At 57.7% G+C, this 66,947-nt stretch overlaps 4 protein-coding genes across 5 annotated transcripts; 3 read left to right on the top strand and 1 right to left on the bottom strand.

Annotated features, from left to right (window-relative positions):
• Window positions 1-19,027: 19,027 nt before the first annotated feature.
• Window positions 19,028-41,606, top strand: RASA4B (RAS p21 protein activator 4B). The gene is made up of 21 exons (XM_005892815.3): window positions 19,028-19,225; window positions 24,066-24,122; window positions 25,636-25,749; window positions 26,231-26,292; window positions 27,407-27,536; window positions 29,390-29,471; window positions 30,111-30,242; window positions 30,468-30,559; window positions 31,848-31,965; window positions 32,204-32,354; window positions 32,678-32,742; window positions 33,050-33,162; window positions 33,413-33,605; window positions 33,836-33,973; window positions 34,796-34,940; window positions 35,093-35,262; window positions 35,732-35,869; window positions 37,073-37,208; window positions 38,744-38,864; window positions 40,800-40,864; window positions 40,962-41,606. Exons 1-21 carry the CDS (start codon window positions 19,161-19,163, stop codon window positions 41,081-41,083), a joined length of 2,409 nt encoding a protein of 802 aa, XP_005892877.2. The 5' UTR covers window positions 19,028-19,160; the 3' UTR covers window positions 41,084-41,606.
• Window positions 41,607-46,127: 4,521 nt separating this feature from the next.
• Window positions 46,128-50,516, top strand: POLR2J (RNA polymerase II subunit J). 2 transcript variants are annotated; one of them, XM_005892814.3, is made up of 4 exons: window positions 46,128-46,263; window positions 47,547-47,636; window positions 49,436-49,610; window positions 50,325-50,516. In XM_005892814.3, exons 1-4 carry the CDS (start codon window positions 46,211-46,213, stop codon window positions 50,358-50,360), a joined length of 354 nt encoding a protein of 117 aa, XP_005892876.1. In that variant the 5' UTR covers window positions 46,128-46,210; the 3' UTR covers window positions 50,361-50,516. The 2 variants fall into 2 exon arrangements, with proteins under 2 accessions (XP_005892876.1, XP_014332819.1); XM_014477333.2 differs by having other exon boundaries at window positions 49,436-49,615.
• A 326-nt stretch (window positions 50,517-50,842) lies between these two features.
• On the bottom strand, window positions 50,843-57,226 carry LRWD1 (leucine rich repeats and WD repeat domain containing 1). Its single transcript, XM_005892813.2, has 15 exons — window positions 56,997-57,226; window positions 56,264-56,498; window positions 56,051-56,167; window positions 55,520-55,657; window positions 55,181-55,285; window positions 54,812-54,934; window positions 54,619-54,721; window positions 54,346-54,455; window positions 53,958-54,165; window positions 53,402-53,474; window positions 53,171-53,311; window positions 51,744-51,835; window positions 51,399-51,554; window positions 51,205-51,317; window positions 50,843-51,119 (listed from the first exon to the last, which is right to left on the bottom strand). Exons 1-15 carry the CDS (start codon window positions 57,074-57,076, stop codon window positions 50,973-50,975), a joined length of 1,941 nt encoding a protein of 646 aa, XP_005892875.1. The 5' UTR covers window positions 57,077-57,226; the 3' UTR covers window positions 50,843-50,972.
• Window positions 57,227-57,260: 34 nt separating this feature from the next.
• On the top strand, window positions 57,261-64,728 carry ALKBH4 (alkB homolog 4, lysine demethylase). The gene is made up of 3 exons (XM_005892812.3): window positions 57,261-57,419; window positions 60,335-60,532; window positions 63,857-64,728. Exons 1-3 carry the CDS (start codon window positions 57,297-57,299, stop codon window positions 64,445-64,447), a joined length of 912 nt encoding a protein of 303 aa, XP_005892874.2. The 5' UTR covers window positions 57,261-57,296; the 3' UTR covers window positions 64,448-64,728.
• The last annotated feature ends 2,219 nt before the right edge of the window (window positions 64,729-66,947 follow it).

Below are 66,947 nucleotides of genomic sequence, written 5' to 3'. Positions count from 1 at the left end.
AATAATTTTCCCCAAGACGGCGTGGACACCACCTCCTAAATGACCTTCACAAATTTCCTTCCTAAGCCCTAACACGCTCATCAACCTGTGTACCAAGCAATCGCTGCCACCTGCCTATTCCAGGCTCCTGTGGGTCTGTGCCCCTTCTAATCCCTCCCAGGGGGGTGATCAGGCCCCCTCTTCCACCCTACCGGGTGGGTTCCTCCTCACCTGAGCACTCAGTTCCCCTGCTGCCATCCACTACCTGCTAACATGAAAGGTCCAGGAGTTGAGAAGCAGAATCCTTCCAGAAGGGTGAGGCGCCTTCCCCCCTCTAGAAGATTCGAGCCGCAAGGCCTCGGAGTAGTCCCAAATGGGACTTGTCTTCTCAAAGTGAGGAGTTTCCCAGCCCATGCACCAAATGTTGTAGCCATGCTTTCTGGGAAACAAACTCACTCAGAAGGACAATGCAGATAGTGGAGTGCAGGTTATTACACCGGTGGGCCCAAGGCAAAGTCTCCTCTTAGCCAAGGACCCCGACCAGTTTTTGTGAAAACTTTATATACCCTAAGTGTACGTGCCCAAACCCACCTCCCCAAATTCCCTGAAACTAGTCTGAACAAAGGAAAAGAAAGATACAATCAAAGTTAACCCTGATTCATATGTCTTAAGCCTAGGTAGTTAACAGCGGACAATTATCAATAGGCCTGTGGTCATACCCCAGTTGGAGAGGCAATGGCACCCAACTCCAGTACTCTTGCCTGGGAAATCCCATGGATGGAGGAGCCTGGTAGGCTGCAGTCCATGGGGTCGCTAAGAGTCGGACACGACTGAGCAACTTCACTTTCACTTTCCACTTTCATGCATTGGAGAAGGAAATGGCAACCTACTCCAGTGTTCTTGCCTGGAGAATCCCAGGGACGGGGGAGCCTGGTGGGCTGTTGTCTATGGGGTTGCACAGAGTCGGACACAACTGATTCGACTTAGCAGCAGCAGCATACCCCAGTAAGCATAATAGAATTTATGATTCTATTCAGTTACACAGATAATTAGGTATTCTTTTAGGCAACAGAGAGTCTAGGTACAAGCCCTGGGGCTCTTCCATCCAGGGGGCCTGGTTTTCCAGTTGGTATGTCATTTCCATAGATACTGCGCGTAGAGCTCAAAGTCCACAGTCCGGCCCAAGATGGAGTCCTGCTTTCAAGATGGAGCCTGTTCTGTCTGTTTCCTCCTTCAACAGGAGAGGGCAACCAGCCAGCACAAGAGGTGGAGGGAACGCAGAGGTCTGGGAGCCAGAGGAGAGGGCTTCCTGGAGAAGGGGCCACACTGTGCCAGGTGACCCCAAGAAAGGGACCCAGGCAGGAGCAACCGAGCGTACAAAGGCCTAGAAGCCACAGTGACTGCTGGGTGGGCAGGGTGGGGACAGCTGGAGGGTGGGGTGAGGGACAGCGAGGAGGCCAGGAGACGCCCCTTGCTACGGGGCACCGGGCAGGGAAGAGGGCGCTGGCTGGGTGCCCAGGTGTGTGTCCGGGTGGTGCAAACAGCCCTAATGGGTTTATTAAGCCTCTGCAGACACATCCGGCTCCTGGTGGGGAGGAAATGCTCACGTGACCAGCCTGGGCGGGGCTGGGAGGGGAGGGGCACACGGAATTCCAGCCTCTGCAGAGCAAAGCCTTGGCCTTTCCAGAGCAGCCATGAGCCCCGACCCTGGGGCTGGGTGACCCTGGACGGATCACTTGCCCTCTGTGGGCCTCAGTTTCCCCCTTATGTAAAAGCCAGGGTTGAGCTGGGTAACTGTGAGGCCCTGCTCTCCACCAGCACCCGGCATGGGTCGGGCACTGCAGGAAACAGATGGCACACTGTCTAATGGGGCAAATGCGAGCATTTACAAGGGTGTGGGCAGCAGATCCAGGGGACCCAGGGCACCGACGGGGCCATAAACACTCCTGTCCCTGAAGGACTGGTGGGGTTTCCAGGGCCAGTGAGCAGGAGCCACGGGAAGGGTTTGCCCGGCAGGGACAGGGGGCTGTAGGTAGAGGGGTTAAATACTCTGGTCTTCCCCCTCTGGCCTTCTGATCATGCGGCTGGAGGGCAGGGGGGTCTGGACGCTGTGGTCGATGGGAGTAGGGCCGAGACTCCCAGGCCTTTGGTCACACGGTTGCTTCCATCCTAAAGCCCTCTAGGGGGGCTGCCCTGGTGCTCCAGTGCCTGTGCGCGCTCAGTCGTGTCCGACTCTCTGGGACCCCATGGACTGCAGCCCACCAGGCTCCTCTGTCCATGGGATTCTCCAGGCAAGAACACTGGAGTGGGTTGCCATGCCCTCCTCCAGGGGATCTTTCCAACCCAGGGATCGAACCCAGGTCTCCCACATTGCAGGCGAATTCTTTCCAGTCTGAGCCACCAAGGAAACCCAGTGGTTAGGGCTCTGTGATTTCACAGCTGAGGGTGCGGGTTGGATGCCTGGTCTGAGAACTAAGATCCTGCAAGCTCCAAGATAAAAAAAAAAAAAAAAAAAATTTAAAGCACTCTAGGGGCCCACCCAGAGTCACCTCATTAGCATAAACTGAGGGATGGTTGACAGGGGCTCCTTATGCATAACAAAATATGCTCCTCTCACCCCGGCACTCAGAAAATTCCAAAGTTTTAAGAGCTCTGTCCCAGGAGCCAGGACAAAGACCAAGTATACAGTTCTTATTATATCACAACATCACCAAGCGGCACAGACCGACTTTGTGCCAATCCTGTGGAATCAGACCCGTCCCCACCTTTGGTCTCCAGACTGGAGAAAGGGGCCACAAAGTCCTATCCTAGATGGAGGGCTGCCTGAGGCCAGGGCGAGGGGCGTGCAGACAGGTATCTGCAGGAACTGACAGACCCCTGAGTCGGGAAGGTCAGGGGTCCTGGCTGCCTCTGACCGGATGGATGTCCCAGAGGACCTCAGGCCACCACGTCACCCCACAGCCAAACCTAGAGCTGTGCCCCGGCCCCCAACCCCCTCGTGGTTCCCTGGGCCTCCAGCCCCCAAGTCGAGTTCTGGAGAAGACCCCGATCAACCGCTGTCCTGGACCATAGGCCCCAACGAGGGACAGGCACCACTTTCTGTGATAGGCACAGCCCGGCCACGAAGTCTCAGCCAGCTCCTGAGCCCAGAGCTCAGCTGTGGGTGGTTGAGAGCCCAGCACAGTGTGGGTAGGGTGTCCCCCTACACACCCTGAACCCCACCCCAGGCTCTCACTGGAACCTCAGCCGTGCCTGGGCTGGCTTTCCTGGGCTCTTCTGGGGCCTGGGAGTCCAGGACTGGGCTGGAGGGGAAGGCCTCGTGAGCCAGGGTGGCTGGCCCATAGAGCTGCCGACTGGGATCCTGACAGAGCAGAGAGGGAGCGTGAGCCCCAGAGCCGTGTTGTGAGACCTGCCCTCAGGGAGAGCCCTGCGTGGCACTCCGAGGAGTGTCCTGCCCCAGCCCCAGCCCTGGTGCCCTGTCTGACACCCCTCAGTTCTCTCGTGCATGTAAAGGATGGAAGAGATGAGCGGTAAGGTCCTCGGGTCACTCAGTCCCTGCTTGCTCACTCATTCACTCATTCATTCCCTCCTACACTCAACAGGCAGTCACCAGCTCCAGTCCCGGCCCTCAAGGCCAGTCCTGCATCAGCAGGGGCTCGACTTCCACAGGGACGACGAGGAGGCTGTCATGGGACGGAGACGCCGACACTGTTTCCGGGAGCAGGGGCAGTGGGGTGACAATGACCGCGTCAGCCCACTCAGCACTCCAGCTCTCAGGTGCACAAACCTGGGGAACACAGACTCAGGGACAATGGCCTTGAGCCATGAAGCGACACCCAGTGGGGCCCAGGGCCTCTGACGTCAGCCTGATGGACGGACGAACAGATGAGGGCAGAGGACCTGCTGTATCCCTGCCCTTCTGTCCCTGTTTTTCTGTCTCTCTCCCTGTATCCCCCACTCTTACCTTTCTCTGCCTCTCACTGCATCACTTGTCTCTATTTTTAACTCTGATAAGCCATGGGAACTCCCTCACTTCCTGGGGGGAAGCCGTCTGAGCTGGCCCGGAGATGGGCATGACCATTTCCCAATAAACAGAAGATAAAGTCAGAAAATGGGCTTCTGTTCCAGGTCTGGGCTCAGTAGGGGAAAAGGGCAAAATTGAAGCCAAAAGAAGAATGAGAAAGACAAGCTGTGTCAGGGGTGGGGACAGTTCACGGCCCATCACTCCAACCGGCAGGTATGCGGGGTGCCCCAGGGGCCCTCCCCGGACGCCCTTTGCAACCTCCCAGCCCCCCATCTCCGCACCCTGGCTCCTCTCCAGACACGCAGCTCTCCCCTGCAGCAGGAGCCCAGGTGGCCCCACTGAACTGTTGTGCCCCCTTTTCCCCACAAGTGTGCTTTGGCACTCCCCCTCTTTGGCATGGATCAGGGGCTCCACTGGGAATGCTGGTTCACACGGAAGGGTCTGAAGACCTCCGTCAGCCTAAGCTCCCCGGGGACGTTTCCACCTGGGGCACCAAGATGCGAGGGTGTGACCTGAGAGAGGAGGTCTCTTAAGGGTCCTGTTGGGAGGTCCCTCCTAGGAAGGTAGTCCAGGCTGAGGGCATGGTCCTCCTGAGACCCCCTGATTGGCCCCAGCCTGAGATGCAGGCTGCCCCCCGGTGGCCCTGGGGACTTCTGCAGAGCTGCTGGGGACACGGTGTTGCCTGCTGGGTGCCCAGAGTCGGCCCCGAGGTTCCTTGTCATTCTGGCAGCTCGAGGGCACACAAATGCTGTTCCTTCACTCTCCTGCTGCTGTTCCCACCTCTCTGCCCCTCTACCTGGAGCCAATATCCCCTGGTCCTTCAGGCCCACCTCAAATGTCACCTTCTTGTGGCCGCCTGTGACTTCCTTCCATGGCAACTTCATTGTCCACGCTGAACCTCAAGGACTCCAAGAATATCTCCTGGCTGCCCTCAAATTGCCTCTCCATGCACCCCTGGTAGGATAGAGGCTGAGAGAGACCGAGGGCAGCAGAAACGGAGACCAGGAGACTCAGACCGCTCCCTCCTCAATCCTTCCACCCCACCCAGTCACTCCAGCCCAACCCAGCGAGGGCCACATGCAGAGGGCACAGCGATGCCAAGGATCCTTGTCTGGCACCTACTAGGCACCAGGAACTGGACTGAACAATTCACGAATGTGAACCTCACATCCTTGGGGCAATCCCACGATTAGCATCATTTTACAGATGAATAGACAGGAGTGTGGTAAGTGCCACCAGCTGGCCATGGGACCCGGAGGGGTCTTAGAACTCTGCTGGAGGGGAAGGGAGGGGGCCACAGGGCCCTTGGTGGGGAGGCAGGGGTGCCCAGCCCCGCCCCGGTCCCTGCCTCTGATCTGGGCTGCAGCCAGGGTGGTCCCCTGCCCTTCTCCCACTCCCACCCCCAGCTTCCTCAGTGGGAGGATGTTTCCACTCCTTTCTGGAAGGTTCAGGAGGTTAATGAGGCCAAAGCACGTAACACCAGTGACTCAGGGGGACGAAGTTCTGGGAAGAGAGGAACCTGGGTTTGGGCTCAGGGCCAAGGGCGGGGTGGGCAATGGCGCCTCTGCTCACAGAGCCTGACCACAGCTTACCCACCTCCCCTGGTCCAGCCACCAGCCCCCTGAGGAGTCTCTGAGAATGTTAGAGAAGGGCCTCGACGGGGCAGGAGACCCCTTCTCTTCCCGCCGTGGACGTGGTCCAGCCTGAGCTGTTCGGGACGTGGACCCCTGGGGCCTGGGGAGGCTGGCCGATGTGGCTGTGGTTGTCCCCAGCTGGCCTGCCTTGAGTCTAAGTCTTAGCTGGCGGGGATGAAGGGAAGGGCAGGTTCTCAATCCTGCCTGGACCCCAGAGGGACGCCAAGGCTGCAGCAGGGCCCCCAGAAGTTAAAAGCTGCAGGCAGACTGGACCTTAAGCCTAAATCTCCAGGCTCAGTGCCCAGGGTGGGGACGTTCATCTCAGGCTGCCCTCTCCCATCCCACCTTTCCATGCATCCTCGCCTGCCGTCATCCTCCCCCGGCTGTGTGCTGGGCTCCGGGGACGGGAACAGCTTGGCCACAGCCCGTCCTATGGGAACAAAGTGGCCAAGACAGAGGGACACATCCCAAGTAGATGGTCCCAGAGTGCCATGGGAAGTGCTCCCAGTGCAGGAAGAAAGTTCTGTGCTCTCATGCGGGAAAGGGCTCTCGGCTTGCTGACCAACCCTGTGGGCCCTTCTGCTGTGAGAGGGGCCCCTGGGCCCACGGGGGTGGGGGCAGTGAGGTCAGGACAGCTGTCCAGCTCTCCCAAATAAGACCGAAGAGTCAAGAGTTTCAGCCACTGGGCTGCTGGAAGGAGGAAGGGGAGTCACCCAGTGTGTCCACTGGGGAGAGGGTGGGGACAGGTGTGACATGCCTGCAGAGGGACGGTCAGGACTGACCAGGCTGGGACCTAGAGTTCTGATGTCTCCCCTAAGACCCAGCAGTTCTGCTGACGGTATTTCCTCTGTAGAGAGAAACACGCGCCCTCCTCCAACAGAAGTCAGGTCTGAGAACACTCACAGCAGTCTTGTTCGTAACAGATCCAAACTGGACACAGTACAGAGGACAGATGTCTGTCCACGGGCGAAGGGCATTGTGGGGGCTCCGTCCCCACCGTGGAAGGCTATTCATCTATGACAAGAGCATGGATGGTCGACCCAGGCAGCCCCCTGGGTGACTGTCCTGGATGTTATCACACTGATCAAGAGAAGCCTGAGGCAGAGGAATCCACGCTATGTGATCCTCTCCGTAGGGAGATGAGAAGCAGGCAAGAATAACAGCGGGTGATCGACTTGCGGTAGAGGTTGTCCCCGGACTGGGGCAAGAGCAAGCTTGCTGGGGGTGCAAGTGACCTAGCTCTCCATCTGAATGACCCAGATGTGGTTGTTGTCGTTTAGTCGCTCTGTCGTGTCTGACTCTTTGCGACCCCATGGACCGTAGCCCGACAAGCTCCCCTGTCTATGGGATTCTCCAGGCAAGAATACTGGAGTGGGTTGCCATGCCCTCCTCCAAGGGATCTTCCCGACCCAGGGACTGAACCCAGGTCTCCTGCATTGGCAGGTGGATTCTTAACCACTGAGCCACCAGGGAAGCCCTACCCAGGTGTACGCATGTGTAAAACTCCATCAAGCTGTTCCCTTAAGATGTGTGCGTTTTACTGTAAGAAAAGGAGTCCGCGTTTATTCTGCAGGCAGCTGCCACTGTGAGTCATCAGGGAACAGACAGAGGCCTCTGCCCCAAGGAGCTGGGAGGCCTGGTCCCCCAGTAATGGGCGCACTGTCAGCCTGGCGGCCTCTCACTCAGGCACAGTCCAGAGAGACATGGGTAGAGTCCAGCAGGGGAGGGAGCGGTCAGTCACACAGAAGGTACCAGACTGAGCAGAAGCAGAGATGCTGGGAGGGACAGTGGGGGTCCTGCTGGGGGCGGCTAGGGCAGGGGGGACCCTGGTGAGTTGAGGGCACCCAGAGGCCAGGGTCCCAAGTGCCCAGGTAAGAGGGAAGGACCTTCATATTCTGTTACAAGTTAATCACTATTGTCCATAAGGTTTTTTTTTTTTTTTAAATATTTATTTACTTACGCTGAGTCTTAGTTGCTGCTGGTGGGATCTTTAGTTAGGCCTCTAGTTCCATGACCAGGAATCAAATACCAGGCCCCCTGCATTAGGAGTGCAGAATTTTAGCCACTGGACCACCAAATGAAATCCCACCTGTAAGCTTGTATTATACACAATGAACCACCTCTGGGAATCCTGCCACCCAGGTAACGAGTGTTAAGCTAAAACACCTTAGATTAGCTCACAGGACAGAGCCTGACCAGGCCCACCTGTGAATGGCAGCAGGGGAGGAGGAAATGAACACATCCCCTCTGGAGTCTGGCCGGAACCAGGACTTTCCCCTTCCCCTCTTAGTATGAGAAGCCTGAATTCTGACATGGGGAAGACGGTTCCCTGCGACACTAGTCTCCCATCTTCTCCGTCTGCCAGCTTTCCGAATAAAGTCGCTATTCAGTGCCCCAACAATTCTTCCTCTCGATTTATCAGCCTGCCCTGTGGCAAGCAGTTGGAGCTTGAACTGCAAACACCCACAGAGGACCAGAAGCTGTGATGCCATGAAAGCAGAGAAGTTGGTGTCTGCGGCGGTGGAGGGGCGCCCTCTGAGCAGGTGTGAAGGGTGGGCTGGAGCCCCCTGGGCAGGAGTCAGGCTGAGAACTGGGAGCTGCCTCCACGTCCTGTCTCCCCCACAGCCCCCCCAAAACCCCCCACCCACTGTGGCTCCAGGGCTCCTGGTTCCTGTCAGCCCAGCCAGGGCCTGTCGCGAGCTGGAGCCGGGAGGCGGTGGCGCCAGAAGCCTTGACAGGTTTATGTTCTGGCTGTGGCTGCTGCTCTGGCCTCATGCCGAGTCCCCTGTCATCCTCCTCCCCCTGGAGCTGGGAGACGCTGAGCCAGGGGTCTGGAGACCAGGGTCTCCTGGGAATCACACCGTCCCCTCCCCAGTCCGGGGCCATCTCTGCTCAGGGGGTGCCTGAGAACAATGCCTGTACCCTTGTCCCCCACCCCCCCACTCTAGCCCTGCTCCTTCAACTCCAGCCTGCTGTCACCTCTTCCAGGAAGCCCACCTGGAACATCACCCTCCATGGGTAGGAGGTGCCTTGGGTGGCTCCGAGAGGCTGGGGCAGAGATCTAGAGCCAAGACTCTGGATTCCCAACCTTCCCCTTTCAAAACCCAGGACTCCTGGTTTTTCACTTGCCTTACCTCAGTTTCCCGCTTTGGGAAGGGGCAGTGGGCTGGAGCTGAGGGGCTTAAGTGACTGCAGCTCTGGGGAGGCCTCAGAGAATGGGCACCTCTGGGCTCCCTTCTGGCTGCCCTGCTTGGCCACTGTTGGGGCCCCACGCTCACAGGGCACCTCGGGGACAGTGGTCAGCGCTGCGTGCCTGCTCTAGGCTTCTGCTCAAGGCCACTCTCCTGGCCACCTTGGGGCGCCCCGAGGGACCTGCAACCTCTCCCCCACACACACAAGGGGTCCCTGGGGAGAATCGGGGGCCACATTCCCCTTAACTCTGCCCCCACCTCAGTCGGGGTCTAGAACCTTCCCTCTGTCTCGGCAGCTTCTCTCTCTGACTTCTTGTCTCTCTGCTTCTGTTTCTCTTTCTCTCTGAGCAGGGTCTGTTTCTCTGTCCTCCAGGGAGGGTGAAGCTGTGTTAGGAGAGGGCAACTTCATCACAGCGCCTCTGCAGGGCCTTGTCTACAAAGCGGACTGACACCAGCCCTTCCGTCTGTGGCTTCCTTACCCATATGAAGGGGATGATGGGAGCAGATCCTGGCTCCAATGAAGACGAATGAGAATGTTCCCAAAGTTCTCAGCGCTGAAAAGTGCCTCTGGAGCTCTGCTGACATCAGTAGGCTCTACTCGCAGCCACGCTATGGAGGGGTTGCCCCACCATCGCTCCACTTTACAACTTAGGCAAACGAGGCCCAGAGAGGCTGAGTTACTTGCCCATAGTCACACAGCAGGTCTTATTGTGGTCGTGAAACCGATTGGTGTCATTCCAGGGGGGCTCCGGAGAGGCCCGGTACCCTATTGCTTTATGTCTCAGGGCAGCGAAGAATTTGGCTAGAGCAAAGTGGGAGATAAGAAATGACTTATTAGACTAGGACGCTTATGAGGCCTACACGCAGGTGGGCGAGAGATGCCGCGCCCCAAGAACTCAGTGGGGCTGCAGTTTTATAATCAAAGGAAACATGAGGAGGGGAGACCTTCTTTGTCTTTCTGGAGCAGACGTCATGCTTTCATCATCGGTTCCTCCTCCAGGTGGAGCAGGGGAGTCTTCTTGTCCCTACATGGTCAAGCGAGGTCCACGGATTGCTGTTTTTCATGTGTGCAGAGAGCATGTCTGAGATCATCAGCTCACTGAGCTCACCGGGCAGGAGGGGGGCTCATGCCGCCATTGTTTAACTGCTCTGGGGCATGTCCCGTGGCATGGTTTTGTTGCTAAACAAGCCTGATTGGTTTTGTGGTTAAGCAAACTGCTTTCTCAGGTAATCATTAACTTACAGGGTCTCCCATATCTTTCTACTTACAGCCCCCTAGTGGGATTAACTATTTAATCACCCTTCAGTCACCTGTTTTGTCCCTTCATTCTGTCGCTATCAGTAACGGAGCCAGGATTTGAACTCAGGGATCCGGCTCAGGGCCCACACTCTTTACTGTGGGCCTCGGTTTTAAAATTGTGTGTAATGCTCTCTGTCTAAATGGGGCGGGGCAGGGGGGAGCTGGGAATAGAACCTGACCGGCCCGTGAGTGCCTCTTGGCCTGCCTCCTCCAGGCATCTCACAGCTGCCCTGTCCAGACCTCGTGGCACTGTGCCGTCACTCGGTCTGGAGCCGGCCAGGGCTCCCCGGGGCCCTGGGCTCAGTCCAGAGCTCTGCACCCAGCCTTTGTGGGGCCCCAGGTGGGCCCCCCCTGACCTCTGTGGGAGGGCTGCCCTTCCCCCCTCAGCACCTCCGCCCAGCTTCCTCCCCACACCTTGCTTCTCCCTCTGATCCACTTCTCTGACTTTCTGACTCACAGTAATACCACCCTGCCCTTTCCTCCTGGGGTCTGTCTCCTCTCAGAAGTCCTCTCTTGGGGCCCAGCTGAGATTTGGCACTGGGATCAGGGAGGACAGAAGGGCAGGCCTCTCCCCTGAGCAGGGACAGCTTCCCTGGGAGACCCTGTGGGTGAGGGGCCTCCAGTCCTTAGGTCTGGGGGAGGGGAAGGTCACTGGCTTCAAAATACATAAGCTCCCCAATTTTTAAAATTACGTGTTTATTTGTTTGGCTGCACCAGGCCGTAGTTGCAGCATAGTGGGATCTAATTCCCCAACCGGGGCTTGAACCCGGGCCCCCTGCACTGGGAACATGGAGTCTTAGCCACTGGACCACCAGGGAAGCCCCTCCCCCAGTTTTAAAAAGGGTAAATGTTTCTTTAAATATTTTCTACACCCAGTATTGTGTCAGCTTCACAAATTTAGCATTTTAAGATGTGTCACCGTGCGTGAAAACAATCGGTAGGTCACATCTTCTCACTTGGGAAGAATTCCCAAGATTCCTAAGAGTGGACGATGTTTGTGGAGAAATCAAGGTTAGCAGCAAGTGAAATGAGTTCCTGGAACCCGGAGAACTTTCAAAACTAGGTTATAAAATTCTTTTTTGAATATTTTTACAGCCACAGAAATGCATATAAAGTTGAGGGATATTTGCATTTTTTGATGTGGTTAAAAAAAAAAGTAACATGAAGTAAATCACCGTAACCATTTTTAGGGGCACAGCTCAATGCTGCTAAGTACATTCACGTCCTTGTGAGACACATCTTCCGAAGTTTATCATCTTGCAAAACTGAAACTCTATACCCATTAAACAACAAACACCCCATTCTCCCTCCCTGAGGCTAGAACCCTGGCAACCGCTGTTCTACTTTCTATTTCTGAGACCGACTGCACTAGACATCAGATAGCACTGGAACCATAGAGCATGCGTCTTTTGTGACTGGTTTATTTCACTGAGCATAATATCCTCCAGGTTAGTTCATGCTGTACAGCTGCTGGATTTCCTTCTCCTTTTTTCAACTTTTTATTTTAATATTTGTTTTTATTTATTTATCTGGCTGCACTGGGGCTTAGTTTGGCATGCAGGATCTTTAGTTTCGGTGGGTGGGATCTAGTTCTCTGGCCAGGGATCAAACCTGGAGGAGTGCAGAGTCTTAGCCACTGGGCCACCAGGAAAGCCCCTGAATTTTCTTCTTATTAAGGGCTGAATAATATTCCACTGTATGTGTAGAGACCCCCTTATTCATCTGTCCATCAGTGGACACTTAGATGGCTTCTACCTCTTGGCTGTTGGGGAAAAAAGCTGCGATGAACAAGAGTATGCAAATATCTCTTCAAAACCCTGTTTTCACTTCCTTTGGATATATCCAGAGGTCTTCCCTGTGGCTCAGTCGGTAAAGAGTCTGCCTGCAATGCAGGCGACCCAGGTTCAGACCCTGGGTTTGGAAGATCACTTGGAGAAGGAAATGGCAACCCACTCCAGTATTCTTGCCTAGAGAATTCCATGGACAGAGGAGCTTGGTGGGCTACAGTCCATGGGGTAGAAGTGTGATTGCTGGTTAATTTTTTGAGGAATCCGGTATGGGTGCATTTTTATTTATTCATTTTCCAGTTTTACTGAGATACCACTGACACTCAACACTATTGCGAAGCACAGGCTCTAGGCACGGAGACCTCAGTAGCTATGGTGCATGGGCTCAGCTGCTCCACAGCATGTGGAATCTTCCCGGACCAGGGATCGAACCCATGTCCCCTGCATTGGCAGGTGGATTCTTATCCACTGTGCCACCAGGGACGTCCCCAATGGAATTTTGATTAGACCCTCACTTCTCATCTCAGCCAATTTGGATTCGACCCTCTCCCTGGCGGGTAGCACCCAGGGGGCTCAGCTTTGTCTAAGGCTCTTTCCCCATCTCAGGTGGAGGCTGGAGGTGTAGCTGGTCCTCCCAGGCCTTCTGAATCTCCTTTGATGCTCAAAAACCCAGATTCCACAAACTCAAACACTTTTCAATGTTACTGACCTGTTGTGAATTTATTCTAGACATGCTTTGAAACTCAAGAGCTGCCTCCTTAATGTGCCAAGAGCACCAAGACTTTCAGGAGTCCTTGGCACTCTTGCTGATGTGGGTCAAGATCTTAAAATTTACATCCGCTTTGGTATAGAGATGGATGCAATCCAGAGTGGATCCACTGTTACACACTCATTACCATTACATTCACTTTTTCGTCTGATTTAAAAGAAACTGAAACATTTTGTAGTTCCCCAAAAACATCCGGAAAGGGTTACTCCATTCAGCCGACCATGTGGGTTAGGGGCACATTGAGTTCAGGGTGGTAAAGAGACCCACTTGCTAATACTTCAAAATGTGGACTCGCTGAACTTCCAGCACCCAGGTCCGTCCGCGTCATTCTTCAGCTCCAAACCCTGCCCAGGAAAACATCTGAGCTGCCAAGGCCCTTCGCTGGCTGGTTTCCCTCTGCCCTTCCAGTCTCAAGTTCCATAGGCCTCTGACACCTCCCTCTTGGACGTTTCTGGAACACTGCAGCTTTCATCATGCCTGCACGCCTTTGTTCAGGCTGCCCCCTGCACTGGGGGCATCTGCTCCCACCTGGACCACTGTGTGTACCCTGTGCATCCTTTGAGTGCCAGCTCAAATATCACTTCCTCTTTGAAGACCCTGGGCCCCCCTCCCCCTCTGTGTTCCTCATTCATTTTTCTGTTGTAGCATTGACCTGCCCTTTTGTGTCTTTCTCTTCACTTCAACTGTGAGCCCCTTGATCCTATGGATCCCCAGCACCCAGCGCAAGTCAGTGATGCTGAATACACAAGCAGATGACTGAATGAATGAATGAGGAAGACAGAAACTGACAGCAGGAGTCCGCTCAGGAAACGGATCACCTCTGCAGCCACCCTCTAGATGGAGGGTCTGGACTGATGGCAGAGCCTGAATGCGCTCTCCTTCCTGTCCCAACCTCTGACTCACCCCCTCCCCAGAGACTGGTTTCTGGGAATGTTCTAGAAGCTTGGCTTGCCTCCCTGGCTGAATCCTCTGTGTCAACCCCATTCTGCCTCAGGAGTCCCTGTGGCCCCAAAGGTTGCGCTCTGAGGCCATCAGGCCAGGGAATGGGCAGTGCAGAGGGAAGGGCCTCTCATGTCAGCAGGGATGTGGGTAGGTGGGCGGCAGCCCCCACTGAGCCGCCTCCCTTTCTTCTGAAGTTGAGCGATGCAGGGTGCCAGGTGCCTACCGGGAGAAAGGGGTGATGGCACCTACTCAGAGCACTGTCACGGGAACCAAATGACAGACTCTGGGCGCTCGGAATCTAGGTGGCATCTAGTGGGTGCAGCATGGAGAAGTTCAAGACCCTGCAGGGTCTACTGTCACCCTTCGGGGTGCCCAGCACCTGGACCCCCTTCCTCTGTCCAGGTCTTCCTCCCTCCCCCACCCCACCTTTGCAGGCAGGCCCCCCTCCCCTCCCCAGGCACAGACACCCTCCAGCTCCGTGGGCAGGTGGGGGAGGCGGCCGTAGCACTGTGGTGGGAGTGCCCGGCGTCCAGTGTCGGTGTGAGATGAGGGGTCTGGCCAGGGTAGTGGTGGCGGTGTCCATACCAAGCCACTTCCGGCATGTGATTTGGGGACCTGTTCCCGGCTGGGTGTGGCCTTTGGACCTGGTTCTCTGGCTCTCCCTGAGCATCCATGACACGCTCAACAGCCTCTAATGAATCCCTTTCTGTCTGTATTAGTCAGAACTGGTTTGTGTTGCCTGGGATCAGAAACCAGGGAAGCGTGGCCCTCTGCAAAGCTAAGGAGATTGTGAGTGACATCATTAAAGGTCTAGCACCCAGAAAATGGGAGGATCTGTTCATGTCTGCTCCATGGAGCAGAGAACACAGAAGGGAGGCCCAGCTCCCCTCTGGAAGCTACACTCCAGAAGCTCTTGTGACAAAGTGGAGGTTCTCTGGGGGACAATTCTGGCCTGGGGTCTAGAATTCATAGTAGGGGAGGGGAGCCTGGCCTGGAGATGAGTAGGCTAAAGGCTCTGGGGAGAACAGTGTGTCTCCCATCTAGGTGAGGAGAATATCCTTGCAGCAACACCAAACACTAGACTTGGCAGGGACCCTCCCTGCCCAGCACCCACCAACCAGGCCTCAGTACAGCCTGGTGGGGGGCAGTGAGCCCCCAATCTACCAAGAAGCCAACATAGCTTCTTCTCATTCCCCAGATGGTCTGGTCCAAACCCAGGGAGGGGGAACAAGCCTGAGGGATGCCCAGTCAGAGGGGGCAATTGAGGATGACTGATAATGGTCATAGCAAACACCCTCTTCCAACAACACAAGAGAAGACCCTACACATGGACATCACCAGATGGTCAACACCGAAATCAGATTGATTATATTCTTTGCAGCCAAAGATGGAGAAGCTCTATACAGTTAACAAAAACAAGACCAGGAGCTGACTGTGGCTCAGATCATGAACTCCTTATTGCCAAATTCAGACTGAAATTGAAGAAAGTAAGGAAAACCACTAGACCATTCAGGTATGACCTAAATCAAATTCCTTATGATTATACAGTGAAAGTGAGAAATAGATTTAAGGGCCTAGATCTGATAGACAGAATGCCTGATGAACTATGGACAGAGGTTCATGACATTGTATAGGAGACAGGGATCAAGACCATCCCCACGGAAAAGAAATGCAAAAAAGCAAAATGGCTGTCTGGGGAGGCCTTATAAATAGCTGCGAAAAGAAGAGAAGTGAAAAGAAGAGAAGCGAAAAGCAAAGGAGACAAGGAAAGATATAAGCATCTGAATGCAGAGTTCCAAAGAATAGCAAGAAGAGATAAGAAAGTCTTCCTCAGTGATCAAAGCAAAGAAATAGAGGAAAACAACTAGAGCTCTCTTCAAGAAAATTAGAGATACCAAGGGAACATTTCATGCAAAGATGGGCTTGATAAAGGACAGAAATGGTATGGACCTAACAGAAGCAGAAGATATTAAGAGGTGGCAAGAAGAACTGTACAAAAAAGATATTCACGACCAAGATAACCACGATGGTGTGATCACTGACCTAGAGCCAGATATCCTGGAATGTGAAGTCAAGTGGGCCTCAGAAAGGCATCACTACGAACAAAGCTAGTGGAGGTGATGGAATTCCAGTTGAGCTATTTCAAATCCTGAAAGATGCTGTGAAAGTGCTGCACTCAATATGCCAGCAAATTTGGAAAACTCAGCAGTGGTCACAGGACTGGAAAAGGTCAGTTTTCATTCCAATCCCAAAGAAAGGCAATGCCAAAGAATGCTCAAACTACCGCACAATTGCACTCGTCTCACACACTAGTAAAGTAATGCTCAAAATTCTCTAAGCCAGGCTTCAGCAATACGTGAACCGTGAACTTCCAGTTGTTCAAGCTGGTTTTAGAAAAGGCAGAGGAACCAGAGATCAAATTGCCAACATCTGCTGGATCATGGAAAAAGCAAGAGAGTTCCAGAAAAGCATCTATTTCTGCTTTATTGACTATGCCAAAGCCTTTGACTGTGTGGATCACAATAAACTGTGGAAAATTCTGAAAGAGATGGGAATACCAGACCACCTGACCTGCCTCTTGAGAAACCTATATGCAGGTCAGGAAGCAACAGTTACAACTGGACATGGAACAACAGACTGGTTCCAAATAGGAAAAGGAGTACGTTAAGGCTGTATATTGTCACCCTGTTTATTTAACTTCAATGCAGAGTACGTCATGAGAAATGCTGGGCTGGAAGAAGCACAAGCTGGAATCAAGACTGCTGGCAGAAATATCAATAACCTCAGATATGCAGATGACACCACCCTTATGGCAGAAAGTGAAGAGGAACTAAAAAGCCTCTTGATGAAAGTGAAAGAGGAGAGTGAAAAAGTTGGCTTAAAGCTCAACATTCAGAAAATGAAGATCATGGCACCTGGTCCCATCACTTCATGGGAAATAGATGGGGAAACAGTGGAAACAGTGTCAGACTTTATTTTTGGGGGCTCCAAAATCACTGCAGATGGTGACTGCAGCCATGAAATTAAAAGACGCTTACTCCTTGGAAGAAAAGTTATGATCAACCTAGACAGCATATTGAAAAGCAGAGACATTACTTTGCCAACGAAGGTCCGTCTAGTCAAGGCTATGGTTTTTCCTGTGGTCATGTATGGATGTGAGAGTTGGACTGTGAAGAAAGCTGGGAGCCAAAGAATTGATGCTTTTGAACTGTGGTGTTGGAGAAGACTCTTGACAGTCCCTTGGACTGCAAGGAGATCCCACCAGTCCATTCTGAAGGAGATCAGCCCTGGGGTTTCTTTGGAAGGAATGATGCTAAAGCTGAAACTCCAGTACTTTGGCCACCTCATGTGAAGAGTTGACTCATTGGAAAAGACCGTGATGCTGGGAGGGATTGGGGGCAGGAGGAGAAGGGGATGACAGAGGATGAGATGGCTGGATGGCATCACCAACTCGATGGACGTGAGTTTGGGTGAACTCCGGGAGTTGGTGATGGACAGGGAGGCCTGGCGTGCTGCGATTCATGGGGTTGCAAGGAGTCGGACTTGACTGAGCGACTGAACTGAACTGAACTGATAATGGCCTTGATAAACTACCTGAAAAAATAGCCCCAGATACCCTGAGAAACCATCCTGTTACACATGTGAGCCATGCAATTGTTTGGTGAAAGCAAATGATGGTGACACCCTGCCCATCCACTGACAGGGGACATCGAAGACGTGGTGGATGGACCTCCACACGAAGGAAAACTGGGTAAACGGCCAAGAGAACAAGGATGCTTTTTGTGTACAGATATGCACGGCTCCCGGAGAAGGAAATGGCAACCCACTCCAGTGTTCTTGCCTGGAGAATCCCAGGGACGGGGGAGCCTGGTGGGCTGCCATCTATGAGGTCGCACAGAGTTGGACACAACTGAAGCGACTTAGCAGCAGCAGCAGCAGCATGCATGGCTCCCTGAGACAGAAAAAGTGAAACTCTCAGAGTAACCACGAAGCCATTATTTGTGTACAAAAAGGAAAACAAAATACATGTCTGCTGATGCACTGTAGGCAGAGACTGAGTCCAAAAGGACGCACAAGGTGTCAGGACTAGTGGGTGCCTCAGGGGAAGGAATTTGTGTGGCTGGGAGAGAAGAGACTGACTTTTCACTGAAGGTACTGTAAACCTTCAATGCCTTCTGAATTCGGTAAAGCATGCGTGTAATTGTATAAATAACAAAACAGGAAAGACAAAATGTAACAGAAAACAGAACCTGCTGGGCACCCGCATACATAGTGAGCCCTTTTGGTAGGTGCTTTTTGGCAGGTGGGGTCGCACAGAGTCAAACACGACTGAAGCGATGCAGGTGATGGAATGAAACCAGCTCAGAGAGGTCTAGGAAGCCATCCAGCATCACCCAGCAAGGGAGTGGTGGGACTGGGGTGAGGACCCAAGTCTGCAGTCATGCTTGGGGTGATACCTCTCCCACCTACCCACACTCCCCCCCCCACCCCCGAGTCAGCTGCCAGGGCCAGTTGCCACTGTGCCAGACCCGGATTGTGACTTCTAGATTTGGGAAGGGGCACACTGAGTCTCAAAGAAGGATCCTGCCCGCGTGGAAAGGTCCCCAGTCAGGCCCGAAGTTCTGGGGAGGCCTAGCCTAGCCCCACCAGGGGCCAATTGTGTGATCTTCCAGCACATAATTTTCCCTCTGTGAACGTGAGTTACTCATCCAGTCTCCCACTCCGGGCATGTAAAAGGCAAAATGAGATGACAACTGAGGACGCCCCCTTCTCCCAAGTAGGTTCCCCCAAATAATCCGGCTTTTTCAGACTAATCCCCACACCTCTGGATCCCCAGAACGTTTGAGTTGCCCCGCTTCACCTCCTTCTGGGTCCCGCGACTCTAACACCAACACACCTGTTGTTTGCTAAATTCATCCGGTTGTTCATTTGTTCAACTTACACCTTTGCAGGGGCCTCCCCGAGTTAGCCTCCGGGGACCAGCGCTGTCCTCGCTCGATCCCACCCGCGCATCCCCGCGCTTGCTCACGCCTCCCAGCTCACACTCGGGCCCACACCCTTGAACGCCTGGGTACAGACACTCGGACCACGCCCGTGGCCCACGCGGGTCCTGGCGCACGTCACCTGCGGCCTTGAGTCTCCACTCGCCTAGCGGGGAGCCCCTGACCCCTCCGCTTCCCCACCACCAGCGAGCCGGGACCAACCATCGCCCGCCCCCGCCCGGAGCAGGCCCCGCCCTCACACCGCTTCAGGGGCCCAATGAACGCCGCGGCTCGGGCCGGCCCCGCCCACCCTGGGGAGCCCCGGCCGCCGATTGGTTCGTCCGGGCGCTGTGTCTCCGCACGTGGGGCGGGGGCGGGGGTGAATGAAGTGGACAAGATTCCCCCGCCCCCGCGTTTACCTCCCCCGTCTTGCGGGGCCCGCCCCCCTCCTGCGCCCAGTCCAGCGCTCGCTCGCCCGCCCGCCTGCCGGCCGCTGCACTGAAACCTGGCGTCCGGCTCCCCTGGCCAAGGACCCCGCGTCGCGGACCCGCGATGGCCAAGCGCAGCTCGCTGTCCATCCGCATCGTGGAGGGGAAGAACCTGCCCGCCAAGGACATGTGAGCAAGCCTGGGGATGGAAACCCCAATTGTCCAGGAGGGGTGCTGCCCCTTATGCCCGCCTGACCTTCCTGGGGTCTACACGGCCCGCCCGCAAGTAGAGCAGTGGTGGCGAGGGTGTGGCGAGTGCGGCTGCGGTGGGAGACAGTCAGGGAAACGGGGACAGTGAGATTTGCTTGGAACACCGGACAGGGGATGACAGGGAAGGGCCCGGGACTGGGGAGGGGGCGGGGGGTCTATAAGGGGCCTTCAGTGAACGGGGAGGGAAGGCGGCGGCCCACAAGCGGAAGGGGCTTTGATAGAAGTGTAGCTGGCATGGGGGTGACATCGAAAAGGAGTTGTCTTTGTGCACTGCGGGGGGTGTGGCTGGAGGGGGTGGAGTGCCCCCCTAAAAACGAAGGATCTTCCTCAGTAGTTCTGAAACACTTAGTTCCTGGCAGTATGCACCCTGCACCCGAAATGCCCTGGGGCTTCCTGCTGTGCCTTTGAAAAGGGAAGGAAGAGTAGACCTATTGGTCAAGAGGCAGGATCTGTGCAGGATGGGGTGGCTAGGGAGTCACTGTTCTTGTGTCCTCAGCTTTGCCTGAGGAGCAGCCTTTAACCCTTAAAACCACCCAGCAAGGCCGCTGTCACTGATCCATTTTACGGATGGGAAAACGGAGGCTCCGAGAACAGGGAGATGCTGGCCCCAGGTGGCAGAGCAAGGTCTTAATCCTAGGGCTTCTCACAAGCACTGACATCTAGGACCTTCCCTGGCCCCTGGCCAGATTTGAGGTTTCCAAAGCACCCCCCTCTCCCCCGCCACCCTTCTCAGTAGATGCCAGAGCTGAGCTGTCTGATGCCATTGCCGCCTCCCTCCTATGAGCCTTGGGCGGCTCATTGTCCACCAAGTCTCAGTTTCCCCGCTGTAAACTGGAGGTGGAAATCCCTCTCGGTGGAGGGTGATGGAAAGTATGAAGCCTGAGGGGCCTGGCTGCCTGGAGGAGGGGCGGGGACGGGGGAGCCCGGAGGCAGCCTAGGGTCCAAAGTCTGCTGGCTGGCAGCCTCCCCACCCCTGGCTCCTCAGCGGGTGCCGGGATGCCGAGGGGGGCGGACCCGGGAGTGGGGCGTAGGAGGAGGGGGCTCAGGCACCTCCCTTGCGCGCTCGCACAGTGGTCCCCGTGAGTTTCCCAGCACGCTCAGCGCCACGAGCAGTTCCAGTTCAAGGCCCCCTGGGCCTGAGGAGGCCAGGCTCAGCAGTTGCCATGGCGATGGGTGAGGGAGGGTGCTGGGCGGGCTGTGTCAAGGTGGGTTTCGCTGTGTGAGGGGAGGGGAGCTGGAGCTGGGAATGTGGTCTCTCGGGTGGGGAGGCAGATGAGCTTTGAGAAGGGTCTCGGTCTCCAGGCCCAGCCTCCAAGCACCGGCCGCCCGCCGCCCCCCCCAACCTCCCGCCCCCTGCTGGCACCGGTATCTAGGTCAGCTTGGCCTCCTCTGGCTGGTGGCGGCTGGGAGGTGCAGCCCCTCCGTCTGTCGCCTCCCTCCCCATCCCCGCAGCACTGGCCCTAGTGCCTGACTCCAGGCTCTTAGCAGCCGAGGGCAGTGAAACTGTGCACTCTGCCCACTTGGGAGCCCTGATGCCCGGTTCCCCAGCCCAGCCCTGCGCAAGGGAGGGACTCCTTCGCGGGTGCCTCCATCCCCAGGGGAGGGGTCACCAAGTTCTGTGGGTTCTGCCTCCAGAATCTCTTTGCTTGCCCTGCCCTCCTGTGTACTCCCTTGCCCTCCCCTCTTTTGGTCTGTCTTCGCCATAGTGGCTGGTATAGGCAGCTCTGACTCATCAACCATCTCTTAGATCCAGCTGTGAACCCGCGCCACCTCAGGCCCTCACATTTGGGCTGTTGGCCCCACACTTCCCTGCTCTCGCACATGTATGAGTCTTCCCGCCTTCAAGCACTTCCCTTCAGGGGTGGCTGGAAAACTCCTATTCATCCTTCAGGACCCTTTCCAAACTTCTACTTCCCTCCAGAGCTTTCTCTGGCGCCCTTGGGCAGGGTTCCTTGCCCTGTAGCACTTTGGGTCAGCTGGAGTTAGGATGAAGCCCTTGGTACCAGTTGCTCCTTTGTGGGCTGCCGGTGCCACATGATTCTGAGCACAGGAACCATGACTCATTCGTCTCGGCATTCTCGGCGCCCTCAGGGACACCTGCTCCATGGTAGAGGAGATTCAGATGTGTTGAGGACCTTTCCCATGCAGTCCTCTTTGTTCAGTCGCCAAGTCGTGTCCAGCTCTTTGCGACCCCATGGACTGCAGCACACCAGGCTTCCCTGTCCTTCACTGTCTCCCAGCGTTTGCTCAGATTCACGTCCATTGAGTCACTGATGCCATCCCACCATCTCCTCCTCTGCTGCCTGCTTCTCCTCTTGCCCTCAACCTTTCCCAGCATCAGGGTCTTTTCCAATGAGTCATCTCATATCTACCTTACACAGCTGATCACTGGAAAAGGCCCTGATGCTGGGAAAGATTGAGGGCAAGAGAAGAAGGAGGTGACAGAAGATGAGATGTTCGGATGGCATCACTGACTCAATAGACATGAATTTGAGCAAACTGTGGGAGATGGTGAAGGACAGGGAAGTCTGGCGTGCTGCCATTCATGGGTCACAAAGAGTCGGACACAAATGAGCGACCGAACACTGCTCCAACAAATGCTCCAACAAACGTTTGTAGATGGGGAAACAGGCTTAGGATGTGGAAGTCCTTTGCCAAGGCCACACAGCCGGTAGGGAGAGAAGTCAGGAGTCAAATCCACTCTTCTGCTGACAGACCAAGCATCCTATCTGGACCCAGGTTGCAAGCTTGCTGTGGGGCTCAGTGGGTACCCAGCCTTGCAAATGCCATGCAAAGCATTTGCCTCAGTCATGGCAGGGGTTCAGAAATCTCAGGAGGCCCTCCCTGAGTGCTGGAGGCAGGGGTGACGGTGGTGAGCCTGCACCCCTGGGCCTCATGAGCCCCAAGCCTGACTCACGAGCAACATCCCTTCCAGCTAGCACTTGGATGCCTCTGAGGACCGGGAGCTCGCCTTCATTCTTGGTGAACCATCTTGACTGAGACAGTTCAGAGGAGGGGCAGTCATCACACAGTGGCCACCCGCCTCTCTGCCACTTCCATTCGTGGGTTTTTAGTCCCCTTAAGGGCACAGGGCCCAGCAGTGCTCCCCGAACAGCTTCCAGAGCCCGCTCGGTTCTGTCCTGCTTCCTCCCCATCCTCGGGTGCCTGGGCTAGCCAGAGAGGAGCTGAGTCTCATGGTGACTGGTGACCCGCTGGCTCCCTTGCCCAGCGGCCCTTGGGACAATCCCGGGGCTATTTCAGGATTTGCCCTGATCCTCCCCCTTCTACAGCCTGGAAACTGCCAAGGCCCTAAATATAGAGGCCCCGCAAGGAGCCAGGCTGGGCCAGCAGCAGCAGTGAGTGGTTTGGGTAAGAAGTGGGAAGGGGCCCAGCCCAAGGGCCTCATCCGGGCAGACAGCACAAGTCCCAACAGCTGGCCAGGGACCACCGTTGGGCTCAGGTCCTTAAATGCCCACTCTTTTTTTACAAAAATATTTACTTATTTATTTGGCTGCACTGTCTTAATTGCAGCACATGGGATCTTCTCTAGCTGCAGTGCATGGACTCCCGTTGTGGCTCGAGGCCTCAGTAGTTGCCTTGCTGGGGCTTAGTTGCTGCAAGGCAAGTGGAACCTTAATTTCCCAACAAGGGGGCAGGGCTCTTGAACAATGGGAGAGGGTTACAAACAGAAGATCAGAGAGTCCAGGGCGGTTACTAAACACAGTCTGTGGGCTGGCCCTCACATCAAGTCAGCTACCCTGTGAGGTGGCGAGGTGGCGTTACAGATCCCAGTCTACGGGGAGGAGGGACTGAGTCTTGGGAGACATTTACCATCAGTGTCAGGAGAACTTTGTCTCCAGTAGCTTCCTCTGCAGGAAGATCCCCTTTTGAGTAGGGAACTGGGCTTGGAATTCCCCAACCTCCAACATGCAAATCCAACATCTCCTTCCTTTTTATGGGTCGCAGACCTGAAGGGCACTTCTGGAGAAAGTCCACTCCTGCTTCTTGCTCAGGAGTGACCCTGGGCCTGGCCAGGGCTGCCCTCAACCCCAGGAATCCCCCGGCAACAGAGACAGGAGGAACCAAGCCATCCTGGCTTTCCTTCCCTATTTATTCTTTCCCAGATGGCTGGGAGCTTGAGGCTGATGGATGTCCATTCATTCATTCATGCCGCTCAACAAACACTCACGGGGACCCAGTCTTGTGCCAAGCCCTGTCAACACAGAAGTGGTCCCTACTCTCGGGTTGTAGTCAGGCAGAGGAGGCAGTTGATGATGGTACGTCACTAGCGGTGCTGGGATGGGAGGGGAGACCTTACTCCCTGCCTCTGGGACAGGTGAGGGCTCAGAGGAGGGGGGCTGGGAGGGGGTCTTCAGAGGAGTGGGAAGGCAGTCCAGGCAGAAGGAACAGCAGAAACCAAGGCTCAGAGGAGAGACTGACGTGGTGGAGGGGCTTTTGTGACTGTTGTTTCTGTCCTCCCCTGGACGAGGCAGGGTTTGGGGGGCTGTGGGAGCCGGCAGGAAGAAGTGACCTGTCCTGAGCTGGAGAGGCAGTGGCTGGGGAGCCTTGGTGCAGGTTCCTGCCTTTGCCTCACCAGCCCCCTCCCAGCCCAAGAGTGGGGGCACACTTTTCAGCCTGAGGAGTCTTTGGGTCCCAGCCTGGGACCTGGTGCCTCAGCCTGGACTGTCCTTTCTCCTGGGGTGGGAGGAGGGGTGCCCATGGCCCGCCCGCCCCCATCAGTCCCTCCCCTCTCTTGCAGCACCGGCAGCAGCGACCCCTACTGCATCGTGAAGGTGGACAATGAGCCCATCATCAGGTACCGCCCCCGCCCCTCCCGCCCCGCCCACTCCTCCTGCCCCGCCCCCCAACTCCCACATCTAAGGGCGTGTGAAATTTGCATGGAGATAGCCAGGGCTTGCAGCTTCTGATTTCTTGGGGCCCATTAGCCCTGACAGCCTGCTGGGAGGTGAGAAAAGACCGACTAGCCTTGCTAATTACTGACCTTAAGGCCCATAGAGGGATTATCTACTGTGGGCTGGGCGCTCAGCCAAGGGCCTCCCACCCACTCTGTTCCTCTTGACAACTTTACAACCGGCCAAAGGGCCAGAGGATAATGGCGGGTAACCACAGCTGTCACTCAGGGAGGATGGACTCTGCCAGGCCCTATGCTAAACCTTTTGCAGTTTAATACTTACCATGAGCTCCATACAACAGCATCACATCCCATTAAAAAAAAAAAAAAAGCTAATTTGCCCAGAACGGCCACTTCCCCTGTGCTGCATCCCTTTCCCTGTGGGCCCCATGATCCTGGGCAGGGTCTTTGCTGTCTGCTACCCTCTCCCACGAAGGCCTTTGCCTCCAAAGTTCATGGCCAGAGCCGCTCCACCCTTCTGCCCACTGGGGTGCCCACTGCTGATCAATAGCCAAGGCGGTCACGTCAGCCCCACAGTGCTTCCCACCTGCAAACAGCATGCTTTTTTCCAGGCTCTCTCCAGAGCATGGACACTGTGGGGGATGGGGTGAGCAGGGTGGGGAGATGCCTGACTGCTTGGGTTGTCTCAAGGACAGACAGGGAAATCAAGGCCCCAGAGTTCAAGTGGCCTGTCCAAGAAGTGGTTGGGGTGAAGGTGATCCCCTGAGCCTTCATCAAGGTCCTTGGAGGGTTTCAGCTTACCCTGCTGAGCCCTAGGAATTTTGGCGGGTTTATTTTGGTCACACCGCACAGCATGCGGGATCTTAATTCTGCGACCAGGGATGGAACTCACCACGCCTCCTGCAGTGGGAGCACAGAGTCTTAACTGCTGGACCATCAGGAAAGTGTCTGGAGCCCTATGAGTTGAGGGTTCTGCCCTGGGATGAACCAGAGCTGGCTCTGTGGGGCAGGCTCCAGACCTTGGCTCTCAGGTTCCCCCCCAGGAGGACCGTCTGTCCCCAGAGTCAGCTTGGCCATCCCCCTGCCTCCACCCTCAGAGAGTCTCTTCAGTATCAGGAGCCAGGGAGGCTGGGAAGCTAGCCTTCCGGTCCTGGCTCTGCCGTTGTCCTGCTGTGTGACCTGAGGCCAGTGACTGCCAACTCTGGCCTCAGTTTCCCCAAATGGAAAGTCGCCTGACAGATGCAGCCAGTGCCTGCCCCAGCCAGGGCAGAGAGCACGGTCAGGAGGGGATGATGGGCGGCGGACGATGGAGGGACAGGGAGAATCATCACCCAGCAGAGCAGTCGTTCCGGGAAACGGAGGGGGATGTGGGGACAGGTGGGCTCGAGCCCCGCAGCGCCCACCGCCCTGTCCCGGCCAGGGGTCTGTGGGCGGTGCTGAGGGTTGTCTCCTGCAGGACAGCCACTGTGTGGAAGACCCTGTGCCCCTTCTGGGGCGAGGAGTACGAGGTGCACCTGCCGCCCACCTTCCACTCAGTGGCCTTCTACGTCATGGACGAGGATGCTCTCAGGTGGGTGCAACCGCGCTCCCCATCCCGGGCCCGGACCCCGCCCCTGTCCCTCTCTGGGACTGCGGGTCACTTTGCCTCCTCTTTACAGCCTGGAAGGAGGGGGAGCCCAGGGGACCTGCAGGGCACAGGGCTTGGATGTGCAGTGTCTGTGTCTGTGTGTGTGGATTCACTATGCTCACACCCTACCACGCGTGCATGTGTGTGCTGCGCTGTGTGTGCATGGGGATGTGAGCTTAGAAACAGGTACCCGGAGAGAAGAGCTGGGCGTGTAGGTGGGCACATGCGTAAGTCCACGTGCAGACACATGCCCCTGAGAGGGCCTGCCAGAGAGTCACGGGTCCTGCTCCATGTAGGCTCCTGTAAGTGACCGCACTGTCAGCCTCCCTGCTCCCAAGAGGGGCCCTGAAGGGGGTGGGGTGAGTTGGGGGTCTCTGGTTCTGCACCAGCCCTGCCCAGCTCGGGTTCCCTCTCCACCCTCCAGCCGGGATGATGTCATTGGGAAGGTCTGCCTTACCAGGGACACGCTGGCCGCTCACCCTAAGGGTAAGACCCCAGGAGGGAGGCCATGCCGGCTTCTCGTCCCCTGCCCTCCCCCACACTGGTCTGCCCAGTCCCCAGCCCATCCCCCGCTCCGAGACCTTCCTCTGGGATCCTTCAGTCCCCTGTGCTCAGGAAAGCCATCATGGCCTCCCCAGAAGGGCCCATGGCCCTCTCCATCGCCTGTTCCCTGGTCTCTGCCCTGTAGCTGGGACCATTCTGCCCCCCTGGTTGGGACCACATTCCCCGGGGGGATGAGGGGCTGCTAGTGAGATCTGAGATCTCTGCACGCAGAGGAAGGGGCCTCTTTATGCTCCGTTGTCAAGGGGTGGGGTCCCCTCATCCCAGTCTGGCTGGCTGTGTGCTCCACTGGGTCTCCTCGGCCTGGTCCCCAGTGTCCTCAGTCGAGGGGGTTGGCCTGGGGCAGGGCGTGGCTAGAGAGCCCCTGGAGGATTCGGGGGACACTGACATTGTTTGGAGGGGTCAGCCCTGCCCCAGCCTGGCCGTGTGACCTGGTGCCGCCTCCTCCAGGCCGAGTCACCATCTGCCGGTGGAGGTTCAGACCAGGAGTTCAGAGGTGCTTCAGGCTCTGCTGGCCTGAGCCCCCGTGACTCCCGAGGGGCCTCCCTGGCACACACCTGCTCCCATCCCTGAGGCTGGGGCAGGCCTGGCACGGGGGGAGGGCCACTGCTGACTCACGGGGCCTCTTGGCCCCTGCCAGGCCTGAGTCCTCTCCTGCTTGTGGCCCCAGCTGGCCACTCAGGGGCCATTGGCCCCCGTGATGCCATCCCCTTGTCGCACCCCCATCTGTCGCGTCCTCCTCCCGGCAGCCCACTCTCCCTGTCTCTTAAGATGGGGAAACTGAGGCAGAGAGGCCAGTCCCAGGATGGGGCAAGGGCAGGGCCACCAGATGCAGCTTGGCACCAGGCTGGACTTGGACTTTGAGCCCACTGCTGTTCAGCTCCTGACCCTCGGTGTCCCCACCTGCCACTGGGGGCAGCAGCCCCGGTCTCCCGGGAGCTTGAGAGGACCCCAAGGCAATCGTGCAGGGGCCCGGGGCGTTGGGCGGGGGTTGCTGCAGGAGAAGGGCCAGGCCCCTAGCTGAGCCGAGGCCCCTCAGGTTTCAGTGGGTGGGCCCACCTGACCGAGGTCGACCCTGATGAGGAGGTGCAAGGTGAGATCCACCTGCGGCTGGAGGTGGTGCCAGGGACCCGGGCCTGCAGGCTGCGCTGCTCTGTGCTGGAGGCCAGGTGAGCTGTGGGGAGCTGGGCAGGGGGCCCCCCGGAACTAAAGAAGCCCACCGTGGGTGCTAGGCCTCCTCTCCCTGATGCCACCAGGCTTCCTCCCTGGATGGCGGGCTCTGGGGGGGGACTGGGGACATGAAGATGCTGCCCTGGTGACCCCGTGGGAGGCTGTGTCTCTTAGGGGCAAGGATGCTGCTCTGATGCTGGACTTCCAGGCATCCTTGAGCTGTGGGGGTGATGGGGGAGGGGACCCTGCTCCCCGATCGTCCAGCCCCAGTGCCAGGACTGGGCTTCCCCTGGGTTTAACTTCAGTGTCAACTTGACCTGACTTGTGGGGTTGGTGGGGAGCCCTCGATAGGGTAGGGTGGTTGGGGGGCAGCCCTCGATAGGGTAGGGTGGTTGGGGGGAGGTGAAAGGAGTTGCTGAAAATCTCCAGAGGAAAGGGTGGGGTTCTCCCCGGAGGGAGAGTGACTTGGATGGGAATCTGGGGCTGTCACCTGTGCCAGGGAACCCCCCGCCCCAACCAGGGTATTTTTAGCTGCAGCTCCACTCCCGTCGGGGCCTGAGTGTGAGTCACACACACTCCGTGAGAAGCACCTTCCTTTCTGGCTCCGACCCACCTCCACCGGGTCCTTGCCTGCCTCCGGGGCGGGAGCGGGGGCGGCCCGTGGAGGGACCCACCAGCCGGCCGGCACCTGTGGAGTCCCCGCGGGGTGGCTGGCCGCTCTGGAGGAAGGCCTGCCTCCTGAACGTGAGGCCTGTGGCTCCCCTGGGCTTTAGTTTTGCGTCCTGCGGCTGGGACACGCACAGCCAGTCCCAGGGAAAAGGGCTAGACTTGGACAGACATACAGTCACCCCCTCATGCCCTGTCCTCCTCGCGGACCGTCCACCCCTCTGCCTACTCACTTCCTCCGTCCTCAGCCTCGCCCAGGCCAGGCTGTGTAACCTGAGTGCTCACACGCTCACATGCACACTCACACACATGCACACATGACCTGGCCTCCTCTTAGCAAGTGACGGGGTTGGGGGTGAAGGGGGGACAGCGGTCAGTCAGACCCCCCTTTGGTGTGTGAGAGGACTTGTCCCCCGCTGTCCTCGGCTTTTGACCCCTTAAGGAGCTGCCTTTGTTGCAGAGGCAGGAAGAACATTTTCTCCTCCTGTTTCTGGGCAGATTCTCAAGGCCACGCTCTGGAATTTTAATAGGCAGTTCTGAGAAGGAAAGAGAAGCAGTCACAAGAGGCGTAAACTGGAAAAGACAAAAAAGAACAGAAAATGATATTTCCGGGGAAGGGAAGGCGGGGCGGGGGGTTTGTGATTCTTCCAAAGAGGGTGCTAAGCCGGGGGTGCCATGGCCAGATTTGGTCCTGGTGAAGGACCAGCTGTGGGGAGAGGGCAGGGTGGTGGTGGGGGCTGCTCCCCAAGGGCCCCCTCAAGTAGGAGGGGGTAGGCCTTCTAGGAGCCCGTTACCTCCATTCAAGGGATTGTCTTCTCTACTTTCTTGATGAGGAAACCGAGGCTCAGAGAGGTGAGCCTGGCCCTGGGAACGGAGGGCAGCGAGATGCGCCCTTGGGCCAGGCTGTTCCAGGCTGCACTCGCCTCGCGTCCCTGCCGCCCGAGGAGGTGCAGCAGGAGTCAGAAGGGGCCTTGGAGGACCCTTACCCTGGTGTGGGGAACACATGGGGGGGTCCATGGGGTGAATGCAGTGGGAGTCAGGGTCTAGAAAATGCAGAGACACTGTCCACAGCCTCCCAGCTTGCGCCCAGGCCTTTCCAGCCTGGTGTAGGGTCACCCCACAGTGGGGTGGGGGGTGTCCACCCAGGTGAGGCTGGGTGACAAATGGGTGCTCTGGTCCCTCGCAGGGACCTCGCCCCCAAGGACCGGAATGGCACATCTGACCCCTTTGTCCGAGTGCGATACAACGGCCGCACGCAGGAGACCTCGGTGAGGAGGCTGGAGGGCCGGGAGCGGGCCGGGGGGCTCCAGGACCCGCCCAGGCCCTCATGGCCTCATCCTCTCTGACCATCACCGGGGAGGTCAGCTGAGGTCTGCAGTCTCTCAGAGGAGGCTCTGGGAAGCAGGTGGCCTCTCCCAGGGTGCACGGTGGGTCCCACCTTTCTGGGGCCAGCTTCTGCAGTCTCTGCTGCCTTTCGCTCCTGGCCAGGGTGTGCCGCGACAGTCTGCCCACCTAGGGGTTAATCTGCCAAGTCCACCCCCTGCCCACACTGCTTTTTTTCTCAACTCCGGGAAAAAGCCAGGGTTGGGGGTGCTCAGCCCTGTTGGGGAGGGCGTTGAGACCTGGGTTCTCAGGGCAGCCTGCTACCATTTTGCTGTGTGGCCTTGGACTAGTGTCTTACCCGCTCTGGGCCTCGATTTCCCCACTTGAGAAGTGAGTAGGGGTTTGGACACGAAATCGTTACCTCTGCTATCTCGGGGCCTCTGCGCGGACGAGGAGAGATTGTTGCCTCAGAGCCCCTGCAGGGAACCCAAGGGAGGTGTGTGGGGTGGCCCTGCGCTCAGGTGGCCCTGGGGAGACTGGTGGAGTCAGCCCGCCTCCAGTGATCAGTGATCTCTTTGGGGCAGATCGTGAAAAAGTCATGCTACCCTCGTTGGAACGAGACGTTTGAGTTCGAGCTGGAGGAGGGGGCGGCCGAGGTGCTGTGCGTGGAGGCCTGGGACTGGGACCTTGTCAGCCGCAACGACTTCCTGGGCAAAGTGAGCGCCCTGCCCCTTCAGGCCACCCCTGCTGGCCTCCATTCCGGCCATCCCATCCCACAGAGGGTCACCCAGGAGGCCCGGGACCCCCCGGGTGCTCAGGGACCCTCAGCAGGTACCCCGTCTCAAAAGAACAGTGGTTGGCAAGGAAGGGAAACGAGGATCCCAGCCTCGGGTCGTCCCCACCTCTCCCCCGCCAACAACCAAGGCCTGTCCTGCTCCCAGGTGGTGGTCAACGTGCAGAGACTGTGGGCGGCCCAGCGGGAGGAGGGCTGGTTCCGGCTGCAGCCTGACCAGTCCAAGAGCCGGCGGGAAGAGTGAGTGCTTGGGGCTTGGCCACAGGGGTGGCGGGTCTGGGCCCTGGGAGGCTTAGCCTCGGCTCCAGCAGGCAGGCAGGTGTGCCGGCCAGGAGTGATCGGCCCCGGATTTCCTGTGCCCTTGTCCACCAGGCCAGCATCTTCTCCTCTTCCCCTTCTGACAGTCCTGGACTCAGCCCTGACCTCAGAGCTCCAAGGCAGTACAAGTCTCCTGCTTTCAGTCTTCTGGCAGATTCTAGAACAAGCCTTCAGATACTTTCCCTTTAAGGGTGTCTCTACAGACCCTAGACCAGAGTTCAAGTCCCCAGAGCTCTGAGTCAGTGTCCCTGAGCCATAGCTCTCACTCTCCCCCCAGTTTTCCAGGAATGAGGTTGCCAGATAAAATACAGGATGTTTAGTGAAGCTGAATTTGGGATAAACCTTGAACTGATTTTTTAGTATACGTGCATGAAGTATATGAGACAAACTTATATTTAAGATACTCAGTGTAACTGAGTGCTTTGTATTTTCATTTTGTGAATCTGGCAACCCTATAAGGAAGCCCTCTGGCCCTTCCTTGCCCTCTACTCAGCCCGGAAGTGGAGGAACAGCAGTGTCCCCACCTCGAATGGTTCAGCTCTGTGTGTCCACAGGAGGTCCCAGACCCCCCTCCCCAACACACACCCTCATCAGGACAAGGGTTGGGTGGACCACCGTGTCCAACTCCAAGACATTTCCATAGAACCAGCCACGGCAGTCTTGTCACTTGTCACTTAGCCGGGCTGTCCTGCAGGCAATGGGGGTGGGGGGCCTTAGAGACTATCAAGCCTTGGTCAGCGGCTTCCCCAGGAGGGGCCGGAACAGGGGAGCTTGGAAGTTAGGTCTAATGTGGCAAGTTGCTTACCCAGTCTGAGCCTCAGTTTCCCCTGGCAGGTTGTCATGAAGCTTGGGGATTTGCTTCCAGTGTAAAACATACACATGGGAGCTGTTCTCTGGGAGTTGACAAACTCAAGGCCGGGGGGCCCAGCACGCCCACATGGTTGAAGCCTGGGGTCCTCGGGAGTCTCGAGGTGGCAGGGAGCCAGGCCTTGAAGACGGATGGAGCTCCCCTGAGGATGGAGGCAGCAAGGGCTTTCCAAACAGATCAGCCAGGGCAGAGAATGGGAGGTGGGGGGAGACAGTGCGAGGAAACCCCAGTGGAGGGCCGGCTGGCTCAGAGGGACAGCAGGGAAGACAGAGGCAGTGGGGAAGGGGCCGGCCCTGGGCGGCCTGGGTCCCTGGTGGAGAGGTCACGGGCTGCCCGTTCCAGGGGCCACCTGGGCTCCTTGCAGCTGGAGGTGCGGCTGCGGGACGAGACGGTGCTGCCATCCAGCTGCTACCAGCCCCTGGTGCAGCTGCTGTGCCGAGAGGTGAAGCCGGGCACCCAGGTGAGGGTCCCCCGGGGAAGGCGGGAGGTTCAGGGACCCTGGGTGTGTCCTCCCCGTCCTTCTAAACACGCTCTGAAGAGCGAAGATCTGAGTTGTCAGAACCAGCCAGTGCCCGGGGCCCCTCCGTCCCTTGGGACAGTGGGCCCCCTTCCCCGTGGTCCTCTGCGGTCCTCAGAGGGAAGGGTTGGGGTTCCCCTGTGTGTCCTGCAGCCCCGCCTCTCCTCGCCGCCCCCTGCAGGGCCCAGGGCAGCTGATCTCACTCATTGAGGAGACGACCAGCACGGAGTGCCGCCAGGAGGTGGCCACCACCCTGCTCAAGCTCTTCCTGGGGCAGGGACTGGCCAAAGACTTCTTGGACCTGCTCTTTCAGCTGGAGCTGAGCCGCACCAGTGAGGCCTGGGAGGGAGTGGCCTGTCAGGGCACCGGGTGGGGGTGGAGGGCCAGGAGCCTAGGACTCCAGGGATGGTCGGAGGGGAGAAATCCCGGAGTCCTCCTGCAGGAGGCCGATGGGTCCAGTTAAGGAGGGAGACGGGTCAGATTCGGAAGTAAAGGAAGAAGCAAAAGGCAGAGATGGGATGCTGAGTTGACAGGTGGCCAGGAGGCTCTTTACTGAGTGGTCAGCAAGGAGCCCCTAGTCCCAAGCTCCTCCATCCTTCTCCCCAAAGCCTTGTCACTCTCCCAACCCCCTATCCACGGGAACCTCTGCTTGCAGGTGAGGCGAACACCCTGTTCCGGAGCAATTCTCTGGCCTCCAAGTCCATGGAGTCTTTTCTGAAGGTGAGGTTGCATGGTATATTGTCTTTGTTTTATGGAGGAGGAGACTGAGATTCCTAGAGGCCAAGAGACAGAGCTGCACCTTAAACTTGACTCATCTGTCTCCTGTCCGGGGCCCTTTAAGGCTAAGAATTCCGTTCATTCATTCATTCATGTAGCTGCAATTTGTTGAGCAGCCTTCCCGTGTGTGTGCCAGGTTCTACCCTGGGTGGCTACAGCAGGCAGATGGTGGCTGGGAGGCCAGCTGCGGGGAGAGGGCGGGTAGCTGGAGGTGGGAGGCGGGACCAACGCGGCTCGCGGTGGCCCCCAGGTGGCAGGGATGCGGTATCTGCACGGAGTCCTGGGCCCCATCATTGACAGGGTATTTGAGGAGAAGAAGTACGTGGAGCTGGATCCCAGCAAGGTGGAGGTCAAGGATGTAGGGTGAGGCCAGGGGTGATCCCTGAGGGTGGGGTGGGGGACGGACAGGGGGACGGGTCAGACCCTCTGTGCAAGTGTGCATGTGTTTCTGCCTGAGTCGGCCTTTCGTCCGCTCTGCCCATTTGTGCGTTGACTGTGTCCCTGTCTCAGCTGATGTCTTTCCACACCTATGTCTCCGGGCGCCCCTGTCCGAGTCGTGGGTGCAGGCGCTGACCTCGATCTTTCGGCGGGCCCGCCCCCGGGGCCCACTCAGGTGCTCTGGACTGCACCGCCCGCAGACCGAGGCCGAGGTGCTGGAGCAGAGCGTGCAGACGCTGTGCGCCCACCTGGGGGCGCTGCTGAGCGCACTCAGCCGCTCGGTTCGCGCGTGCCCCGCGGTGGTCCGGGCCACCTTCCGCCAGCTCTTCCGGCGCGTGCGCGAGCGCTTCCCCAGCGCCCAGGACGAGGTGCGCCCTCTGTCGGTGGGGCTGGACGGAGGGGAGAAAGTGGCGGGAAAAGAAGGGGCGGGTGTCTCAGGGCCTGGTAGGAAGGGGCCTGATTGATGGTTAGAAGCCCAGGCTGGGGCCGGGGTCAGGAAGATCACGGGAGCTAGGGAGAGAGTCCCCAAGGGAAGGGAGCTGTCAAAAGAGCCCAGGCCTCGCAGAGTCCAGTCCCCCACTCTCTCGCGCCCCTCCAGAACGTGCCCTTCATCGCCGTCACCAGCTTCCTGTGCCTGCGCTTTGTCTCTCCTGCCATCCTGGCGCCCAAGCTCTTCCACCTGCGAGAACGGCACGCGGACGCCCGCACCAGCCGCACCCTGCTCCTGCTGGCCAAGGTCCGGGTCTGCGGACCCCAGCGGAAGATGCCCAGCTGGGTTCCCCACTGTGTTTCACACTGGCTCCAGGAACGCCTTGTGGCAGGCCGCCGGGACCCTCCTGTGGCGCTGCATATCATAGTTTTCATAGCTTTCTCATGGTCGCCCAGTCTCATGATTAAGGGAACAAGTCCACGAGCTGGAGGGTGCCCAAGGCCTGGTCGCACCGCCTGTTGGGAGAACCGAGGCCTTCTAACTCTCAGATCTACCGACTCCCAGGCTGCCCTTATCTCCCTGGCACCAGGCTGGGGCCAGGGTACCCAGTGGAGCAAAGTCTGCTATGAAATCCACAGAAGGTCAATAGACTGGGCCCGAGTAGTTCCTAACTGTGGACTTCCCTGGTGGCTCAGATGGTAAAGCGTCTTGCCTACAATGTGGGAGACCAGGGTTCGATCCCTGGGTCGGGAAAGATCTCCTGGAGAAGGAAATGGCAACTCACTCCAGTACTCTTGCCTGGAAAATCCCATGGAAACAGGAGTCTGGTGGACTGCAGTCCATGGGGTCGCAAAGAGTCGGACACGACTGAGCAACTTCACTTTCACTTTCAGTCCCAACTATAAGTTCCCTGAAGTCCGCGAACTGTGACCCGTACCCCGCCCCTGCCCCGCTCCAGTACCCAGTGGGATAGAGTGGGCCCTTGAGCAGAGCCTGGGTCGCCTTCTGCCTCCATTTCTACAGTGGGAGTAGCACAGACTGGCTGCGGGGGGGAGGGGCAGGGAGTGGCCGTCGTCGCCTGGCGTCTGACTCTAGCAGAGTCTGGCCTTTCCTGCTGTCGAACCCTAGGCGGTCCAGAACGTGGGCAACATGGACACGCCAGCTTCCAGGGCTAAGGAGGCTTGGATGGAACCGCTGCAGCCCACGGTGCGCCAGGGCGTGGCCCAGCTGAAGGACTTCATCACCAAGCTGGTGGACATCCAGGAGAAAGACGGTGAGCCCTTCAGGGCGCGGCCCCGCCCCTGCCCCGCCCACCTCAGTGCCTCTCGCTACTCCACCCACAGCCCGATGTTGAAGTTTGCTTCGCCCCCGGCCCGGCCCTTGCCACCCGGGGCTCACATGTTGCCTTCCCTCCCTGGCCCGCAGAGCTGGACCTGCAGCGGGCCCTGAGTTTGCAGGCACCCCCGGTGAAGGAGGGGCCGCTCTTCATCCATAGGACCAAGGGCAAAGGCCCCCTCACGTCCTCCTCCTTCAAGAAGCTCCACTTCTCCCTTACCACGGAGGCCCTCAGCTTTGCCAAGACTCCCAGCTCCAAGGTGGGTAAGGGCACCAGAGGGTAAGAGGGGCTCTGAGGGGTTGGAACACCCTGGAGGCACCTGTCCCTTCCTCTTAGCCCACCTCAGGGACCACCGGGGTCGGAGAAGAAAGCCAGGCAGGGGCCGGCTCCTGGTGGCAGCCATAGGGTGACTTAAGACCTGTGAGGAAGAAGGTCCTCTTTCTAGGGGGTCCTGGGGTGGGCAGCGGCTGCAGTGTCTGGCCCTGGCTTCTTGGTCAGGGGTGTGCGCGAGTTGGTCACTGAGGCATGCTCAGGCCCCCAAGAGGCCAGGTTGAGTGCTTGTACTCTGTCCTGGCTGAGGTCACTCTCAGAGCAGACTCCTGGGAGGGTGGGTCCTCTGGATCCCCAGTGCCAACCCCTGGTGCTGCAGAAGGGGAGACTGAGGCCCAGAAATAGGAAGGGAAGTGACCTCGGCCTGCGCCTCCCTTCCCCTGTCCCCGTCCCCCTAGAAAAGCACCCTCATCAAGCTCGCCAACATCCGGGCAGCAGAGAAGGTGGAGGAGAAGAGCTTCAGCAGCTCCCACGTCATGCAGGTTATCTACACGGATGATGCGGGCAGGCTCCAGACCGCCTACCTGCAGTGCAAGGTGTGGGCCGTGTGGAGGGGAGCCCTTGGCCAGTGGGGGTCCCGTGGGAAACTCTCCCCCCCCGCCCCGCCCTGGGTGGGCTGGAGTGAAGGCTGAATGAGCCTCTGACCGCCTGTCGCTGTATCAGGCACAGCATGGGTGTGAAAGCTGATGTGAGTGCCGTGGGTGTGTCTCTTGGGGTCTGGGTGCCTGGGAGGCCATGCCCATGTCTGTGTGGCCCTGTCTTGGCACCCATGCATAGGTCTTAGGTCTCAGGGCGGTCCAGTGGGTAGATGAGTGTGTCCCCGTGTCTTGAATCTTCACATTGTATACATTTGTTGGAACTTGTCTCAAGTTGGTGTCTGTGTGTTTCTGTGTGTGTGTGTGTGTATGTATCCACACATAACAATCACACGCTTATGCAAGTGTGTGGCTGTGGGTGATTCTCTCGGATCCCTTTCTCCTCTTCATGTATTAACCCATTCACTCACTCATTTATTCATTCATCTAAAAAATATTCATTGAGTGCTTTCTAGGTTCTGGGCACTAATCTAAGTGATGTAGGTACTGCAGCAGACAGAACAGAGTCCTTGCCTTCATGGGCTTCCATCGCAGGGAAGGAGATAGATCCGTAAATAGATATTTTAAATGTCAGTGAAAATATTTGACATTATTTTAATGTCAGTGCTTTGTTGACATTAGCAATGGAGACAGAGAGACAGGGAGGGGACAGAGTGGGGTGCAGCAGGGAGGGGCTCTCAGGGAGGGCCTCTGACGGCAGCATTTGAGCAGGGACATTGAACAAGGGGGACGGTGGAGTGGGTGGGGACGTGCTTTGTTCCCCAGAGTGACTGTCTTGGATGCAGGGGTGGGAGGTCACAGACCCATCCGACGGGGCGCAACCCCCGAGGACTCCCTGATGGGTCAGAGTCTAGAGCCACAGGGAAGAAATGGTGACACATGATTGACAGGTTGTGGACTGCCCAGGGGCTTGGCCGAGGGGACCGTTGGGGCTGAAATCCAGCCTACGCTCTCTTTACCAGGCCATGTCCTGGGTGTGGGCTGCCTGCATCTGGAGAAAGGGCAGCTTTTCCTAATTCCCCCAAAGCTGCTGAGCCAGGTCTCAAGACTGTGTAGTCCTGAGAGGCAGGGCAGTTTCAAGGATGGAGGGCTTCCTGGAGGCAGTGACCTCTCATCATGGCCCCTCCCCCTCATCCCCTGCAGAGTGTGAACGAGCTGAACCAGTGGCTGTCTGCACTGCGGAAGGTCTGCATTAACAACACTGGCCTGCTGGGCTCCTACCACCCTGGCATCTTCCGCGGGGATAAATGGAGCTGCTGCCACCAGAGGGACAAGACAGGTGGGATGCAGGCCAGAAACCCACAGTGCTGAGTCTGTCCCCCATAGGCCTCAGGCCCCCGCCTGGGACATGGGGCTATGGAGCCCCACTTCACTGGCCAGCTGGGAGCCACCAGGGCACCTGTGGGCACTCCTGAGGCCAGCCAGGCCATGCAGGTGCTCTGGGCAGAAAGGGTCCCGTGATCCGGTGTTTTGGGACCTGCCACTTGGTGTGTACAAAGCCTGTGGGTGCCTGAGAGACCCTGGAGGAGGCAAGAGTTAGAATCCCATATCTGCCGCCATCTAGTCCAGCTCCTTCCGAACTCCTTTCCCAGGGAACCCTTTTTCAGCCCAATGAATGAGCTTCTTGCAGAACCAGGGTTCTAACACGCTTTAGGGATTCCTTGCTAAAGAGGGCTGAAGAGAGCTCCTGAATTTGCATATTGCCACACTGGCAGCCCAATACTGGAGCTGTGAGTTGGGGGTACCCTGGGCCTTGGGCCCTAAAGGGATGGCAGAGAGAAGCTTCTAGAACTTTCAGTGATGATGGAAATGGTGTGTATCTGTTTGGCCCAGTGCTGTGTGTGTGCCAGCTGCAGACATGCGGTTGTTGAGCACTTGTGATGGGGGTGAGTGCAGCCAAGGAGCGAGTGCAGCCAAGGAGCTGAGTTTTGAATTTATTTTAATTTCAATTCATTTTGATATGAATGGTCTCATGCAGCTAGTGGTTATCTTCTTGGACAGCAATGTTCTTGAAGGTTCCACATCTTCCTGCATTATCTGTATCTGCTTTACAATATTATTGCTTCCCAGTCACAGAGGACACTCAGCACTTTGGGCCCCCACCGCCTGCAGGCCAGGCTGAGCCTTGAGCCCCATAGCTCGGCATGGTCCAGGCCCTGGGAAGATGGTCCACCCACTCATGCTCAGCTCTGGCTCTGACAGGGAGCAGTGGCAGCTTGTTATGAGTGTGTCTCTGGCTGATGGGCCTGGCCTGCAGCCTCCGGCTATAACGTTGTGGCGAGAACCCTCATCGGTGGCGCAGCGGGGCTCCCCAGGGTGCTATGAGGCAGGGCCTGATAGCCGCGTACTGTAGAGGGGGAGACCGAGTCTTGGCAAGGGCAGATGTCTGTGCCAAGGTCTTGAAGCCAGCATGTGTCAGAGCCAGCTCATTCCAAGGCGCAACTCTCCTGGCTCCTTTTACCATGACCTTATGGTTCTTGGCTGCTCCCAGCTTCCTTCTAGGCAGGAATCTTCCAGAAAGTGGTCCAGCACTCTAGGTTGTATCCTGCACAACTTCCACATCCTGCAATTATGTCAGTTACTGCCCAGGAGCTGAACAGGAGGGAGATAAGGGGCTGCCCCCTGAAGCGTGGGCGCCACCGACCGGCCCTGGGCCAGACCTCCCAGGCTGTGCCCCAGCCCAGCCCTGCAGTGGGGGGCCCCTGAGTCCACCCCTCGCCCTCTCTAGGCCTCAGTTTCCCCATCCGCGTTCCAGGAAGTCAGATGTGAACACTCACAGTGCCTGCCCACCACTCTGTCCCCTCTCTGCCCCAGATCTGGGCTGCAACAAGACGCGGTCCTGGGTGACCCTGCAGGAGTGGAATGACCCTCTCGACCACGACCTGGAGGCTCAGCTCATCTACCGGCACCTGCTGGGTGTGGAAGCTGCATTGCGGTAAGGAGGCCCATTCGGGGGCAGCGAGGCCCACGGGCAGAGCCTGGGCAGCCCCCAGAGATATGCTGGGGGCGGGGGGTGGCCAGAGCCAGGACCGGGCTCAGGGCTCCTCTACGGTGGCTGTTCTCTTCCCTCCTGATCTAGCCCCCACACCTTCCTGGCTAGGGCACCCACGCCTGGGGAGAGCAGGGTGCCTGGATCTCTGCAGCACGATGCTGGCTCTCTTTCGGATGAAGGTGCCAAGGGCTGTGGAAGCCCAGGGTCAGGCTGTGGTTGATTTCCGCCCCCTCATCTGCCCAGCACTTCCGTGGGGCCCTCGGAGCACCGGGACTGCCCTCAGCCAACTCACTTAATTCAGTGGTTCTCAGCCCTGGTTCTGGCTTATTTTAGTTTTATTTTTGTACTTTATTTTTTAAAATATTTTTCGCTGTGCTGGGTCTTCATTGCCTTGCAGGCTTTTCTCTAGTTGCAGTGAGTGGAGGCTACGCTCTAATTGCATCATGAGGGCTTCTCACTGCAGAGACTTCTCTTGTTGCGGAGCACAGACCCTAGGGCCTCTAGCCTTCAGCAGTTGTGGCTCCCAGGCTCTAGAGCAGAGGCTCAATAGTGTGGCACACGGACTCAGTTGCTCCGAGGCATGTGTGACCGGGGATCGAACCCATGTCTTCTGCTTTGGCAGGCGGATTACTTACCCCTGAGCCACCAGGGAAGCCCCTGGCTCCAGCTTAGAAAACATGGGGTGCTTTTTAAAAACCACTTTTTGCAGCTACTGAAACAGGTGGATTCTTATCATCCCCCATTTAAGCCAGGAAGCAGCAGAGCAAAGATTTGAACCCAACCCACCTGGGCCTCAGGTGAGACCAGTGCCCAGGCCCTTAACCAGCACAGCCTGCCTTGAGGGCCTCCCCACCTCTGGAGCCTCTGACCAGCCCCGGCCCATTCCAGCCTGCTGCCCAGAACTTCTGCCCCACCAGGAACTCCAGCCTCTGGCCCGACCACCTGTCCACGGCCCCCTGCTGCGTTAATTTCCTGCAGCTGCTGAGGCAGATTATCATACATTTGTTTGCTTAAATAGCATGGATTTCTCTTCTTCTAGTAAATGTTGAAGAAGCAAATGAGCAGAGGAGTAAGGGACCAGACTGACCCCCTGGGGTCACCTGGGGCAGCTGACGGGGAGGAGCTTGTTAGGCCTCAGCAGAGGGACACGTCTCTCCCAGAATAGACCCGGGAGACAGTCAAAGGGCTGAGCCCATAGAATTCCTCAATAAGGGGCACAAGGTCTGCACGGAGGCTGCTCACCTTCCCTGTGTAAGCGCACAGAGGATTGTACTTGAGGGACCTGGGGTGCCATTGGTGAACGCCGGTCAGGAGCCACGCTTGAAACAGCATTCTCAGGACTTCCTGGTGGACTAGTGGTTAAGACTCCGTGATTCCAATGCAGGGGGTGCAGGTTTGACCCTAGGTCTGGGAACTAGGATCCTACATGCTGTGCAATGTGGCCAGAAAGAAAGAAAAAAATCACTGTCTCCTGTTTCCAAAAGAAAGAAACTCATCCTGTGGGCAGTTAACACTAGGGGATGTTCAGGTTCCGCTTGGCCCTCTTCCCAAGGGCCCCTCCAAAACAGGAGCAACACGATTCAACCTTGGTTTCCAAACTGCCCTTGCGGGGGTGGTGGGGGGTGAGGGGAGAGGGGGGACCAAGGGAAGGGGCTGGAGTGGGGGGTGAGGGGAGAGGGGGGACCAAGGGAGGGGGCTGGAAGCAGGGATGAGGGAGGTGAGTGGGGGCCAGCTGAGACCTGTGCCCGTATCTCTTCCTGTAGATTGGAAAAGTCAGCCCCCTGCCCCCAGGACCCCCGCCAGCTCAGGAGGCCCAGCTGGGGTCACCCTGGGTCCTGTGGGGACATGGGAGCCTCACACCCTGTCCTCTCCCCCCAGGGAGAAGCACCGACAGCTGAGCACGGGCCCAGAGGCAGGCCGCGGGCCGACGGGCCCTGGGGAAGGTAGGTGCCACCCACCCCAGCTCCATTTTGGGCATTGTGGGTGGGGCCTCCCTCTCCAGTGGGGCCCTCTCTTCTCTGACCCCGCATCTCCCTCCAGCCCCCAGGGACCCGCTGGCCGAGCTGCTCCAGGTGCTCGGGGACCTCCAGGAGGCCCACAGGTCCAGCCCAGCAGGCTCGCCGCCCTCGGAGCTGAGCCGCATCCTGGAGCTGCAGACGTGAGGATGCCCCGCAGGCTGCGCCGTGCCCTGCCAAGTGCTGGGAGACCCCTGCGCACTCTCAGCATTTCGCCTCACTCCCTCTTACTGGCCCTGGGGTGCAGGGCCCAGGTCCCTCCTGAGCCGGGGGAGTCAGGGGACAGGGGGCTCCGGATGTCCAGGGCTGACAAGGCTTTGGCCAGTCATCGCCCACCTGATGTCTCCAGGGAGCTTCAGTTGCTCTCGCTCCTCTGTAAGGCCGGGCTGCTCCCCGCGGCCATCGCTTCTGCTTGCCCCAGGCTGCGCCAGGGCCCTCCTTTCCTGCCCAGGGCAGAGCCAGCCAGAAGCTACCCTTTACTGTGGCACACCCCAGATGGACTGACACTTCTCGGACCCAGAGAGGCAGGAGGGCGCGCAGAGCCCAGGAGACCAGGCCTGGACCTCAGCACCCCCTTTGCTCCCAGCCGCCACCCCCCCTGCTCCTGGGCTGTGCCCCCCGGGAGAGCATCGAGGTGCTTATTGCCGACAGTAAACCTGCCGTGACCGCGGAGGCTCTGGGGTCTCGTGATGGGGGCCGGCTGCCGGCGGGGGTGGCCGGGGACTGGGCGCCAGCATAGACTCTGTGTACCCCCGTTGCCTCTTCTCTGCTTCCCCACCATCCCCACCACACCCCTTGGTCCCACTCATCCATCCCACAGGCTGCGAACCTGACACGCCTCACCAGCTGCCCCTCCTTGCAGCCCCCAAACAGGCCCTTCAGCCGGGTCTGCAAGAGGAAGAAGGTCAGAACCTCAAACCACGTGGCCTGGCCCTGCCAGTGTCCCTTATGCCAACCCCCTCATCCCAAGCAGGACTTCCTTGGTCATCACCTCCCTGCCCTCCTCCCAGTCTCTCCCTAGGTACACAGAAACCTTCCATGTAATTAGCAAGACAGAGGAGGGACAGGGTCTTCTAGCACATTCTTAAAGGTCTCATTCAACCAAGCTTAGAGCCTCCCCTGTGAGCTCAGACCTGGGACAGTTCCCAAGGGCCTGGGTTACAGGCAGGACCCTTGACCCGGCTGACTAGCCAGGCTCTGGGGCAGGACCATCTGGGCAGACTGCAAACTGGGTTCTTTGAGGGGTGGCCCAGAAAGGCAAAGAGGTGGTGAAGGTACAGGGGGCTGCCCCCTCCCCTCAACCCCGTGGCTTTTGGGGCCATATCAGACTTTTCTCCTGGCACAGCCTTGATGGGTGGTTTCCCCCACAGCTTACACCAGCTCAACCCCCTGGATGTTCATCTCTTCTTGGTCATGATTCTGCCAGCCTGTGGGCCTCACCAGCTTCTTTGCAGGGTGGGCATCCCCTCTCCCTCCCTGGCCCAGGGCTCAGGGCCAGGGGGCCTCAGCCTGCTCTTCCCTGCCCCCATCACCAACTCCTGCTTCTCTGGCTACTTCCCTAGGGTCTCACACACATCTCCTGCCTGTTGGCTCTTCTTGGGTTTCAAGGACCTCCTGATCAGGCAGTATGGACCCCAGGGTCTGCTGAGCCCCAAGGCATGGAGTGAAGGGGAAAGACAGGTGTGCACTTATAAGGGGCTTGCACAAATAGAACCATGGGGGTGGGGGGGCGGTTTTGACCACAACCCTTGGCATGTGAGATCTTAGTTCCCTGGCCAGGGATCAAACCCACATCCCCTGCACTGGAAACTCGGAGTCTTAACCACGGAAACTCGGAGTCTTAACCACGGCACCACCAGGGAAGTCCCAGAACTGCAGATTTTAACTGCATACACACACAGCCAGCCACCCACTGGCAACACTGGCCACCCTCTCCTCCAGTGGATCTGATGTGGGCGTGGTCACTGCCACCCTCTCCTCCAATGGATCTGATGTGGGCGTGGTCACTGCCACCCTCTCCTCCCAATGAATCTGGTGGGGGAGTAGTCACTGTAGCCACCTCTCCCATGAGTACTCACTGGTCTAGGTTCTCCTCTCAGAATCGGAGCAGAGCTCCCTACAGCTCAGGATGCTACGTTCTTTTTGGAAGCCCCCTGGAAAAAGGAGAGAAGAGACTCTCCTTCCCTCAAGTCCAGGCGGTCCTGCAGGTCACCCTCTCACCTGCCCAGGGATTCTGTACCACTCCCTGGGATCGCCAGGCCTGTTATTCACCCGCCCCCCAGATGTCTTGAGAGTCTGATTGGGCCCTCAGACAGAGGCCTGCAGCCCTGGGGCTGGCATTCAGTACAAAGCAGACACCCTGGGAAGCCCTGAGTGGGCCTAGCTCATGTGGTATGTGCATTTCTTCATCCTCTGGGCCGATCCCATAGGAAATCTGGGCAAATTCCCACCGACCTCCTCTTGGGAAACTCCTGTTAAAATATAATTTTCAAATATGTTAAAAAATGACTCAGACAAATATAGCATGAACATGTAACAAAGATTTATTACACTTCAAGGAGGAAACGAGTGTTGAGCAAAGCTGGTTCACAGACTATTTTGAGAAGCTGGGAAATGTTAGAATAAGATGGTGATATTAGATACAAAACTGGTGGATGAAGTTTTGTTCTGTATGGGATGGAAACCTGCAAGTTAATAAGTAACTTCAGTGTCTGGGCTCTAACTGAATAATAAATATCAAAGTCAAACACGGGTTCATTCCCCAAGATTAGGGATTGCCAGATTTTTCCTCCAAAGGCCCAGGCATGCAGGTTTTGGTCACAATTATTCTTGCAGCACAAAAGCAGCCACAGGCAATGAGGAAACCAGTGGGGATGGTGTATTCCAGTAAAACTGTCGACTTAAAAAACAGTCACAAACTAAAAGACTCTTGGCCCAGAGAGTCAGGTTGGTGTGGGCCTCCAGCATATGACATTTTCACACCACAGGTCTCAAGCTCAAGTAGGAAATAGTCCTTCCCAGGAAGTGGTGAGGGAAGCTCCAGATTTCCTTGGGGGCTCCACAGCTGTGGTCCAGACCTGAAGAAGTATCTAGGGAGCTGTTACAGCTCCAGTAGCCAATCTGAGACCCTGGCCCCTGTTGCTTTGACTGCTCAGGTAGGACTTTTATTCTAAGCTGTAGTCTGCAAATATCAACCAACCAGAACCGACTCACACCCTTATCCTTTTGAGTTCCTCTCACAGCTATGTTGACTCAAAACAAAAATACACAACCCAGAAGTTGGAAGTTATGTGGTTTTTTTTTTTCTGCCCCACGTGGCTTGTAGGATCCTAGTTCCCCAACTGGGGATTGAATTGGCCCTCAGCATGACAGTGCTGAGTCCTGACCACTGGATAGCCATGGAATTCCCGAGTGAGTTCTATTTATTGGGGATCCTACTGAGGACAGTAGCCTGGGAGACAGCCTTTCAGATCACTGTGAGGAACTGTTCCAAAGAGGTAAGATAGGAGCCAGGATATATAGGAGCTTTCTTGTTTTGTTTTTGTTTTTTTTTGCTGAAAAACACAACACATGTAGTCAAGTATCAAAAGATCGCTCCTTTGATTGCTGAAAGAAATATCAATAACCTCAGATATGCAGATGACATCACCCTTATGGCAGAAAGTGAAGAGGAACTAAAAAGCCTCTTGATGAAAGTGAAAGAGGAGAGTGAAAAAGTTGGCTTAAAGCTCAACATTCAGAAAACGAAGATCATGGTATCTGGTCTCATCACTTCATGGGAAATAGATGGGGAAGCAGTGGAAACAGTGTCAGACTTTATTTTTTTTGGCTCCAAAATCACTGCAGATGGTGATTGCAGCCATGAAATTAAAAGATACTTACTCCTTGGAAGAAAAGTTATGACCAACCTAGATAGCATATTCAAAAGCAGAGACATTACTTTGCCAACAAAGGTCCGTCTAGTCAAGGCTATGGTTTTTCCAGTGGTCATGTATGGATGTGAGAGTTGGACTGTGAAGAAAGCTGAGCGCCAAAGAATTGATGCTTTTGAACTGTAGTGTTGGAGAAGACTTGAGAGTCCGTTGGACTGCAAGGAGATCCAACCAGTCCATTCTGAAGGAGATCAGCCCTGGGTGTTCTTTGGAAGGAATGATGGTACAGCTGAAACTCCAGTACTTTGGCCACCTCATGCGAAGAGTTGACTCATTGGAAAAGACCGTGATGCTGGGAGGGATTGGGGGCAGGAGGAGAAGGGGATGACAGAGGATGAGATGGCTGGATGGCATCACCGACTCTATGGACATGAGTTTGAGTGAACTCCAGGAGATGGTGATGGACAGGGAGGCCTGGTGTGCTACGATTCATGGGGTCACAGAGAGTCGGACATGACATGACTGAACGACTGAACTGAACTGAATCACAAAAGACAGACACTCAAGGATTTCAGTGCTGTTCTTGGGAAAATGCAAGAATGTGGGCTCACTGAAATGATTTCTAGATATGCATCCGAACTCTCTACGGCCAGCATCCTGTTTTTCTCCATCCTGAACTCCCCTCAGGGAGCACTGTCAGGGGCTGGTAACTAGATAGTGGGCAACCATTCTTTGTTTACTGAAATGGCAGACATTTTTTTTTGTCCCCACCTGTTTACACCTGCTTCCTCCCTAGCCCTCCCTGCCCTAACAAGAAACTCACTAGGCTACAAGCCCACCTGGAAAGTCAGTTGACAACCGGCCAGGGGTCTTGTAGCCCTTCGCGTGGGCACCGGGATTTTTTTCATATACAACAGTCTAGCCCAGGGGAGGTTTCTTCCATCCCTTTGGGTCACACCTGCCCACTACCACAAGGCTTCCTTCTCCATTCAAGAGCCTGTTGCTGTGTACTCCAAGGACACATTTCCAAAGAGGGATAAAGGGACAAAGAGAGCAGAGGGAAATACACCGCTGGCTTCCCGCTTGGCTTAGACAGGATGTCTGAGAACTGAAAGAGCACCCCTCAGCGTTCCCACCGAGCGCCAAGGCGCGCCAGGGCCCGCAGGTGAGCGGAGAGGAGCTTCTAAACTCACGCATGCGCAGAGCCACCAGCACCCCTGGCGGCTTCTCACCCTGCGCAGGATCCTCCAGACCGATAGGGGGCAAAGGGCCGATCCTCACACGGGTTTGGCACTGCCGGCATAATCCGGAAGCAGCCGCTAACCCGGAAGTGGTCGTTTGGTAGGGCTCTGCAGGCGGTGGTGGCTGCTGCAGGGGTTTAGGAGGTGGCCGCGACGCTAGGATGAACGCCCCTCCCGCTTTCGAGTCGTTCTTGCTCTTCGAGGGCGAGAAGAAGTAAGTGGAACCAGCCTGGGTCAGGGACGGGGGGAGGGTCGCGGGCCCTCGACCGTCTGCGCCCTCAGATTCTGGGGCTTTTCTGCCGGGAGACAGAAGCAACTTTTGCTCGAGCGTCTACTCGCCGAATGCTCCACACCCGTGTCTGCCAAACTTAACACAGTCCTGGGCGGTGGTGAGCCGCCCCATTTTGTAGACGAGGAAACCAAGGCTCAGAAAGGTTAAGTAACTCCCCCAGGCGCACAGAAATTAGCCGATCTGTATTCGAACCCAGGGTTTCTGGCTCCAAAGTCTTTCCACCCGGCACCGTTATCCTCTTTGCTGCATACAGAGGACAGTCTGATGGCTGTCAGACTCACACCGGATCTTCATTCGCCGGTGTAAAATCTCCAGTGATTCCCCATTGTCTGCTGGTGAAGGAAAGTGCAGTCCAGTGCTCACATAGCCTGCCTGGGGATCCCCCACTTAACAACTCTCTGTCTTTGGGCAAGTGACTTAATCTGCCTGAGAACCACTTTCCTCATCTAAGAAATGGGCTTATTAGTGTATTAAATCACAGGATTTTCTCTTAGGGGAGGTTAAATTAGGTAATTTATATGAAGTGCTTAGTCTAGGATTCAGCACAAAGAAAACCCTTTTTTTGCTTTGTTTTGTTTTTTCTCCACGCTGCGGTGGCATGGGGAATCTTTCCCGACCAGGGATGGAACCCGCATCCCCTGCAGTGGAAGCGGGGTCTCTTGACCACTGGACTGCCAGGAAAGTCCCTCCAGAAGACCATCTTAAATTCTGGCTTTTCTTTCTCTTAACTGCCTGGTCTTAACTGCAAGTCTCTGCAGTCTAGCCCATAGCCCCTTGCCAGCCACTTCAGTCTCCCCTGAGAGCAGTGGTTCTCAACCTGGGGGGCCACTTTGTCCCGCCAGGGGACTTTGGCAATGTCTGCAAACTTTTCTGGTCTCTAGTGGGTAAAGGCCAGGGCTACTGCTAATACCCTACAGTGTACCAGACATCCCCCTACAAAAAATTTTCTGGCCTAAAATATCAGTGGTGCCAAAGTTGAGAAGCTCTGCTCTGAGAAGAAGAGATAATTCAGAGTAGGTGAGCGTCCCACGGTTCCAGGTGTGGCTGGGTTTGGGCTTCTCTGAGTCAGAGAGGTTTGTATGGAATGAAGAGATGGGCAAGGGCTCTCAGGAGGAGGTAGGGCCTAAGCTTGCCTTGGAGGACGGGGTTTAGACTCCAGGGAGGAAACCCCCCGCCCCCAATCTGTTGCCTCTGCCTCTTCCTAGGATCACCATTAACAAGGACACCAAAGTACCCAATGCCTGTTTGTTCACCATCAACAAGGAGGACCACACGCTAGGAAACATCATTAAATCGTAAGTTCCGAGTCAATGGCTTTTGGGGATTGTGTTTTTTAAAATATTTATTTACTTGGCTGCACCGGGTCTTGCACTCCCTACATTGGGAGCATGGAGTCTCAGCCATGGGATGACCAGTGAAGTTCTGGGAGTTATGTTTGATGGGCTTTTTGAGAGGCCAAGCATAAGTTCCAGAAGACATTCTCGAGGCTCTCTGAGCTCCAGAAAGTCCTGGGAGCTGGCTGTGGGAATTCACAGATCCCAGTTCCTTTTCTTCCAAATGACGGTGACCCCATATCTGGTCTTGCAGCCATTTCTCTGTGTTGGCTCAGTTATCCGACTAAAGAAAGTAAATGCACAGTGAGCCACAGAAAAGGAGGCGCATTTGAGGCTCTGTGCTCATGAGACGCCGTCAGGGTTGGCCGCCCTGTCGCAAATAGTGACGTCAGTCACACCTGGCATTCCAAGATACACGTGCCAAGAGATTGACAGTAGAATAAGGAAAGCAGGTGGGAGAGGGACTCTGGTCATCCGGTGTCCTGGTGGTTACCTGACGCCTGGTATTTGCACCAGTAAGTCCTGGCCCAGTAGGTGGCCAGCGGTGGGATTGCCACTCTGGCCCAGGAACTTGTCCTCTTGCTGCTGGAAAACGCTGTCAGTGAAGCCACACCTTTCCCAGGTGTGCACGTTTGAGGCCGCAGGCAGGAGCCTGTTTATCTCCTGGTGTGAGTTAGGGGGCGGGGTTGCCCACCTTCTGTCTGGATGACTCCCGCCCAGCACCACACCAGGGGTGCACCCAGGCTGTCTCTGGGGTCCTGCTGCAGCCCCCCCGCCCGTGTGAGCCCAGTGTGCCCTCCTATGCCAGGCCCCCCCTCCCTCGGTGTGCACACTTTTTATCAAGCATTTTATTTACTTTTGGCTGTGCTGGGTCTTCATTGCTGCGCAGGCTACTCTCCAGTTGCGGTGTGAGGGCTTCTCGTTGCACTGGCTTCTCTTGTTGCAGAGCACAGGCAGCCCGGGCTTCAGTGGCTGCGGCACGTGGGCTCGGTCGTTGCGGCTCCGGGCTCTGACTGGCTCCGTAGTTGTGGTGCACGGGCTTAGTTACCTGCTAAGTTGCATGTGTTGTCTTCCTGATCCAGGGATCGAATCCTTGTCTTTGGCGTTGGCAGGCAGATTCTTTACTGCTGAGCCACCAGGGGAGTCCTCACACTTGACAGGAGGAAGCCTCCCGGTGCTCAGGGCACAGGCTTCACAACCTCATGGAGCGGGACCCCGTGTGTGCGGACGGCAGCTGCCAGCCCGTGTTGCCCAGAGGGTTTCCATTTCTGTTTCATTAAGTGCTCAGAGCCTAGGGCCTTCTCTACCTGCTGCCTTTATTTACTCTGCCAGATGCTCTTTGGGGGCTGGGAATGGGGCTTTTTTTTTGTTTGTTGACTGGACGCTGGCTGGATTTTTCCTGCTTTGGGAGGTTTCTTTGGGGCTTTTGCAGGCTCCCTGACATCCCTGAGGGCAGAGCTGGCAGGAAACCCTGTTCCCTAGGAAGGGTCATTGACCCTCGTGCCTGTAGGTGTGTGTATGGGAGGAGTCCCCACCGGCTCTGTCGTCTTCAGGTGTCTGTTTAACTCAAGATTTTTGTGGGGGCTGAGGTGGGGGTGTGTGACCGCAACACAAACTCTTAAAGGTCAGGAGTAGCTGCGTGTGCTTTCAGGCCACAAGCCAACAGGGAGACCTTTGGTTAGAAGGCCACAAAGGGGCCAGAGCCCTAAGTGCACTCTGCTCAGCACCTGCCTCCCTCACCATGCCCGTCCATGTCTCAGGCAGCTCCTAAAGGACCCACAGGTGCTGTTTGCTGGCTACAAAGTCCCGCACCCCTTGGAGCACAAGATCATCATCCGGGTGCAGACCACGCCGGACTACAGCCCCCAGGAGGCCTTCACCAACGCCATCACCGACCTTATCAGCGAGCTGTCCCTGCTGGAAGAGCGCTTCCGGGTGAGGTGCTGCTGTAGGGGGGATGGGGGGCGGTCCCCGCAGACACCAGCCTGTATGCCCTCACCCAGGATGGCCCCCGGGGGATTGCCTCTGATTTATTGGGGGAGCGGGGAAGGGAGTGATGACCAAGCAGGGACGTCCGCCACAGCATCCAGCAAGCGTGGACTGAGGGGTTACGGAGCTGAGGCCTGGAACCTGCGCTCTGCATCCGGGGGTGGGACCTCCCCTGGTGCCCTGGGTCTTCTCGTGGGAGTGAGGGGCCCGTGGCCTGGGCTGGCCCTCCAAACCTCTTCCTGGTGGTGCCAGCCCCTGTGGTCCGTCTGTCCAGGGTGCAGCTCACTGTACCCTGGGGGTTCCATCATCAAGAAGCCTCAGTGGGTGTGGCCACACTTGTTTACTCAGGGGTCTTCAAAGTCTAGGCATAATTGAGAGTGAGAAAGAGCCACGGCTTCCGGAGCCACCAGGAAGCACCTCTGCCCCCCGACTCCCTCCTGCCCCGGGCAACAGGACCTGGGCTGTGGGGGAATGATGGCGTGGGTGGGCTGGCTCCAGGGTCCCTGGGGCACCTGCCCAGCACCCAGAATGTTTGGGGCCCCAGCTTGCTGCTTCTGTTAGCTCATGGCTGCACTCTGGGGAGGGGCACAGTGGCGGTTTCCTGGTGGCCCTTGGTCAGGGAGGCTGGGGCTGAGTCTCCAACATCCTCGCTCCCGACAGGTGGCCATCAAAGACAAGCAGGAAGGCATCGAGTAGCTGGCTGCTCCGGGCCCTTCTCCAGGTGGACGAGAGCACTTCCTCCAGCCATGGGCCTCCTTGTAGAGTCCAGTGAGCTCCCACCCCCCAGACACCGATGTGTCCTGTACATAGAGAGTTGGTTTTATTTTCCTAATAAAGCGTGACCAGAAATGACCCAGCTGTGGGCTGAGCAGAGATGACCTCAAGGCAAAAGGACCGTCAGTTCAGTGGAGGTAGAGGACCTGTTCCGACACCATTTAGGGGCCTTGTTTCAGAGTGGACCGGCCCACAGACCCGATCTCTGTCTTGAGAAGGTGGCAGGAGCTAACTCATTCTAACAAACCCTGGGAACCTGGGGCTGCCAGGCGCTATCTCAAGCAGAAGGGAACCGAAAACCTATGTGCTTCCAGGAGTCTCTGCTCTGGAAGCCTTGGCAGCAGGGCTGGCCAGCTGGCCTCACTCAGCACGGGGATGGGGCCCACAGAGAGCTCTCCCCAGGCTTCTCTTACAAAGTAGCGTTTTAATAAAAAAAAAAAACACTCACAGACATAAAGATCCCGTCACTACCCCCAAAGCTGAATAAGTTAAGTTGTGTCCCTGCTGCCCTGTGACGGAGGCGGACCCGTGCACTCAGGGCTCGCCCCTTCTCCAGATGGCGACAATGTTGGAGTCAGTCAGCGCAGTGAGGTAGGTAAAGGCGGGGTTGGCCACCACCGTGTTCACCATCGTCTTGGTCACCGTCTGGCCCATTGCCTGGGGCTGGGGCCACTTAAGGATCTGGGGGGAAGAGAGAGGGGGCTGAACAGCTGCTTCTGCTTCCTGAGCAGGGCCCCTGGGCAGCACCAGCCCCCTGCGTGCCTACCTGCGTGGGGGCCTGCGGGGCGGTCTGTGGTGGGGAGCGCTGCGCCAGGAGGGGCCTGACGTCATAGATCCACACGCTGCCCTGCTCATCCCCACAGAGCACAAGCCCCTTGTCTGTCAGGACAGGAATGGAGCCTCAGGTGGGGCAGAACTTGGGGGGCAGCCGGGGGCAGGGAAGGAAGGTGGGCCACTCACCAGGACAGGTGCTGAGGGAGAAGTAGGCCAGGATGGTGGGCGACCACTGCAGCCAAGCCAGGACTACCACAGCCACCGTGGGCTGGCTGCCCCGACCCTGCCACGTCTGGCTCCAGCTCCACAGGCAGATGGTGCCCAGGCTGCTTCCCTTGGAGGCTGACGGGAGAAGGAAGAGCTGTGCCTGTTGGGGGGTGCCTCTCCAGACATTTCCTGGTCCGTGCTGAGGGCCCCCTCAGAAACCCTTGGACCTAAACCCCACCCACAGAGAAATCACCCCAGAAGGCCTGGCCAGGGCCCAGTGGGGTCCCAAGAAGCCAGACTGTCCCTGGAGCTGGGCTCACTCACCCACGACATCCTCATTCACGAATGCCAGCCCATCCACTCTCTGTCCGGATACCTTGGAGCCCTCGGAGAAGACGAACTCGACTTCACATACCCTGCGGGGCAGCAGAAGATGCTGGTCAGCCCGGAAGGCTGCAGAAAGAGACACACATCAAAGCTGGGCGCTCGTTCAGATCCCTGCCGGGCACTTCCTCAGGACCCCTGGTCCATCCAAGCCCTGAAGGGGGAGCCAGCGGGGGGGTGGGGTGGGGCGCGGCCAGGAAGGGCTCGGAAGCCAGGCCGTGCCTCGGGCTGAGTGAGGTAAGCAGTGCGCTGGCCAAGGGGCAGGGGTTTGCTCTGACCCCGAGGGCAGTGTGCAGAGTGGCAGCTGAGAGCGTGGGGTCACACTGCTTGGAGAGGCTCCCAGCAGAGTCTGAGATCCACAAAAGGCAGCCAAGTGCCAACCCCAAGAGGCAGACGCGTCTGAGATGCAGGGAAGACATCACAGGACTTGGGGAAGAGGCAGATGTGGGTGGGCGCGGGGGGGAGGAGGCAGGGGGCCGCCAACACCTGTCTGGACCACTGCCTGGTGGCAGTTGGTCTGTGCTGAGATGTCGTTCTAGTTTTCCCCTGCCACCTGCCCTCAAATTCTCCCCAGGCTATTCCCTGTACTTAGGTTAAAATTCAGTACCTCACCAGGGACCGCAGGGCTGGTGTCCCCTGCCTCCTCGCCTTTGCCTTCCCTCCGGTTTCCCAAGCTCTGACCAGACCTCCCTGGTCAGCCAGCTTGCCCTGCCACTGCCCTTTGCGCTTCCCTCTGTGTGAAGACCCTCCCTCCGTCTGCCCACCTGACCCTTGGGGTCCATGAAGAGCATAGGCCTGAGGACCTGTCCATCTGCCACCAGTCACCTCAGAGTCCCCTGAGCCTCCCTGCCCCTCTCAGAGCGCCTTACTTGTGTGATTTTAATGCCTGTCTCCTCCACCAGGCTCTGGGACCCTCGAGGGCAGGGCTTCCCTCCCAAGCACTGCCTCAGCTCTCCCAGGGTCCAAGAGCCACAAGCCTCAACCTGGCCTTCCCGGGGCCTCATCCCAGCCCAGACACCATCCCCGTTGCCCTCCACTAGCCCTGGGGTGTGAGTTATTGTCCCCACTTTGCAGATGAAATCATGCTGGACAAGGGAAGGTCCCACAGCTGGCGAGTGGTAGGACCTGGGCAGTGATGAGGTGATCACAGCCTGGAGTGCTGGAAAGTGATCTTTCCTCGAGAGATGAGCAGGAGGTGCGGACACCCCAGCTCTGCAAATAGGGCCCTGGAAACTGCCTCTGGGCTCCCCAGGGCGAGGGGCATAGTGCAGGCACTACCCGACAGGTGTGCCTGGGGTCAGACCCTCGGACCTGCAGCTGCTCGGCTCTGAGGACGGGCTTTCGGGGCATCCCCTGCCCGTGCTCACCTCTTCTTCTGGGGCTGGTCCAGCCGCACGTCCCAGCAGCAGCAGCCGCCCTCACAGCCGGCCAGCAGGTAGGTGTCCGGGCAGGGGGGAACAGGGCAGAGGCGCAGGGGGGTGGAGGTGGTATCCAGTGTGAGCAGGTGGCTGCCAGCAGGTGAGAGGCGGGAGGGCATGAGGCCGCAGACTCGGGTGCGCCCACCCCCCATCCCGGGCTGTCCTGCCTCGCAGCATCACCTGGCCTGGAATTCGTAGTCCTGGTTGGGTGTCCCAATGTCCCAGAGGATGATGCGCTTGTCGTAGGAGGCCGCTGGTGAGGGGATGGGAAGGAGACAGGTGTCTCTAAGAAGGCCCCGCTGCCTCCTGCAGGCTGCATCCCAGGTGGAGACCAGGCTCCCAAGGCCAGCCCCTCCAAGGCAGGGAGGGAGGGAGGGCCACAACTGGAGACAGGACTCCCGGGGCCCCGTCCTTATCCTGCTCGAACCTAACATGCCCCACACCAGGCAGCTACGGCTCAGATATCACCTCACCACATCCAGAGGGCTGGGGTACCCACCCAGATCGCAGACACTGCCCTGGCTCTGAGAAACCTCCAAGGCTGCAGGGCGGGTTGGGGGAACAAGACAGAATCTGAAGCCGGGTCAGGTGTCTCTGAAGCCTTGTGCTTCCTACCACAGTCTGAGCTGACCTTGGCAGCTGGTGTGAGGCCCGCCCCGGGGAGGAGCCCTGAGGTGCCAGGCTGCAGGACACGGGTACTGGGGGAGCCCTGGGGGGTGTGGGAGGAGGGTCTTACTGAAGAGGTGGGTCTCGTGGGTGGGGCTGAAGCAGAGGGTGGCAATGGCCTTCCTGTGGCCCCGGATGAGCCCGCAGCAGAAGCCGGCCTGCACGTGCAGCAGCCGGACCAGCCCACGCAGGCCCGCGGCCGCCAGCACGTTCCAGCGCTTCTTGTGGCCGGTCTGTGTGACCACCGTCAGGGCGGTCCAGGCCACGGAGAAGAACTCCTGGGCGGGGAGGGGAGCAGTCACGGAGGGGCAGAGCCACCTCGGAACCGCGGTCCAGCACCAAAGACAAGGGCCACCTGCTGAGCAGGCGGCTGAGTCTGGCCCCTCGACCTCCACACTTCTGCCCCCAGGAGCCAAGGCTCTGCCACCACCCCGCAGGAGCCAGGCGCTGGCACTCACCTCACCAGGCACCTTGTACTTGTGTAGTACAATGCCCGTCTGGCAGTCGATCACACACACGGCCTCCCCACCACACGTGGCCACGGTCTGCGACGCGGCCCCTGCCTGCCCTGTTTGGGAGCTCAGTCTGGTGAAAACGTTTTCAGTTGTCTACGGCAGTTGCTCCTCCTGACCTGGATGACACTTTAAGCTCTCTGTCCCTCCCTGCTCCCCACCCTCCCAGGTAGCCCCTGAAAGTGGCATTCCCAGGGCCCCTGCCCCCGAAGGGTGTACCCTCATCCCAGGCTGGCTCGAAGGCGCAGGCCCAGAGCTGGGTTTTCAGATCGCTGGGGCTGTTGTTCTTGCTGTGGCACTGCAGGAAGTGCAGGGGCTCCAGCTGCAGGACAGGGGTGGGGACAGAGAGCGGTCATGGCTGCCCCAGCCCTCTCTCCCACCTTGCGCCTCCCTGCCACCGTGCAGCGCTCACCTGGCTGCTGTCAGAGCCCACAAGGCTGCCCTCCACCGGCGCCAACAGGGAGGTGCACATCCGCTTCTGGGGGGACAGGCTGAGTAGGGTATCACCTGGCCGCCTCAAGGCCACCGGCCTGGCCTGTGGAGGAGAGGGCAGGGGCAGGCTGAGGCATGGTGACCAGGCACCCATCTGCCTGGTCACAGACTCAACAGACTCAACTTCACCCTCCTGGGGTATGGGAGGCAAGAGGTACCAGGGTCAGAGAGAACCCACTCAAGCACAGGAGATCATCTCCTGGGCATATCTCAAGGTCCCCCGCTTCCCTAATGCCTCTTGAGGCAGGAAAGCCAAGGCAGGCCCAGGGAGCCTGGGAGCCCCACTCACCCTGGGCTGCTGGGTAGCTGTGGCTTTGTGGGATCCCTCTGGCATGTCTGCCTCACGTGTGTGGGTTCCACCAGAGGCCACCAGCTCCTCAGAGATCATCCGCACCTGGGTGGGAGCAGGCCATCAGGAAGCCGGGCACAGTCCTAGGGCCTCAAGCCCCTTCCAGACAGCCAGTAAGAGCTGGGGAAGCATCTTTCCAGCCCCCAGGCCACCTTCCCTGACCTGCCCTACTCCCCACGTCCTCTTGTGGCCAGCGACCTCCAGGGCGGCTCAGGCTGTGGAGCCAGGGAGGAGGGAGCTGCGAGGGCCGATGGGCAGCACAGCAGCGTGAGGGCATACCCGCCACTGGGTGAATTCGCTGAGCGACACGGGCCCGTAGCGGATGTTCCTGACAGCCGACTTCACAAAGTCTGCCTGGGCCTGTGCCTGCTCCTCTGGGCTCAGCGCGGCCATGAACTTCTTCCAGTGAGTTGCGACCTGGCACAAGAGGGACCAGGTTTAGGCTCAGGCCAGCCCAGCTCTCCTGGACCTTCTGTGGCGCCTCTGTCTCTAGGGATCAGAGGCGTCGCCCTCATCGCCTCTGGGAAGCCTCCAGGAACCACAGCCTTCTCGGCTGCACAAACCCAAGTGAGCCACAGGGAGAAACAGCCCCTGAAGGGAAAAGCTGGCCCAGCGCAGTGTCACCACGAAAGCGTCTCAACATCGCCTGCCTGCACAAGAACAAGAGGCCAAGCACCACAGCCAAGATCAGAGCCCTGGGTCAGGGTAGGGTCTCAGGGCCGCTGTGGCCCATCTCGGAGTCCTCCAGATACCCCATTCTGCCACTCACTCAAGGCTCTCGAGCTCCGGGGACTCCTCCCCGTTCCTCACCCTGGTGGTCAGCTCCCGGTTCAGGCTCTCTGCCTTAGAGCGAGTGGTGGAAGCATCCTTGCCGTTGAACTTACGGAGCTCGGGCAGGAGGAAGGTGACTTTCAGGCTGTCACTGACCTGGGGGATGAGGGAAGAGCGGCTCGGGGTTGCGCCCAGTCTGTGGCTGAGCCCCAGCCCATCGAGTGCCTGGGGCTGCTGCGGGCACCCACTTACTGTCAGGAAGGGGTTGCCCTCCAGGCTGAGCTCCTCGAGCTGCGGGAACTGGCAGAGGTGGGTGACGTCGCTCAGCTGGTTGTTGGCACAGTGGAGGACGTGCAGGTGGGGCAGGCCCAGGTCGGCGGGCAGCGTTTCCAGTTGGTTGTCGGAGAGGTCCAGCTCTTGCAGCTGCTTCAAGCGACCCAGGAGCGTGTGGTCCAAGTCCTCTGAGAGCAGATTCAGCCCTGACAGGCTGGGGAGAGGCGTAGACAGGGCCGGCTCAGGGGGCAGGCCCACCGACTTCCCACCCCATACCCACGTCAGCCCAGGTGCCTCCGATGGCTTTTCTCTTGATATTTCTTGTTGTCTGTGCAGTTGATCCCCAACATCGCCTCCATTGATAACTACTTTAGAACTTGAGGCAGCTGGCTACCTCCAAGAGGCTTTTTCCTGATCCTCTAGGGGGGGCTCTCTGAGCTCCCCTGTAACTCTCTCAACAGGTTGCTCCATATTCTTTCTACAAGACTGTCTCCCTAGCAGCCCAGGCCCTCTTCTGGGGCAACGCTGCTCCAGAACCCGCCCCCCGCCCCCGCCCCGCCCCATCTCATAAGGAGAGGACGGCGTGTCGCCCGAGTGTTTAAAGACTCGGGGTGATAACGGGGCCGGGAAGGGAGAGAGAAAGGATCCCAGGCTTTTCTCCGATTGCCCGCCGACCCAGGCCCCGGTGGGACAGTGTGGCTTCGGCCCTTACTCCAAGCTCCGGATCTTCCCCAGCCGGTTGCTCTTGGGTCGCCCCCGTTGGATAAGCAGCCGCGTCGAGAGGGGGGCCATGGCGAGAAGGCGCAGTCCGCGTGTGCCCAAACCGCAGCACGGGAATCCGATGCTGGCGCCAGCGCTTGCCTCAGTCCAGGAGGTGGCGCCGCGCGAATCCGTCCGCGGCGGCGACCACCGGAAGGAAGCGTCCCCGCGAACCTCGCGCCCTGCGCCCGGACTACCACTCCCAGCGGCCCCCGCGGCCCCGCACCTGCGCCCTGGCCGCCGGGACGCCGCCATGGCGGCCGCGGCGGTGGCGCCTCCCGAGGTCCTTCGGGAATGCGGTTGCAAGGGCATCAGGACCTGTCTGATCTGCGAGCGGCAGCGCGGAGGTGACCCGCCCTGGCAGCACCCCTCGCAGGTGAGGGGTGGGAGAGGGGCCGCCGCGCCCACAACTCCATGCTTCGTGTGGGGAAACTGAGGCCCAAGTTGGCCTGGAAGACAGGTTCCGGATCAGCCCGTGTCAGCGGCCCTGAAGATGGGGGCGTTGCGAGGTGAAGAGATGAGGGATTTGAGGAGTGGGCTTGGAGTGGAGAAGGGGCTGGAACGTCGGTGCAATCCGGCCGCGGCTCACCTATGGAACTTGGGGGTAGTCTGATAGCAGACGTAGCCGCTGCTCCTCCGCCCCGGGTCGGGCTGGGAACCTCACCTGCCCGTGGGAAGACGACAGGACGAGAGCAGAGGGTGCCGAAACTCGGGGCAGCGGGTCCCAGGAGGCATTGGACGGAAATGAGATCCTTAATCCTACGAATTAACAAAGAAGGACGCAGAGCCTTTGAGCAGAGCGAGGGCCTTCAGCTGGGAAACTGTTTGGGCCGAGGCCTGGGGAAGGTGGGTGATGCGTCAGGGGAGGGAGATGAAGCCGGTGGGGCCTGACCACGGAAGGCAGGCTGGGCTCCTTTTGAGGGCCGTGGTGAGCTCGTGAGGGTTTTAAAGGTAAAATCACATGTGAACTTTAGAAAGTTCCTCTGAGGGGAAAGAGTGGATAAGAAGGAAAGGGGGTTGGGAAGCCAGTGAAGAAACCGTCAAGGTGTCTCTGATAGAAGAAGGTCCTGTGAAAAACAGTAGCAGTTCCTAAGAAAATTAAATGTAGACCTGCCATATGACCCAGCAATCCCACTTCTGGATGTGGACCCAAAAGAATTGAAAGCAGTGTCTTGAAGAGATATCTGTATACCCATGTTCATAGCAGAGTTACTCAGAAAAGTTAAAAGGCAGAAGCAACCCAGGTATCCATGGACAGATGAAAGGATGAACAAAATGCGTCCCATACAACGGACTATTATTCAGTCTGAAAAAGGGAGAAAGGAAAGTCTGGCACGTGCCACGACACGAATGAACCCGAAAACGTTATGCTGAGTGGAATAAGGCAGTCAGGATGCAAACTGTTATGATTCCACTCAGGTAGAGCGTCTAAAGTAGTCAGAGTCACGGAGACGGGAAGGAGAGTGGTGGGTGCACAGTGGCTGGAGCAAAGGAGACAGGGGATGTGTTGTTTAACGGATAGTCTTTCTTTTCTTTTCTTTTTTGTAACATTTTGTATTGGAGTATAGCTGATTAACAATGTTGTGATGGTTTCAGGTGGACAGAGAACGGACTCAGCTATACATATACATGTGTCCATTCTCCCCCAAACTCCCCTCCTATCCAGGCTGCCACGTAACATTGAGCAGAGTTCCCTGTGCTGTACAGGAGGACCTCATTGGTTTTAAATGTCACAGTGTGTACTTGTCCATCCCAAACTCCCTAACTAGCCCTCTACCCCATCCTTAGCCCCTACCCCCCAGCCCCGGCAACCGCAAGTTCGTTCTCTAAGTTAACAGGTAGACTTTTGCTAGATGAGAAAGTTCTGGAAATTGGTTGCACGACAGTGTGATATACTCAACACTGAACTGTGCACTTAAAATATGGTTGAGGATCAGTCTTATGTATAAAATATATGTAGTTGTATATATTTCACCATAATTACTTTCTTAAAAAAAAGTTTTTCAGACCTCGCCAGAGGTCTGGACTCTGCCCATGGCCGAGGGTGTGGAGGTTCCAGGCACTGTAGCGGGTAGCACCTTCCCAACCTGATGCCCGAGGAACAAGTGAAATGTACAGGAGGAGTCCTTACTTTCTGTGTGTCCTGCGTGAGGTGCCAGGAGGGAGACGCGGTGGTTCAGAGTCGGGGGTGCTGGCAGTGCCTCTAGAACATACACGGGGAGGAGGCAGGGAGCACCCCCAACTCCCGCGCAGATCTGAGGAAGTCTTGGCTCACCCAACCGGAAGCTCCAGAGCAAAGACTGCCTGGTAATTGGCCGGGCTCGTGATGGGTCACTGGCCGGAGGCCCTGCCACAGGAGGCTGTCAGTCTGGTACTCCTCTAGGTGACTGGCAAGTTCTGCTCTTCTTTTTAAATTTTATTTATTTTTTGTTTTTGGCTCTCTTGAGTCTTCACTACTGTGTGGGCTTTTCTCTAGTTGGGGCGAGCAGGGGCTCATCTCTAGTCGCTGTGCACAGGCTTCTCGTTGCCGTGGCTTCTCTTGTTGCGGAGCACGGGCCCTAGGGTGTGCGGGCGTCACTAGTTTCTGCTCCCAGGCTCTAGAGCACAGGCTCAGTAGTTGCGGCACACCAGCTTAGTTGCCCCACTGTGAATGGGATCTTCTGGGATCAGTGATTGAACTCACGTCTCCTGCCTTACCAGATGGATTCTTTACCACTGAGCCACCTGGGAAGCCTTCTATCCTTTTTCAATGAGAAATTCAGGGAGTGCCCATGGCTGCCGCCGTGTCAGGGAGGCCCCAGCGACATCCCCACTGTGGCTGGAAAGAGCTTCTCCCTCTGGCCTCCCAGCATGTGAACTCACCCCCCTGGGCAACCCTAGGCCTCAGCTTTAGGGGAACAGATTTCTCCAGCTCCCCATCAGGGCCGTCTGCCTTCACACACGCCTCACTAGCCTGGGAGGAACAGACAGTGCCCACAGCAACAGTGTGGCCTTGGAGGCTGCTCCCCAGCTGCGCAGCCTTGGGCTAGTTCCTTAACTTTGTTGAGCCTCAGTCACCTCACCTGCAAGGTGGAAGACGAAAGAATGTTCCTGTGTACTCTCTTTCCTTTTACAGACGAGAAATTGAGCAAGGTGGGGGCTGGGCAGAGGTCCCACTTCCCTGGAGATGCCAGCTGCCCCCCAGAGTGCTGCCGGGGAGGGTGCACCACTGGGCGGGGCAGCTTCTCAGGGCGTATGTGGGGTGTGAGCCACGGCTCCAGAAGCTCTGACACCCCTGTCTGTCTTTTGCAGAAAACACACCGGTTCATTTACTACCCCGACACTGGCTGGGCCGTGGGGGCCGAGGAGTCTGACTTTGAAGGCTGGGCCTTCCCCTTCCCGGGCGTGACCCTGATCGAGGACTTCGTGACCCCAGAGGAAGAAGCCGAGATGGTGCAGCTGATGGACCGCGACCCCTGGAAGCTCTCACAGTCTGGGCGGAGGAAGCAGGTAGGTTGGGCCAGAGCAGGGTGGGGGGAGGAAGGCCTGCCCTCTCTGGCCAGTCACGCTGCAGGGCCCTGCCAGGCACCTGACCCTGGAGCTCCTGTGCTTATCTCCTTTTCCATGCCTGCCTTTGCAGCCACCCCCCAGAGCCATTAGCGGACAAGCTGACCTAGGGCTGTGGGAGGGCAGGGCTGCTGAATAGGGGTGCTGGGGAACGGCCCAGAGCATAGCCTGTTTACCTTCCTACGAGTTGGGGCTCAGAAGCAGACGGCCACCCAGCGCTCTCTGCCCTCTCCCCAGCTGGCGTAGTGCTGGTGACTCTCATGGAGTGCCTCTTTTTTTAATTCCTCTAATTTAGTTAGTTGTTTTTGGCTGTGCTGGGTCTTCATTGCTGTGCAGGCTCTTCTCTCACTGCAGCAGGCGGGAGCTGCTCCCTGCTGTGGTGCGAGGGCTTCTGATTGCCGTGGCTTCTCTTGCTGCTCTAGGGGCGTCAGTACTTGCCTCCTGGGTTCTAGAGCATTAGGCTCAACAGTTCTGGCTTTGTTGCTCCGAGGCATGTGGGTCCCCCTGGATCAGGGGTCAGACCTGCGTCTCCTGCAGTAGCAGGCGGATTCTTTACCACTGAGCCCGCAGGGAAGCCCTGCGGAGTGCTGCCAGACGCCCCCACCCTGTCGGCAGCTCTCCGGGTCAGTTGTGAATCTCCTCACACCTGTTCCTACCGATACTCTGGCCTCCAAACCCTGAAGCTTCCCTTTGTTGGGATCACAGCCCCCTTCTCCTTGGGTCCACTCCTGTCTCCTCCGTTCCTCATCTCCGGTAGTCCTCGCCCCCTCCAGACAGCCATTGGCCCCCTTTCTGCGTCCCCTGCCTGTGCGCACCCCCCAAGTCCCCCTGGCCCCCCAGCCAGTTAGCACAGGCGCTTCCTCGGGTGTCCCTCACCCTTTCTCGTCTCACTTTGTCAGGCTCCTTCCGCTCACCCACCCCCATGTGGCCTCGGGCTCTGGCTCTCCATCCTGAGCTGGGCCCTTCGTGCTCAGTGCTCAGAGCCGTGCTGACTCCGCAGGTCATCGGCTCTGCTGCTGTCCTTCTAGTCCTCGCTCCCCTCCCCCCTCTGCACTGATGACCGGGCCTCTCAGAGAAAACACACGGATCTACCGAGGTTCCCTTCTCTCCTGTGCCCTGCTTCCCTCCGAGCCCCTCTTCAGCTTCGGGCTGGTTGCTGCTTCTCAGAAGCCCTTGTCCAGCTCCCTTCTCTCTAGGTCGGCTCTCTCCCACTGGCCTCCCAGGAAGCTGCATGTCTCTCGTCTCTGCAGCAGAACTTCTCAAGAGAGTTAGCTGTTCTGTTCAGCTCCTCTCCTCCTGCTCCCTCTTAACTCACTCTGAAACTGCCTCATCGCCGACCCCCACCCCTAAACCCAGCGACTGGTTCTCAGGCCTCTCCTCCCTCTCCAGACGCCCCTAGCTGATCTCAGGCCCGGTCCAAAAAATTCAGGGCTCGCGTGCTCGTACCTCCAGCCCCAGCTTCTCCTGTTTGTTAGTCCTGAGCTGAGCCGGCGCATTCCACCTTCCACCTACTCAGACCAGAAACCCTGGATCTTTCCACAGTCCTCTCTGGCTTTCACTGGTGATTCCTGTCAGCTCTTTACTCTTTCAAAACATGTCCTGAGCCTGAGAATGTTCACCCCCGGCCACTGCTGCCGCCTGCCTCCACACTCCCTGCGCAGCCTCCGCCCCTCCTGTCCGTCTCAGTAGGAAGTGATCCCACCATCTGGTCAGAGTCGCTGCTCTACTGCAGGCCCTCCCATGTCAGCGTGAACACAGAGGCCTTCCCGTGCCCTGAAGGCCCTGTGCTGGCCGCCAGCCCAACTTTTGTCTCCGCTGCTGCTGTCCCCAGGGCAGTCACCCCAGCCTCCCAGGGATTCCTCGGGCTCCGGCTTCTCTTCTTTCTGCCTGTGGCCCTCCTGCCGGCTGCTGCCAACCGGTTGGGGTGACCTGAAGGAGCCAGCTGGCCTTGGCTCCTGCAGAACAGAGAAGGAGACTCTACCACCAGGTGGGGCCACCCTCCACTGGAGGGGCCCCCAGGGAGCAGGAGTGTGGATACATGCTCCCCTCTCACCCCTCAGATCTGAGCTGTATTCTACAGGGCTCCTCTCTTGTGTGTGTGTGTGTGTGTGTGTGTTTCCTTTTAGATGGAAGCCACCTACCATAAGATCCCCCATTTCAAGTGTATAATTCAGTGCTTTCATTTTCAGTGTAGCCACAGTGTTGTGCAGCCATCACCACTGTCTAGTTCTGGAACATTCTCATCACCCCAGAGCAAACACACACCCATTGCCAGTCACTTTGCATTTCCTTAACCCCCAGCAACCACTTACTTGCTGTCTTTCTCTGTGGGTTGGCCTCTTCTGGACATTCCTATAAGTGGGGTATGACCCTCTGTGTCGGGCATCTTTCACTGAGCATGTTCTCCGGGTTCATCGCTTTGCACCCTGTATCAGGACTTCATTGCTTTTTGTGACTCAGCATTATTCCATCGCATGAATAGACCACTCTCTGTTTACCATTCACCGGCTGGTGGACACGGGTTGTTTCCACTTTCTGACTTTTTAAATTTGCCTGTACCGAGTCTTAATTGCAGCGTATGAACTTCGTTGCGGCATGTGGGGTCTAGTTCCCTGACCAGGGATGGAACCCGGGCCCCCTGCATTGGGAGCTCGCAGTCTCAGCCACTGGGCCAGCAGGGAGGCGCACTGTTTGACTTTGTCAGTAGTGCTGCTGGGAACATTCGAGTACAGGTTTCTGTGTGGACTGTGTTTCCATTCTCTTCAGTGAGGCTAGAAGTGGAACCACTTCTGGGTCCTAGGGGAACTCCTCCTCCGTGGTCTTGAAGCCCAGTGTTGACCAGCTGGGTAACACTGCCTTGGGCGGGCCCGCCCTCCCGCGCTCCCGCCTGCCCTGCCCGGCCGCTCCTCCTTCACAGCTCCTGACTCCTGGCCCCGGCGGCCGGGGGATGCCACCCACACATGCCACCCACACACGGGCCTCCTGTCTCCAGCTCTGCTTCCTGCGGTGCCTGGGCGGAGACGTCCTCCGACACTCCACATCCCCTTCCCTGCTCTGTTTTTCTCGGTGGCGTTTGCTGCCAGCTGGTGTGTGCTGTTCGTATTTATCTCTCTGGTGTCTGTCTCCTTCTGCCAAAATGTCAGATCCACGAAGTCAGGCATCGTGGATTGTCTTGGTCTCTGTGATTGGATTCTTCCGCCCTGGCGTGTGATGCCATTTCCGTAAACTCAGCCAATCCCCCACTTCCTTTTCATCCTCATCCTCCAGGACTACGGCCCCAAAGTCAACTTCCGGAAACAGAAGCTAAAGAGGGCCGGCTTCCGAGGCCTCCCCAGCTTCAGCCGGGAAGTGGTGCGGCGGATGGGCCTCTACCCCATCCTGGAGGACTTCCGGCCCGTGGAGCAGTGCAACCTGGACTACTCCCCGGAGCGCGGCTCGGCCATCGACCCGCACCTGGACGACGCCTGGCTGTGGGGGGAGCGGCTGGTGAGCCTCAACCTGCTGTCCCCCACCGTGCTGTCCATGTCGCGGGAGGCGCCCGGCAGCCTGCTGCTCTGCCTGGCCCCATCCGGCTTCCCGGAGGCCCTGGCGGACAGCGCGATGGCCCCCAGCCGGTCCGTCCCGTGCCAGGAGGTGGAGGTGGCGGTCCCCCTGCCCCGCCGCTCCCTGGTGGTGCTCAGGGGAGGCGCACGGCGCCAGTGGAAGCACGCCATCCACCGGCGGCACATCGGGGCCCGGCGCGTGGGCGTCACCTTCCGGGAGCTGTCGGCCGAGTTCGGCCCCGGAGGGAAGCAGCAGGAACTGGGGCGGGAGCTCCTGCAAGTGGCGCTCTCCTTTCAGGGGAGACCCACCCCGTGAGCCACCGCCCGGGACGGGGAGCTGGCAGCTGGGCCTGGCGGAGGCGCTGGCTCCCCAGCGGACCGGTGGCCAGCATCGAAGGGGGCGCCCAGCACGAGGGTCTTTCTCAGGTCTTAAGGGGAGGACTGCTGGACAGACCCTGGCGCCTGGCAGCTCGAGCCCCGCCCAGGATGGTTTCACGGTGAGGGGCTCAGGTCGGTCCCTTTGGCCACTGGTTTGGGTTGTTTGTCACAGTTGAGGGCAGTGGCCTAATTTGAGCTTAAAAATGGTTGGTACCCCTTCAGGCTGTTTTCTTCTTTATCCATCTGTCTTAATGAGGTTAGAGGGTAACCAAGGTTAGAGGTTAGGTAGCATCACCAACTCAAGGGACATGAATTTGAGCAAACTCTGGGAGATAGCGAGGGACAGAGGAGCCTGGCGTGCCGCAGTCCACGGAGACACAGAGTCAGACACGACTGAGCCACTGAACAACAAGGTTGCAGAACATCCCAGCCTGCAGGCCCCGCATCTATTTACTGTTTTACGTATTTACTTTTGGCCATGCCCCGCAGCTTGCAGGATCTTCGTTCCCGACCCGGGGGTTGAATCTAGGCCACTGCAGTGAAAGCGAGTCCTAACCACTGGACCACCAGGGAGTTCCCAGGCCCCTGGTTTAGGGAGCGTGTTGGATTGGAGAGTGGATTGGTAGAGGATGTGAGGTGGTTATTGTTTCAGACGTCAGGACTGCTGACAGCTTCTGAGCTGGCTCTGCCCAGGTCATGCTTGACCCCGTGGGGTGTGGGGTGTGGGATGGGGCAGTCTGCTGGGGGCCTGGGCCCCCCACCCCCAGTGATGTTAGAAATTGTGGAGGAGTCTCCGCAGCTCAGGACAGCACAGGGTGGCTCCTACCTGGCGCCAGTGCTGTGAGGTGGTGACCTGGACTGGCGGCTGTCCCCCGCGGCCAGGTGAGGAGCAGCCTGTGGAGGTGGAAGGCATGGCCGTGCAGTCTGGGGGGCCAGCCTGGTCTCCTGCTGCTTATATGACAATATACCTGGCCCACCAGCCACATGCAAGGAGCCAAACTTGGGGGACCAGTGCCCCATCACAGCCTGGAGACATTCACAGCACTGGTTTTCACGGTCACTCTGGAACTTTCCAAGAGCTATCAGGAGTGCAGAGCCACTGGCTACCCTGCATTGTCTGCGTAGTGGCCCTGGCAGAGACCCAACAGGACTGAGTGGGCCCAGCGGCTGGCCGTGGTGGGCAGTGGGCTCCCAGACACCTCAGGGGACTGGTGCTTCTCAGGTACTGTGACCTCCCCACTAGCCCTCATACCCCTCAGGGTGGCATTTGGGCAAGGTGGCCAGAATTCCAGCCCATCTTGCCACATCGGTTGCCAAACAGGCACATAGACCCGATGGTCTGCTCGCTGGGGGCTTGACAGGCTGGCCTCAGGGCAGCCCGGCCCCTGGATGGAGCTTGCAGGGCGCTCCGCCAACAGAGGGCCCCGTTTGAGCTGAGGCCGGGCAGTGTCCTCTAGGCTCTTCCTGCAGAGATGGGTGCAAAACCCGCCTGACTGTGTCCCCAGCAGCCTGAGAGGGATGTCAGGGGCTGGAAACACAGCTCAGCAGGGTCTTAATGGGCCTAGTGAGGAGTCTCTAGCCTTGGTCTGTCCCTTCTCTCCCTTTGCCCTTCCAGAGGCATCTGAGTTAGGACTGTCTCTGCAGGCTAGCTGAGCACACACAGGAAATGCTCAGGATGGGCTTGCTGGCCCAAAGCTCTGCACTGAGCCTAGGCCTTTTCTGCCACCACACCCCCCTCCCCCCCCAAAAAAAGACTACTGCAGCCCAGTTATCTTGTGCTGCAGAGGCGTCCTGGTCCTCTGGGTTGAAGTGCCAGAACGTTAAGGACAATAAAAGGACTTTCCTGGTGGTCTCATGGTTAATACTCTGTGCTTCCACTGCAGGGGGGCATGATATCAATCCCTGGTTGGGAGCCAAGATCCCATATACTGCACAGTATGGCAAAAGAAACAAAAATTTTTTTTTTCTTAGTAAAGGACAGAAGTGTTCAAATAAGGGGGCCTCTACCTCCCTCACCTGGGAGTCTGTTGGGACACTGGTGACCAGTGGTTGGAGGAGGGGCTTCTGAGCATCCCCTCTCCCTACGGCCTTCCACCAAGAGCAGAGAGCAAGTTGTAGCTTTATTTACTCAGTTCAATCCAGGGCAACTGTTTTTAAAAAATCCATATATAGGACGGGGCGGGGGCGGGGGGCAGTGTACACCACATGTGGTCTCCATGACGTCATGCATAGTGCATTTCTCAGCACAAGACAGATAAGGTCTGTAGATGCGCCTCAATCCACTCAGGCTTGTGTGGTTTTGTCCTGCACAGACCTTCCTAGAAGACTGGAATACATTCTGCCCTGGCAGTTTGTCCAAAATAGAAACCCGTGAGTTTGGTTCTGGTCAGGTACTAAATGGAGACTGTGTTCCACTTTGGAAATGGCCTGTGTGTATC

The sequence above is a fragment of the Bos mutus genome, chromosome 25 (assembly GCF_027580195.1).
Source record: "Bos mutus isolate GX-2022 chromosome 25, NWIPB_WYAK_1.1, whole genome shotgun sequence".
In the NCBI taxonomy this organism is placed as follows: domain Eukaryota; kingdom Metazoa; phylum Chordata; class Mammalia; order Artiodactyla; family Bovidae; genus Bos; species Bos mutus.
Note: the sequence above shows the minus strand (reverse complement) of the source record. Positions and strands in the feature narration are given on the sequence as shown.

What these genes read in the sequence shown, in the direction of transcription:
- RASA4B (XM_005892815.3), top strand. Translation starts at nt 19,161, where the DNA reads ATGGCCAAGCGCAGCTCGCTGTCCATCCGCATCGTGGAGGGGAAGAAC. An exon ending in GACAATGAGCCCATCATCAG is followed by an intron (nt 24,123 to 25,635) that starts GTACCGCCCCCG and finishes TGTCTCCTGCAG; the next exon opens with GACAGCCACTGTGTGGAAGA. An exon ending in CCCTGCTCCTGCTGGCCAAG is followed by an intron (nt 33,974 to 34,795) that starts GTCCGGGTCTGC and finishes GTCGAACCCTAG; the next exon opens with GCGGTCCAGAACGTGGGCAA.
- POLR2J (XM_014477333.2), top strand. Translation starts at nt 46,211, where the DNA reads ATGAACGCCCCTCCCGCTTTCGAGTCGTTCTTGCTCTTCGAGGGCGAG. An exon ending in CTCTTCGAGGGCGAGAAGAA is followed by an intron (nt 46,264 to 47,546) that starts GTAAGTGGAACC and finishes GCCTCTTCCTAG; the next exon opens with GATCACCATTAACAAGGACA. An exon ending in CTAGGAAACATCATTAAATC is followed by an intron (nt 47,637 to 49,435) that starts GTAAGTTCCGAG and finishes TCCATGTCTCAG; the next exon opens with GCAGCTCCTAAAGGACCCAC.
- LRWD1 (XM_005892813.2), bottom strand. Translation starts at nt 57,076, where the DNA reads ATGGCCCCCCTCTCGACGCGGCTGCTTATCCAACGGGGGCGACCCAAG. An exon ending in AGGGCAACCCCTTCCTGACA is followed by an intron (nt 56,168 to 56,263) that starts GTAAGTGGGTGC and finishes CTCATCCCCCAG; the next exon opens with GTCAGTGACAGCCTGAAAGT. An exon ending in CAGCTACCCAGCAGCCCAGG is followed by an intron (nt 54,935 to 55,180) that starts GTGAGTGGGGCT and finishes TCTCCTCCACAG; the next exon opens with GCCAGGCCGGTGGCCTTGAG.
- ALKBH4 (XM_005892812.3), top strand. Translation starts at nt 57,297, where the DNA reads ATGGCGGCCGCGGCGGTGGCGCCTCCCGAGGTCCTTCGGGAATGCGGT. An exon ending in CCTGGCAGCACCCCTCGCAG is followed by an intron (nt 57,420 to 60,334) that starts GTGAGGGGTGGG and finishes TGTCTTTTGCAG; the next exon opens with AAAACACACCGGTTCATTTA. An exon ending in AGTCTGGGCGGAGGAAGCAG is followed by an intron (nt 60,533 to 63,856) that starts GTAGGTTGGGCC and finishes CTCATCCTCCAG; the next exon opens with GACTACGGCCCCAAAGTCAA.